Source organism: Eublepharis macularius, chromosome 3, assembly GCF_028583425.1.
Source record: "Eublepharis macularius isolate TG4126 chromosome 3, MPM_Emac_v1.0, whole genome shotgun sequence".
Classification (NCBI taxonomy): domain Eukaryota; kingdom Metazoa; phylum Chordata; class Lepidosauria; order Squamata; family Eublepharidae; genus Eublepharis; species Eublepharis macularius.
In genome coordinates this window covers 154,233,332-154,305,420 of record NC_072792.1, presented here as the reverse complement: position 1 = coordinate 154,305,420, position 72,089 = coordinate 154,233,332, and the positions used below count along the sequence as shown (strand labels likewise).

At 42.4% G+C, this 72,089-nt stretch overlaps 2 protein-coding genes across 2 annotated transcripts; one reads left to right on the top strand and one right to left on the bottom strand.

Moving 5' to 3' along the window:
• Window positions 1-12,937: 12,937 nt before the first annotated feature.
• Window positions 12,938-23,391, top strand: POMP (proteasome maturation protein). The gene is made up of 6 exons (XM_054973927.1): window positions 12,938-13,008; window positions 18,054-18,151; window positions 20,162-20,222; window positions 21,020-21,121; window positions 21,981-22,074; window positions 22,873-23,391. Exons 1-6 carry the CDS (start codon window positions 13,006-13,008, stop codon window positions 22,938-22,940), a joined length of 426 nt encoding a protein of 141 aa, XP_054829902.1. The 5' UTR covers window positions 12,938-13,005; the 3' UTR covers window positions 22,941-23,391.
• Window positions 23,392-26,934: 3,543 nt separating this feature from the next.
• SLC46A3 (solute carrier family 46 member 3) lies at window positions 26,935-47,496 on the bottom strand. Its single transcript, XM_054973885.1, has 6 exons — window positions 47,322-47,496; window positions 44,245-44,453; window positions 37,934-38,798; window positions 36,119-36,202; window positions 34,689-34,845; window positions 26,935-33,385 (listed from the first exon to the last, which is right to left on the bottom strand). Exons 2-6 carry the CDS (start codon window positions 44,434-44,436, stop codon window positions 33,298-33,300), a joined length of 1,386 nt encoding a protein of 461 aa, XP_054829860.1. The 5' UTR covers window positions 44,437-44,453; window positions 47,322-47,496; the 3' UTR covers window positions 26,935-33,297.
• Between the last annotated feature and the right edge of the window lie 24,593 nt (window positions 47,497-72,089).

Here is a 72,089-nt window from a genome sequence, read left to right as displayed (position 1 = left end):
ATACATCAAAAAAACCAAAAATAGAAAACATATCCCATTTTTTACAATCACTTAAAAATCTTAAAAAATTAGAAAAAGCACATCAGTCAAAACTGGAGAATCCAATCACCACACAAGAAATTGCAGCAGTCATACAAAAATCAAAAAACAACAAAACATCAGGACCAGACGGATTTCCTGCAGAATTTTATAAAAAATTTGCCCCACTTCTGTTACAACCCCTTACTGAAACTTGTAACATGTTACTAACATCAGGAATACAGCCTCCTTCATGGTCGACTGCTTCTATTATAGTAATTCCGAAGCAAGGCAAAGATCATAAAACCCCAGCCTCATTTCGCCCAATTTCTCTCTTAAATCAAGATTACAAGATATTTACTTCAGTTATAGCCGAACGTCTTAATTCATTTATCACTCACTATATACACAAGGACCAAACCGTCTTCATGCCCGGCAGGGATTTAACACACAATATTTATAAAACTTTAAATTTAATGTCTATATGCAAAAATCAACATACTGAAGCTCTATTCTTATCATTAGATATCAAAAAAGCCTTCGATTCCTTAGAAATATGTTATTTAGATGAAACACTATACCATATGGGCTTTGGAGAAAATTTCCGACGTATAATAAAGACAATCTATTCACAACCCACAGCGCATGTCAAAATAAATGGAATCACTTCAGACAAAATCTATCTACATAGAGGAACAAGACAAGGCTGCCCTTTGTCACCTGCTTTATTTGCAATTGCCTTAGAACCACTGACAATAGCAATCAGGGAGAACACCCAAATTCAAGGAATCGCAGTTAACTCTAAAACATATAAACTCAGTGCTTTTGCAGATGATATGCTGCTATACCTCACAAACCCAATCCTATCGCTTCAACACTTATCAAATCTTTTAAGTTTATTTGGTCAAATTTCAGGATTAGAAGTAAACTACACCAAGTCGAACATACTTCCTTTAAACACAACAACTACAACTCAATTGAATATTAAACACATATATAAATTCCAGTGGGAACCAAAAAAACTACCATATCTGGGTATAATCCTACCATCTGAGCTCAACCAGTTACTAAAGTTAAATCACATAGATAAAATGGCTAAAATAAGAGCAGAATTAAGTGACTGGAATAAAAAACAATTATCATGGTATGATAGATACCATCTAATTAAATCATTTGCACTTCCCAAGTTAATTTTTCTCTTTCGAACAATTCCAATATTAATCCCACCAAAACTTTTAAAACAATGGCAAACCTTCTTCAATAAATTTTTGTGGCAAGATAAACATCCAAGAATTGCATTTACAACACTAAGATTAAAAAACACACAAGGAGGCTTTAATTTCCCAGATATTGATCTCTATCAAAAAGCTGCACGATTAAAAGATGTAATTTCTATAATACAGAAGGAAGATCATATGGATTGGATCAACCTTTTACAAAACACACAACAAAATGAATCCATTCAGGATCTTCTATGGAATAAACAACACGTCCGCCCAACAAACTCTAAACAAAACATCTTTTTTACAGCTATCCTAAAAGTATGGGATGCTTATAGAAATAAAATCACCCCCAAATATTCCAGGTTCTCTTCTTTTCTTTTTCAGGATTGGTTTCCACCGGGTCTCTCACCCGCATTCACTAAAAAATGGAGCCAAAACAACATAACAAGGCTAACTGATATTGCCTCCCGAGAAGGCTTACTAGATAAACCAGAATTGGAGCAAAAAATTAATAGTAATATATCATGGTTTATTTATTTTCAATTAAAGAATCTAGCCTCTTCTATACACTTAAAGGACATTATGAAACAACCAAAGACTGCATTTGAACAAATTATAGATAGGAAAGGCCTTTCAAATAAAGGAGTAATCTCCAAAATTTATAATATTTTGCTACAAAACCTTAAACTTAAAACCTTAACATATCAGTCAAAATGGCACCAAGACTGTGACAAAATATTATCAAAAGAACAATGGGAAATATTATGGTCCTCTAAAATATTTAATTCATCAACAATTAGTATTAAACTACAGTCCTATAAGATATTAACAAGATGGTATCTTACACCCAAAAAATTAGCAGCTATTTACTCTCACAGTTCATCTTTATGTTGGAAAGGATGTGGGGATACAGGATCATATATACATTGCTGGTGGAAATGTCATTACATAGAAGAAATCTGGAATACAATCTTGCACCAAATCTTTTTGTTAACTGGCTACAAAATACCAAAGAAACCTGAGCTGATATTTCTGAATCAATGGGATGATATAGAGATCCCACCAATTCGACGAGACCTCATCAATGTCTTCTTAATGGCAGCAAAAAATTTAATTGCTTTAAAATGGAAATCACATACTGTACCAACAATTACCAGTTGGTATTCTAAAATATGGGACCATTTTTTATTTGAAAAAATCAATGATGGAATCTATCAAGCTGAAAATTTCCCCCAAACAACAAATTTTATGGAAAAATGGTTCCCTTTTTTTGAATACATTTCTAAAGAAAATCTATATCCTCCCAATAAAATATACCAAACAATCCTGAATCTATAATCCAAAATATATCAGATCATTCAACTTGAATTTGTCTTTCCATGTTTTACCCTTCTCTGTTATGTAGTTTTTTAACAATTTACCCATGTTGTATTTCATATTGTAAACAGTTTTGTTAATAATTGAAATAAAAATATATATATTAAAAAAAAAAACTATGAGGACTTTCAATTTTTATCAACTAAGGATAAACACTACAAACTAAAAATATTTTCTCTATTGTTCTCCTCCAACTTTTGTATAGTTAACTATAGGAGATGCAAAACAACTGAGCAATGTAACATACAGATATGACATATAGGCATGAATTAATATGCTCGATTTACATAATTAGTGAACAATTAGCATAATCTGTATATTAGGAACTGAGATTTGAGGAACTTGAATATGGCAACCTTGTCTTTCATCTGAGCCAGCAGGGTTCTTCTTACGGTTGGTCCACAACTGTGAGACTCCCACTGAAAAGGCTCTATCCTGAACTTTTGTTGATGGGACAGTCAAGAGGATCTTTCCTGTGGTCTTGTCCCAAGCAGGAACATATGGGAAAAGATGGCACTCCCAGATACCCTAGTTCCATATTTGAGGGGAGGAGATAGGGTGTGCCTATCTTATCTAGACACAATTATATGAGCCTCGCATGTTATTAATCCATCTAAATCCAACTCTGTGGCTTATAGTATTTTTGTTTTTCTCCTACAACCATTCTGCCTTGGGTCTCTGTACTTCTACACTTGACGGAGTTGAACAAAAGCAGTGTATGTTTATTTTTTCTGCGCTAGAAAAATGCCCCATTTCTGCTGCAGGGTTTCTGAGGAAAGAGGACACATCAGTTTTGTCTGTTGATCAGCTGAGGAAACTTGCAAAGTGTTTTTTTAAATACCAACTTTAAAAGGTTTGCTTTAACAATAAAAATGTTTTTAAGGCAAAAAAGAATGGACTAAAAAGTACAGGAAACACAGAGACTCCTGTACAAAATGTCATCCTATATACCTCATGTTGGTCAGAAGACGCTTTACTTCTTACTTGCAAGTTAGCATGCACGCACAACACACAAAAACAGTGTTTCTTACCTGTAACTGTTGTTCGTCGAGTGTCTTCTGTGCAGACACACATTGGGGACTGCACACGCGCAGGCCGGCCACGGAGAGATTTTTCTAGCTTTAAATCTGTTAAAGGGGACGCTCGCCCACTCTGCGCCTGTGCAGTAGCATTCCCGCCAAAACGCGGTTGCTAGGCCGAGCGTCCCCGACATTCCCTCAGTTCACCTGAGCCGCTGGAGAGGAAAAGAAGAATAATTAAATAAAACTCACAGCGGGGCAGACGGGAGGGAATGTGTGTCTGCACAGAAGACACTCAACGAACAACAAGTTATAGGTAAGAAACACTGTTTTTCGTCTTCATCCTTCTGTGCAGCCCTACATTGGAAGTATAGCGAGCTACTCACCAACGGGGGCGGGTGTGAGTGATCAATTGAACAAGGACTGTAATACAGCTGTTCCAACTGCTGATTCTCGCCTTGCATTCACATCCACAGAATAATGTTTGATGAAAGTATCGGGTGAAGACCAGGTCGCAGCTTGGCAGACGTCCCAAAGAGGAATTCCTCATAGGAAGGCAGCGGAAGCAGCCTGGGCTCGAGTGGAATGGGCTCTCACCAAAAAAGGACACTGAGTGCCAGTCTGTCAACACAGTTTAATTGCGGAGACAATCCAGTGAGACAGAGAGTGGGAGGACACCGCCAACCCTTTGCGTGTGCCAGCACAACATACAAACAAGGCAGATGATTTCCTAAAGCCCTTTGTTCTATGTAAATAGTACAATAAAACTTGTTTGAAATCCAAGGTGTGTAGCGCTTGTTCTGCAGGCGAGGTGGGGTTTGGGAAGAAAACTGGCAGAACTACCTTTTGTTGTAAGTGAAACTGTGACACCACTTTGGGCTGGAACTCAATACTAGTGTGCAGTATCACCTTTTGGGGAAAAATTGCAAGAATGGAGGGTCAATGCGTAGAGCAGTAAGCTCACCCACCTGCTGAGAGGATGTGATGGCTGCCAAAAACACCACCTTCAGCGTCGACAAGGACAAGGACAAGACGCAAGCGTCTCAAAGGGTGGGAGCATCAGCTGGGAGAGTACCAAGGGCAAGCTCCATTGGGGAATGGGAGGATGCCTAGGGGGGGTAGATCTTAAACAACCCCTTCAGAAATTGCTTGGAAAGGTAATGAGCAAAGACGGTCTTGCTGTCAATTCGCTCGTGGAACGCTGAGATTGCAGCCATGTGCACCTTAATACTATTCACGGAGAGCCCCTTTGTGTGCAGGTCCAAAAGGTAATCCAGCACTAAAGTTAATGGGCAGGAAAAAGGAGAAATCCCAGTGGGGTGCAACCAGTTTGAAAAACAGGACCATTTACTCCAACAGGATACCCTGGTAGACAGCTTTCTGGCATTTAGAATGATTTTAGTAACTTCTGCAGACAGAGTTAAGTTGGTGGGTGGAGCAGCCAAGCCGTCAATCTCAGGGCCGCCAGGTTGTGGTGCCATACATTGTCCCGGAGCAACAGATCTGGGACCAGCGGGAAGTGTATGAGTCGACCCTCGGACAGGGAGAGGAGAAGGGGGAACCATTCCTGACGGGGCCAATAAGGGGCAACCAGAACACAGTGGGTCCTGAAGGTTCGAATTCTGCAGAGCACCTTGTGCAGAAGGGGGGTGGGAGGGAAGGCGTAGAAAACCCCCGGGGACCAAGGGATTTGAAATGCATCTCCCAATGAAAGAGGGTCCACACCTGCCTGGGAACAAAACTTGCGGGCCTTCTTGTTTTATGCTGTAGCAAAAAGGTCTATCGAGGGACAGCCCCATTGAAGGAAGACCCGGGTAAGTTATTTTTTCTGCAGGGACCATTCGTGCTGTTCCAGGAACACCCTGCTGAGGAGATCGGCTGTGGTGTTTATTGTCCCGGCAATGTGCATGGCCTGGGAATTCACGTTGTTGCGTATAGCCCACTCCCAGAGGGTGATGGCTTCGGCACAGAGCTTGAGCGACGCTGTTCCCCCTTGCTTGTTCAAATAGTAACAGGCCGTCGTGTTGTCCGAGAGGACATGCACCCGTCTGTTGCAAAGGATACCTTCAAGAGAAGCAAGGGAGTAACGGATCGCTCTAAGTTCCAGAACTTTGATATGTAGGGTAGCCTCTGCAGGGGACCATGTATCCTGAACTGATAATGCACCACAGTGCCCGCCCCAACCCAAGTTAGAGGCATCAGTAGAGACCGTCATCTCTGCCAAATAGGGGCCAAATGCACATCCACTGTCCAAATTATCATGGACAGTCCACCAACAAAGGGATTTAACAACAGCTCTAGGAATAGAAAAATGTTGCTGTTGGCTCATAGTCAGCAGGTCCTATTTATGGACAAACCAATTCTGCAACCGTCTCATGCGAAGCCGTGCAAAGAATACCACAGCGGTGGTTGACGCCATCAGCCCCAACAGGGTCTGGATCGCGAGGGCCGACCAGTAGTGGTTGGACATGAAAGAATGTGCCAAGGAATGCAGCCTTTGCAACCTATCCTGGGGAAAAAACGCCCTGCCTTGCAGGGAGTCAAATTGAACCCCAATAAAACGAATCGTCCTAGAAGGGACAAGGATGGATTTCCCCCAATTTATCAGGAGGCCAAGATGGGATAGCATAGATACAATAAGGCCAATGTGGTCACAAAGGGAGTCTGTCGTGGGACCCACCAGCAACCAATCATCCAAGTTGGGGTAAATTGTGCAACCCTTATTGCGTAGGAAAGCCACCATGACTGCCATACACCGTGAAGATATGAGGGGCAGAGGCCAGGCCAAAGGGTAACACTGTATATTCAAAAACCGTGTCTCCACATATGAAACGGAGATATTTTCTATCACCCTCAGCAATAGAGATGTGGAAATAAGCATCTTTGAGGTTGAGAATGGCAAACCAAACCCTGACCTCTAGGAGCTCTATGACTTTAGCCGGGGTCAGCATGCGGAACCTCTGATTTTTGATAAATCTATTAAGGCCCCTCAAATCCAGTATAGGTCTGGAGCCCCCATCCTTCTTGTCAACCAGAAAGTATCTGGAGTAAAAACCATAAGGAGACGCAAGGAGATCAACTTTGCAAACTGTACCTTTTTTCAACAAATCATCAACATTAACTTTAAGAACATCCGAACAACAAGGAAATGAACGAGGGGATCGAGAAAGTGGGGGAACATCCACAAAAAATAACTTGTAACCATTGGCAACAATGGAGAGAACCCAAGAGTCATTGGTAATTGACTTCTAGCTGGGTAAATAAGGACGTAGCCTGTCCAGGAATGGGCCAACCGACTGGACGTCCATGTGCCCTAGCCAGAACAATGATTTCTGTCCCTGAGCAGATGCCTTAGGAGACTGAGGACGGCTTTGCTTTCCTCTAGGCCTAGAGGAACGTTTAAAGGAGTGTCTCTGGGAGGCAGGAAAGGAACGTTGCCCATACTGTTGTTGGTATGAATACCTTCCTTGTCGTTGCTGGTAGGCTTGTTGGTAAGATGAAGCATAAGGCTGGGACCGCTGGAAGAGAGGTCTGGAGGCGTAGGATTGTGGAGGAGCAATGACACCCAATAACTTGGCCGTTTGATGATTCTTTTTCATCTGGGACAATGAATCATCTGTTTTCTCAGAAAACAAAAGGGGCCCTTCAAACGGGAAATCTTCAATTTTGGAACGCTTATCGAAAGGAAGCGCGGTGGACCGAAGCCATGCATGTTTGCGAAGGACCATGGAGGACGCCAAGGACCGAGCGGAGCAGTCGGCTGCATCTTTCCCAGCTGTCATCTGTTGCTTAGCTAACTTAATAGCTTCAGATTGCAGTGCCCTCACCAGAGGGCGACAGTTATCAGGCAGGTCTGGTGTGTATGACAAGCATTGCCATAAGAAGAGGTTGTAGGACCCCATGATGGCTTGGAAGTGGGCAATCCTGAAGTTCAGGGAGGCAGAAGAATAAACCTTACGGCCTATGGCATCAAGCCTCCTCCCTTCTTTGTCTGCCGGTGCAGACAGGGAGCCGTGTTGATAGCGTGACTGCACTCCTTCAGCCACCAATGATGATGGTTTGGGATGGCTGAATAGATATAGGCAGTCCTGTTGCTTAAGCCTATAATACTTCTTTATTTTCCGAGAAGCGGCTGGGGCAGATGAGGAAGATTGCCAAATAGATTGGGCAATATCAAGCAAGTCCTCGACTGGCCGGAAAGCTATGGAAGCAGGCGATCCTGAATACAATGCTTCCAATACTTTACTTTTTGGTTTAGTGGTAGAGGTAGATATGTCTAGCTCCAAAGCCGTAGCCATTCAACTCATTTGCTCAGCAAACAAACGGTAATCGTTGTTGGGGGAAGAAGATTGAGTATCACCCACTGACTCTTCAGGTGACGGGTCAGATGCTAGGTCTGAAGACTCAGAATGATAGATATCGTCCTCCTCTTCCTCCAAGGCAGAAAATTCCGGCAACGGTTCCTGAGGTTGGTATGGAACTGAGAAGGTGGTTGGAACCGAGGCAATAGGTGGAACCACCGCATATGAGGTGGTCAGAACTGAAGCAGCAGGCAGAACCGGCGCATATGAAGTGGAAGGTTGAGCCAACGGCACCAGGGTAGGCGTCGCTTGACGCTGGCGAGCCCATTGCGGATTGGAGCCAAACAACAAACTCCTGCCAGGAAGCCAAGTTTCCTATCCCCCGTATGGACTGACAGGGGGGAAGAGTTGGAGGGAGCACCACAGCGGGCTGCTGGGGCCACTGCACTGGCTGGGACAGAACCGGTGGCTGGCCAGTCGGAACTGGCATACGGAGACGCAGGATCCAGAGGCAAGGATTGTTCGAAGGAGAGAATCAGTTCCGTCAACTCTGGAGCCGTAGAGAAGTCATCATCCCCTACGTGCAAGATCGGGATGCAAGGAGGGGAGGGCATATGGAGAAGCTCCAAGACTTCCTCCTCCGGAATGGTAGGCAGGGGAGAGGACTGACCCCTATCACTCTTGGTGGTGGACACTGAGCGCTTCTTATGTTTAGCCTTAGCCTTTGCCTTCTTTGGCGGGGGCTCCGAAGAAGCCCGTACAACAGACGTCGGTTCCGAAGATGCACGCTTCTTCGTACGAGACCCCAGATCACTTGTCCCCGGTTGGGACGGGGACTTGGTCAGAACCGAGGAGGGCTTTGTCGGATCAGAAGATCGCGAAGCCGCTGGTGAAGGCGCAGGATCGGAAGACTGGGCTTTCTCCACTAACTGCTTTCCCGGCTGTGTCTTAGGAGGTCAAAGGTTTGACTCCCAGAGGAACGCTTTCAGGCGGGCATCCCTATCATCCCTAGCCTTGGGTGTGTGAACCCTTAGCAAATTGAGCAGTGGGGAACGTTATGGCCCTCGCTGAGACAAAAATGGCAGAGATCACGGCCATCAGATTGAGTCATTTTGGTGCCTCAGCGCTGGCACTTCTTTAAAAGTCAGGACTGAGACCTTTTAAGAAGAATTCACTGTACCAAGTAGGGGATCGCTAGAAAGGAACCTCTCTCGACGGCAGCAAAAGAACTGAGGGAATGTCGGGGACGCTCGCCCTTGTAACTGCGATTTGGCGGGAATGCTACTGCACAGGCGCAGAGTGGGCGAGCATCCCCTTTAACAGATTTAAAGCTAGAAAAATCTCTCCGCAGCCGGCCTGCGCGTGCACAGTCCCCAGTGTGGGGCTGCACAGAAGGACGAAGACGAACAAACAGTATTTGTACTGAATGATTATTGAAGACATTGATTATTCATTGCACAGGCTTGTGATTTAATGGGTAATGTGTTACTTTAAAACAGTCAAAGAGACTTTTCATTTCCATATGCCTATTTTAAGTACCCCCATGGATGGGTACCTCTGCAACAATATGCGTTAGTATTTCTTCTACGGAGAAAATGTAAGGGTGAAAGAGGGCTAAGCCAACTTCTTAGTACACAAGCATCTGGATTTATTACCAGCTTTGGTAAGAGAGAAATCGGAAACAAAGCGGACACTTCTAAGTGGACACTTCTAATGATGGTATTATCACCTAAAACTGCTTAGCACAGTGGCCATCTAAGAAAGCCAGGTGACTGCAATGGTTCGGAATGCATTTGCCCAGCTTCAGTGGTGCATCAGCTGTGTCTGTTCCTGGTTCAGATTTAAACATTTTTTAAAACAAAGTTGAAAAGTTAAAAAATAAGAAAAAAACCTGAATGACAAAAGGCAGGACCAAGACTTGAGACACCAAAGAAAACATTCTGCATTTCAAAAAAAAAAGAGCTTTGATTGTGCTGGGAAAAAATTAGATATGTTTGCAGGGAGAAAACCATAGAAAATCTGAGGGAAAATCAGTTCTGCAGCTGATGCAGCCTTCCACTGTTCAGAACACAAAAAGTCTGGGAAGCATTTTGTCATGTGCTCACAGACAAAATCGATGCAGTATGGGGCCAGAACTGACAAAAAAGCCCAGGACAGAAAATACCCCAGAGTGGCATAGTGGTTAGAAGTTTAAACTAAAATCTGGGAGACCCAGATTTGAATCACCACTCTGCTGTGGAAGCTCCCTGGAAGACTTTGGGCCAGTTACACATTCTCAGTCTAAGCTACCTCACAGGGTTGTTGTGAGGATAAAGTGGAAGAGAGGAGAATGATGTAAACTGCTTTGCATCTGCATTATGGAGAAAAGAGGGGATATAAAGAAATTAAATAATAAGTATAGCTGAAAATGGGGGACAAATAAAAGCTAGTTTGGTTGGTGGTTTAGGAGGAGAGAATCAGGGAAAGGTGAGGGTATTGGGCTTGCCAGAAGGAAAAGACAAAATAGCGTCTTTCTAGGAGGAAAAGACAAAATAGCGTGGGAAAGGGGATACAGGGGCATCTTTTGTTGTTTCCCCACTGTGCAACTGGGTCCAGTCTGTTGACCAGCATCACACAACTGGGCCATAGTTCTCCTGGCTATGGGCTACTGGGGAGGGAAAGAGAGGAAGCTAATGGTAGGCAGTGGGCAGATAAAAGTAGTTTGGCTGATGGGTGGGAAGGAGACAGGAGAAGGACAGAGGCTATGAGGGCTTTCCAGGAAGGGAAAGAGGAAATAGAGAGGGGAAAACAAGATGCCCCCCTGCACACCCTTGCAGGCCTCCCTGCTTGTAATATAATAAAACCAAATCATAATAAATCACAGCCAACAGGAAGACCACTGCAGAATTAATCAGCAGCAGCAATTACCTGGCATAAAATACCTGAGTGAACAGCCATGTTTTTACTTGGCATCTTTATCCATAAAGTTAAAAGCGTCGAACAAAGGGGTGTGAGGAGAGAGTTCATTAAACAACGTTCCACTACAAGAAGGCCTTGTCCTTGGGACAAGAGTTTCAAGAGTTGGAGCAGTTTGTGTGAAGCCTCCAACAAAGATTTAAGAACTGGGCTGGTTCAGATGAAAACAAGCAGGTGTGCAAATAACCCAGTCATATTTAGGTTAAAAGGAACACTATTAATTGCATGCAGAAACAAGCAGGAAACAATATGTCTATGTATATGTCTATGCCACATCCATTTGCATCATGGCTTGCTATCTCAAACCCTACAGCCTCTCTTGTAAGTTGGTTGTGAGGAAAAAGTGATGTTTTGTACTTCTGTGTTCCTAGAGGAAGGATGGGTGATAAATTATAAATTTCACAGTTCGGTTCAAGTTGGAAATATAATTTGTTGGCAAAATATCTTATTCCTATTTATTCCATTTATATCTACAAGTTTATCCCAGCATGGAAGTTTGATTTTAAAGGAATACGAAATCCTTACTACAATAGTACATTCCTTTATTATATGCAGCCTAAAAATGATGATGTCAATAATGTACATGGAGTGATGGATGGTGTCCTGGCCATATCCTACAAGAACAGCTTTGAAATGTAAATGTTTCATCTCTATAGTCATATCCTGGTCAACAAACTCAAACAGTCAATAAATATATATAGTGACAAGCCTGATTTTTTCTTAAAGGTGCAGCTAATCAGGAATTTAGCGCACAGCTTTTTTTACTTCATCCCATATAATTTAAAATTCAGCTAAATTTCTTGAATTTAAAAAATTCTTTGTGATTACTGTTTTCCTGGGAAATGAAGACTAATACATTCAAACAAAAACTTCATTTATAATAGGTAGATCCAGTGACCCTCAGCATAGCCTTCTTTGGTGGTCAAAGCGGTTTCTAGTCTCCATTTTGTAGATCTAGTATATGCTTTATGATGCAGCTTGGAAAGTGATATACTGATAGCATAATATTGATAGCATAATATTGTCCTATTACCAAGGTCTGCTACCTGAGCATTTTATTCTTCACTATGCTGTCTGCACTAATCATTCACTATACAATAACCAAATCCACACTAGCACTGTGTGCAAAAGCAAAGTAACGTTCTGCCACTTTTGCCTATCAAGGAAATAAAAAAGACACAAGATGCCCATATCTTTTGCATGGCAAGACAGAAAGCAGCTGTGAAATGCAACTTGTAGCAGAAAAACATGAGGAGAAAGACATCAACATGTTCTACTTTAGTATGTTTCCCCCATGCTTTTCAGAGACCAAAGAGTCAGAAACAAAATTGGATATATAAAAACATAACAACAACCCCACTTAATACACTGCTAGACAGATTAGTGCCCCACTCAGAGCAGTGAATAAAGATCAGAGTTATTATTATGATCTCCACAATACAGCTGGGGAGTTAGAGCTGAGAGGAATGGCTTCCCCAACGTTGCCCACTGCGCTCATGGGAGTGGTGGGATTCAAACCAACAAAGCAATGATTCGCAGGCTAACTACTAAACCACTACGCTACAGCAACGTGAAATTCGGACAGCCCCGCCCTCAGACAAAAATGTTTAAAACCTTAACAGAACAATTACACTCCGACAACGGGAGGGCGGCTTGTGCAATTTACAGCAATAACTGCAATCCAAACAATTTCAGCAACATTTCTCGGCTAGACAGGTAATTTAGCAGAAAGTTAAAAACATCAAATTATTAAATATCAATGCACAAAAATAAAAAATACTACAAAATTAAAAATATTAAAATATTTTTTAAAAATATTTACGAAGGAAAAACACCAGGAAATAGCCACTGTCCCTGCTAAAAAGCGAAAGCTGGAACGTAGTGGCACCACTGCACGAAGCCACTTTTCTCTGAGAGAATAACAGTCCCACAAACCCTCAAAACTCCCCCTCCTGCTCCCCCCGTTCTGTTAACGCTCTTCGCTCGTTCTCGCGCCATCCCTTTTTTGCGCGAGATTGCCGTTTGACGTCAGGACGTACTTAACGTCACTCACCTCCCGCTCCCGACGCTTGGTGTTGGCGGAAGGAAGCGGCTGTTGGTGACGGTGCAAAGATGGTGAGTGAAGCGCGGGTTGAGGTCAGGCAGGGAACGCGCTCGTGCGCTTTGTGGCGCGGGGGCCCTGAGGGGGCTTCGTGGGGAGGGGAGGAACTCGTTAAGACTCCGCTTGGGAAAGGAGGGGGGGTGTAGGCTGAGTCGACAGCCAAGGCCGAACTGACCTTGGGCCACCTGCTGGGAATCCGCACGCTCCCTCCCCTTTATGTGGCGTTATTTCTTCCAGCCCCCCCTCCCTCGCCTGCCAACTCCCTACTGTCTCAAGAGGGGTGGGGTGGGCTAAGGTAACACATATGCTGTAGAGTAGAAAAGCAAGATTCCAGTAGCACCTATAAGACTAACAACATTTGTGGTAGGATATGAGCTTCCGTGAGTCCCTGCTAGGGTTGCAAGCCTCCAGGTAGTGGCTGGAGATCTCCCGGAATTACAGCTGGTCTCCAGGCCACAGAGATCAGTTCACCTGGACAAAATGGCTACTTTGGCGAGTGGACTCTATGGAATTATGCCATGCCAAGGTCCTTTCCCTCACCAAACCCCACTTTCTCTATGTTTCACCCCCCCCCCCCCAGATCTCCAGGAACTTCCCAACTTGGAGCTGGCATCCATAGTCTCTGCTCACTTCTTCAGATACAGCTGTGATTCACTAAAGCTCATACCCTTCTGCAATTTTTTTTTTTTTTAGTGTTATAGGCGCTACTGGACTGTTGCTTTTTTCCGCTGCTACAGACAGACTAACATGGCTGCCCGTCTTGGTCTATCTCATATGCTGTATAGAGAGTGGTGGTGTAGGAAAAAATAAATGGACAAGTAACAGTTTTAAAAAAGTAATAGCTGTTAAGTAGGAGTCCAGTGGCATCTTGTATTAGAATAAGAAAGTGGTTTGATATTCCACCCCACCCTCCGTCTTGTGCCCTCTTCTCTCCGTTAAACTTCTTTCTATAGTTGTGGCATCTTAAAAATTATTGTGAATAAATCTTTTGTCAACTAGACCCAGCTTTCTCAGATATAACTGCCTTTATTTTGAAGAGCAAGTCTGAAGTCTGATAACTCTTTAAAGACCCAACTAGGTTTCCAAGATATGAGCTTTGGAAAGTCAAAGTTCCCTTCATCAGATACTTTGATTCTCAAAAGCTCATACCCTGGAATTCTGGTTGGTCTTTAAGGTGCTATTGGACCCAGATCTTGCTCTTTGACTACAGACCAACATGGCTACCCCCCTGAAACTGTCTCATGCTGATTTTTATAGTAATCTAGAGTAGAGATGGGCACGATCCACATTACGATCCAAAAAAACCCACGATAATGGCGATCGCGCGATCGTGAATCAGCGGATCGTGATCGGCCACGGCCAACGATCCAGCAATCAGGAGGGGGCTGGATTGGGGCTGGATCATGCTCAGATCAGGAAGCCAGACACTCAGGTGCCAGTAATCTATTCCCGGGGCAACGGAGCCAGGGGAATGCCTGAGCTGTGTTTCCCCTCCTTCTGTCGCCCTGGAAAGCCAAATAGAAGCCCAGCTTTCCTTGATCAGCAGGGCTTCCTTCCAACCACGGAGCAGCAAAGCAGTCACCAGTTGGGAGAAGACACCCAGGGAAGGGAGGGGGAAGGGGGTGTTCTGTAGCCATGGGCACTCCAATCTCATCCCTGCAAACCCTGATAGGGCAGCTCTGATGGCCAAACACAGACGGACAAACACAGATGCCGCCGGCATCACCCACCGTTCTTTTCTCGCCAGCGCGCTCCTTTTTGGCCTGGCGGGCAGGCACATGGTGGGTGCCACCGGCGAGCAGCCAGACCCCCTGCCCCCTGAGGGGAGGCGGCTCGTCGCCGTCTCCCCATGCCCGTCGGGCCCGGTGGCCACCGCCAACACCCACCTTCCCACATAGCTGGGAATAGCAGCGCGCCCCGCTTAGGCCTTCACGATCCATGGATCAGGAACGGGAGATGATCAGTGTGGATCATTTAGTTGGGATCGTCACCAGCGCCGATCCACAATCAGCTGGATCGGCAATTTTTTTGGGATCGCGCCCATCTCTAATCTAGAGTGTTTGATCAATATTTTGTGGACAGTTCTGGATTTGGTTACAGTCTTTTTACGGCCCTAGTTCTGTTTCTTTAAGGGAGGTCTAACATTGAGAGACCTACCTAGTGAAACATGCCCTACTGCTTCTCTCCAGTTTACCAAAAGCCTCATTTACTAAAACTTTTGTCCTTCTCTTTTCCCAGTGTGGAACTATACTAGTGGGAAAAAACTGTACTAGCTATATTTCTGCATAAATTATTTACATTAAAGATCTAGACGTATAAGGTCAGAAGGGAAAAATTGATCCTGGGCCTTTTGCTTCTGTCCATGCTTTCCTAGCATTGTATGTGCACACATGTCCTGCCACTATGCTCTCACTGGAATGCAAAAGGTAGCATTTATCATTTATTGAATACATTTTATTGAATACTGTTTATCTGCCACTGTATTCTGGCAAGTTTACTTAAACAATTTCCTCTGTCTTGTAGGCTGACCCTCCACTTGCCACCTTTGTGGGGTCACTGTCTACCCGCCATTCCCAAGGATTCTGCTGGGTTTACTTTGCAAACCTCTGACTTCCGCAGGGAAGCAATAGTAGAATCATGTCAGTATTTTAGTCGGAGGGATTTCCTGCTGTTCAGTCTTTTATTTACTTAATTTATCCAATTTCAGATCTTACGCTATAATAATTCATCTCACTTTAAATTTATTCATTCCAAATATTTGTGTAATGGAGGTGTGTGTTTGTGTAAAGGAAGTGCCTGGATATTCCATCCAGAATTGTGTATAGGGTAAAAATCTGTGCAGACAGGGTGCGAGAGACAGTTCCTATACAAACAATGTACAACTTAAATAAACAAGACAGGCTGCTGGTGGGAAAGGAAATAAATGCTTCTTTTGCTTGTTGGAATACTGACTCCTATTCCAGACTTTTGTCCAATAACCTATATTGCGTCAGTATTTCATGTCTACTAATGAATTAGTCTGTCCCGCATCCCGCCTGGCCATTTTTAGAGTTCTTGAATGCAAAATCCTAGATGTATTATTAGGACTGTGTTCTTCCATTATTATAAGTCGATAGTAAACACCAATCAGTCACCAACTCTGGTGCTGTGCTTGTGGGGGAACCCCCCCCCCTTTATCTTTTTTGGCATGTGGACCTTGATTGAAATATTTTAAGTTTGATGTATTGTCGAAGGCTTTCACGGCCGGAGAACGATGGTTGTTGTGGGTTTTCCGGGCTGTATTGCCGTGGTCTTGGCATTGTAGTTCCTGACTACAGTGTCACTGAGAGATCTCTGTCTTTTGGTGCTACACCTCTGAAGATGCCAGCCACAGCTGCTGGTGAAACGTCAGGAACTACAATGCCAAAACCACGGCAGTACAGCCCGGAAAACCCACAACAACCATTTTAAGTTTGGTAAGTTTGGTAAAGCTGCAATTTACCCTGGCAGTTGAATGCAGGCACTTCAATAAATGTGACTGTTTACTACACACAAGCCAAGATTTGAAACTGGGATTTCACTGTGATTTAGACACCTGGATTAGCAGGGAAATAACTTCTGGTTTGCAGAGATTCTTGAGTTTGAATATTGTGGCAAGTTGAAGTTTGATCATAGTGGAAAATGTTCAGTCTAGCTCCACATATTAGGGGAATTGGGAGGAACAAAATTGCATGTGAGCACAGCAACAAGCTGTGTTTGCTTGCACCTGATTGGAGTTTAATGGCAACTTGTCATGACACCTGGATGCATCCTCCAAGTTGGCTGTTTTTCACAGAGCAGAAAATGGTTGGATGTGGCGTTAGAGAATAGGCTTCCTGATAGCTTTAGGCCTCTATCCTATCTTGTGGTGTAATAGTGAGATATAAATGTCTTATTGAGCAGTTCTCCAACATTGTCATATTCTCTCCTGAAGCTGGAGAACAAACTGTTATGGATATCCAAGGTACAAGGATGAGCTTGTAGTATTCTTGTTTCTGACTACTTAGGGCTTGGCAGAAGGAAGCATCACTGTAGCAGCTTTATAGGCTACATTAAGGTCCCTAGAAGAAGCACTTGTTGATTACATGAATGTGTTAGGGAATCCATACTCCACAGAGCCAGCTGTTTGGGAACAATGCATTTTCACTGGTGTTGGGAGACAGCCAGAATTGTTGTTTGCCAGCTGTGCCCCTCACCTGAGGAAGAGGTCTCCTCTGCAATGTCCTTCTGAGCCTTCGAGACACTCCGAGAGCAGTGCTGCTTGCCTAGCCTCTTATCACAAAGTTAGGGAGATTTATTTATTTTATTTATATACCTCACCTTTCTCGCCAGTGGAGACCTGAAGTACCTTATATGATCCTCCTATCCTACATTTTATCCTCACAACCCTGTGAGTTAGGCCAGGCTGAGAGTGTGTAATTGGCAGTGAGCTTCCATAGCATAGTGATGATTTAAACCTGAGTCTCTTAGATCCTAGTCCTACATTTGAACTTGCTGAACTGAAAAGAAAAGCTTGATGTGTCAGAATTGTATTGGTGATACAGCTTGAAGAACCAAGCATAATCCAACAAAAAGGGCAGCAAATCCTGTGGAATACGCATGAACCATATCAATCTATTACTCTACACAGGCATCTAGTAACATTATGCCCAAGTCACTCATGCACAGACTTCAACTTTGTCTGCCTCTGCAGGGATAAACAATACATTTGCAGCTTGGATTTTATTTTGTAGACTGTATTTATTTTCCTTGCCACAAACTGGCATAAGGATTATTTATTATTAAGCTTATGTATAAAATCTATAGCGGTGAAATATTAATAGTGGAATAATATATCATTTCAGAGATACCCTGTTTCAACCCTTTTAGGTAAGCTGAAGTCTCAGTAATATGTTTTCTAGGAATTTACTGCAAAGCATAAGGCAAATGTAATATTTTAAGGTATCAAGTTAATCAAGTAATACACCTTATTGCAATTACCAGGCAATCATTTGAAACAATTGTCAGTGTTATCCCTTAATGGTCATTTTTTCTGTTTTAGAATACCCGAGGATTTGGATCCCAGCTGAAAGATAGTATTCCAGTCCCAGATTTTTCATCTCATGGATCATTTGAAAGCCATGATACCTTAAGGAAAGGGTATGTGTGCCTGAGTAAAAATAATAATGTTGAATTCTTATAAATATATGAAAAGTAGATTAGTCCTTCTTTTGGTGGCACTAGATTTCCTGTGTGCTCAGATACCTGAGAGTCATACAACCTTTGTCTCGTTACAGTAGTATTTCTGTTCTGTTGATCTGATCTCTGGTATTTTGTACTACAAAGCATGTAATATAGAGGTGGTTTGGTCAGGACATCTTTAAGAGGTAGAACAAGAGATGGTTTCACTCCAACCAAGCCATTGTAGCATCACCTGCCTCAGTATGCCTGAGAGTCATGCTGTCAGTCATGGATATTTCTGTGAGTTGGTCAGGAATCACTTTGGAAAGAGTGAGAGAGATGACTTTTGAGACTTCCTTCTATTTGTCATGGCTGGATGCAGGATGGTTACCTTACTAAATATTTGTGTTGTGAGGGCAAAATTTCTTAGGTGATCTTTGAAAGTTACACCCAGTGACTTTGTTTGTCTCAATAACGATAGATGTTAGTAAGAACCTTAAATATAGATCTTTTTTCCACAGAATTATGGTACTATAAAAGGATCCTTCTAGGCTCCAGAGTGTTTCCTGCTTGTTTGAAGCATGGGAGCCAATTCAGCCTCTTCAACTGGGTGGGAAACTTTGCCTTCCTTCCTCCAGCCACAGATAGAGTTGCAATTTCCTAGTCACCTGTCCCTTGGAACTCTCAAATGGACTTTAATTTTCTATGTAAATGTAAGAGCCAAACTCGATTCCACTAATGGAAAACTGTTTGCTCCCTTCCAACTTTAACCTGATCACAAAAGTGTTTTTATTTGCAGAGCACTAACCATTAAGAACACAGCCTTCTTTAACTGTCCAAAATAGGAATATTGGTGTGTACATAATGCTGTACAACTGTTGCTGAAAGGAGTTTGGGGAGTGTTTCTCTGTATTTTACCTACCTGGGTTACCAATCCTCAAAACTTGAAAACTAGCAAACTAAATCATAATCCCTTTTTTGGGCTCCCTCATTAAATTACAGCCAACAGGTGATTTTTATGGTATACCTATACCATAGGTATATACCATGTTTCATCTGTTGAATTATTGCAACAACAAAAGCACAGTATAATGTAGATCAGCAGTTACCATTGCAACTCATCCATGGAGATGGAATATGTGTAGTGGGGAGAAGCAACATCCCATAGGCAACATTAATCCTATGTCTTTTCAGATTCTTGATCCCACAGATATGCCTGCATGAGTATATTTGAGTTCAGATAGGAAGTTCATACACTGTAGAGCTGGGCCCCACCCCACATATACATCCATGTTCAGTCTTCGTAGATACTTTGGGTGAAAATGAGACCTTTCTTGCCAAAGAGAAAACTTCTGGTTTGCAGTGAAACCTCTGAACTTCCACTGCAAAAACCTGTAGGAGATCTTTGTTGCAGAACACTCCAGGGCATGTTCAGTTCACAAGACACTGGCCTGGCCTCTTGGGCCTCATCAGCCCAAAACATACTCAACATTCACTGAAGCTTCATGTTGTCAAAGATTTTCACTAATGACAGGCAAGCTAGCGTTCAAGGGAAAATCTCAATACACTTCCTAGAAATCCCAGTTTGAAAATGCTGTAGTCCACACCAGTTTGCTTGTTTATTGAAAACATTTCTATTTCAACATATCTCGTTGTGCTCAAGGTGGTGAACAACGTAGCAACCAAGTTGCAAAGGCATAACCAAATTAACCAAAGAAACTTGTATAGTGACCACTTATTTTGTTTTCTTTTATTTGAAGGGTGGCAGAGTAGAAACTAGATCCAAAACTGACCATGTTTTTTTCTGTTCACACTTTGCTGCCTATATAATGCCATTTCTTCTGTACTGCTGGGAAAGAGTGTTAGTTTATGCATTACCAAACATTTTAAGCTTTAATTAATTGAAATATGTACCTGGAAATGCTGCCAGTTAAGAAATTAGTGTTGAGACTAGGATGCTCATACTACTTCATTTATTTGTCTTTATAGCTTTACAAGTGCAAAGAGCGAACTTTTTCCTGTTCATCCATTGGAGCTATCAGAGAAAAATGTAAGTCTAGTATTTAATTTAGTTATAATTCATCAAGTCAGCTAACTGCAAAAATTGCAGTTAATATAAAATGTTGAAGCACACTTTCCATTAGCAGTAATTGAGAATGAAACTTACAGAGTGGATGTTAAAGTACACTAGCAGTAGGGTGAAACACTAGTACTGGTATTCCTTGTAACTTGTAAGGCCCTAAACTGATAGGAGAGAGCATGTCTGACAACTGTTCACCAAGAGCAAACTGGTTAAGTCAGCTTTTCTGAAAGTAGAGTCCATCTGGTCCATGGGGAGGAATGAGTGATGAATTAAGCAGTGTAGTTATCCTGTAAGAGTGGGGAAGGATGGAAAATGAGAGGTCTGCCATAGTTGCTCCAGCTTAGGAAATAAGCATCTTGTTCCATATTTAAAATCTACATTCAAAGAAAAGGTGTATTCCATTATTGTGTGTACCACCCTACCCACGTGGGCAGAAAAGGGAAACTGCCGAATGTGTATCTTTTTTTGTGTGCCAGAAAGAGCACGTGACTTTTGAAAGGGTTTTTGGTCCATACTACTTTCACCACTAGATGGAGTTAGATACGTTCAGCTTGCCGAACACAACAAAGCCACATGTAGCAGCAGATTAGGGGTGCTTATAAATTCCAGAAGGAAGAAGGCATTGTTCATTTTTAGCTTTCTTCAATGAAGAAAAAAACCAGTTTTCTAGTTTATAAAATGCATTTAATTAAACTAGTTTGAGATTAAGGGAAATCATATTTCACTGTTTGTCAAGTATAATTATATTTTTTTTCTTTTGGTAGCTTCCATTGAATGAAGATAAAATGAATTTTTCTACTCTGAGAAATATTCAAGGGCTGCATGCACCACTGAAATTACAAATGGAGTTCAAAGCTGTGAAACAGGTATACTTTCTGGTTACAACATACATTATTTTCCATCTCTGCCAACCAGCGTGTGTTTGCTCTTTAAGTCTGTTTAATTATCATTATGCTACTAAAGCATAATGTTGATAATCTGGACTTAAAATTCCTGTTACTCAACAGTTGATCTAAAAGCACAAAATCTGAACTTTGACACCTGAGAAGGCTGGGGTGGGGGATAAAGAGAATGACACAGACTTTAATCTGATCATAATGCCCTTTGTAGGGTTATTACCCAATAAAAGGAATCTTAACCAATAATTGTATAAGTCTTAATCTATTAATTGTGCATATATTTGCAGATAAATAATTTTATTTTTTAAAAAGAATGCTTTCCTTTTTATTGAGCCCTCTATGCTTGTATGTGTCATAATCTCAAAGGAGCCATCTTTTCCTAGATGGTAGAAAAAGGAAAATGTATTTTCCAAGAGAGTGCCTGACATCTGTACTTTTTATTAGAATTAGTGTTTTTTTTTTAAATGTTATGTTGGGAACATCTTTTTAGTGTATCAAAAGACTTTGAATTAACTCATCAAGTAGCCATAAGTAGCTTAGGAAATAAAAATACTTTCCATCTAGGAGAGAAGCTAGATCTTGCAGCATTCCTATTTATTTTATAGAAAGGGAAGAGAGTAAAAAGTACAAAGGGTCATCTTGTATAGTAAATTTGTACCCGGGTTTTGAATACACAGTGAATGGTTTATTAATTGTAATGAGTACAACTTACAATATCTGTGTGTATGTATTTAAATAAAAAGCAAATTCCAAATTTTACTTCTCCCTTGTGGGCAGCTTATTTATAGAATGGCAGACTTCCTAATCTGCTGTGACACTTTTCCAGGTTCAGCGGCTTCCTTTCCTTCATAGCTCTAACCTGTCATTGGAGATCTTGAAAGGCAACTATGACTCCATTGGTTTTGAGGATATTCTGAATGGTAAGAATCTCTTCAAAAATTGGGGAGATGTTAAATGTGCTAAAGCTTATTCATTTAAAGGCCATCTTTCTCACAGATTTGCAAGGAAGGGAGAATTGTAGAGAGCTGAAGACTTCTCTTAAATAGCTGAAGATTCAAAATATGTCTATACATAGCATTCTCAGTGGAAGCCTCTTGTGATGCAGTTCCCCATGAATGACTGCAAAATTGTAGATGGGCTCAGTCAGAATGGCAGAATTTGCAGCTAGGAAAGGATCTGCACTGAGTGTTGAATGTGCACTGCCAAATTGGCATTTACTGTGAAATCCTAAACAGCGTTACTCCAGTCTCAGCCCTTTGACTGCAGAGGGTTTAATTCTGCTTAAGATTTCACTGTTAAATATTTCCTGCTGTAGAGAGAGACTCAATAAGCTGTCCTTGCACAGCCCTCCCCCACCAGGAAGTGATCCGAGCTGACAATGCTTTTGTCAAAGGGAGATGGGGGATTTGAAGTGTACCCAAAGCAAATCCTTTAATTCATCTCCTGAACTGATGGAGCCTTTTGCATTGATTGAAATACTGCCAGTGGTAGAGCAAAGAGGGACTTGGTCATACAGTTCTCCCTCTTTATAGAAAATGCCCCAGGGGACTCCCATGATTGAGCATCAGCTTTTCAGGGATCTCAGGGTTCCTGGAGGAGGGGGGGCAGAAATCTATGAGTGTACTGGAGCTTCATAGAATCTAATCCATATTTATAGCTGTCTTGAATAATACTTTTTTTCCAACATGAACTGAACTTGTACAAAAATTGTTTTCCAGACCCAGCACAGAGTGAAGTAATTGGAGATCCTCATGTGATGATGGAGCACAAACTTGGTTTATTATAACATTCACATAGTCCAGATTTACTGTACGTGAAAATGTTTATTGCCTGTGTCCCTGTAGATTCAATTAAACCATATTACATGGCAGCCGTACAATATTTGTGTTTATACACATGATCTCTTACCTACCTTGATGAAAAGGCACATTAAATGCTTGAAGTATGTTGACATTTGTACTGTGTTTACTGTCAATTTAAATGTCTTGTAATTGGATTTTTTCAAATACCAGGAAATTGGTATCACTATTCAGGGATATAGTTAACTTCATGTCTGCATTGTAGAAACCTGCACACTAAAAAGTATAGAAACAGGACATTTTAAAAAATGATTTTAAAAATATTAGATTGGATGTTCTTTTGCAACTTATAACCCAGGTATTTGCTGTTGAATCTTTCTCTGTTCTTGATGACTTGACATCTTTTAAAACAGTGAATAAAATTTTCTATAAATGCTTTGACTTTTCAAAATATTTAGTATCTCTGAAGTTCATTACCTCGAGCAGTGTCTGCTTTGATTACTATTAGACTTGTTTATTCACAGCCCATCTTACAGTCCTGCTACCATGTATGCCACTAGCCCAGAATCTATATTGCCATAACAGTCTAGGATCCTGTGTTCTTACAGCAGCTAAGATAAACCCAGTTACAGCAGCAGAGTTAACACAGTAACAACAGGGCAGGAGACAATGGTCACTCTCACAGATTCTCTGGAAAATAATGTATTCAGCATTGAGAACATGCTTAAATACTCATCAGTCATGCATGGAATGCACCAATCAGTGCACAGCACTCACATAAATATTGAGATGTAGGCCACAGTGTTTCTCCTGTTATTTAGCTACTATGTCCTAATGTTTAGGAAGTTGGCAAGTAGATCTAAAGAGCATTGGTCTCAGCCTGGTGCCCTGTGGAGGTGTTTAGATTTCCCTTTCCAGTGCTCCAGCCCCAAATACTAATGCATTGCAGTTAATGTAAAACTACAAAAGAGAAACCATTATTAGGCAAGGATTGTAACGGGAAAAATAACCAGAGCAATATACACAAAGAATGAGCACCGCATGTGCTGTGTGCTGCTGGGTGGGAGGATTGCAGGAAGATGGGGATGTGGGATTTGGCCCTGTTCTTGGGGGACAGCAGCTCCCCCCCCCTTCTTCCAGTTAAAGCCATGGTGGCTATTTCCCATGTAAATAATCATTTTGGGGTTATATCATCTGAGCAGATGACACTTAGTGACCTGGACTTCCTCCATCAGTTCTTAACTATGTAGTAGCAGTCAAAGTGCCAGAACTTGGTAGTTTTGGAAGCACAGGCTCTGTATGCAAGTCTGAGTTGGAGAGCCATCTATGCATGGAACAGTCTAGTCCTACAGCCAGTCAGTGACTGGCTTTGATGAAGTTAATATTCATTTATGTGCCAGAACCTTAGCATTTTGACGGGCTCCTTTGTCCAGCCAGCTGTTCTTGTTGATATCTATCTTTAATTTGGTGTGTGATGTTTTGTGTAATGTCTCTCTTTGTACAGCATGTCTGCTCCATTGTCAAATTCCTGCGTGTGGGCTCCCAGTTCTATAGCAATGGGAGCAAAGTGAGGTAGTCCCAAACTTCATGATCTGAAATGTGTGGCTGTGTTTGTTTGCTGGGGCATATCTATTCCTAGTTCTCTGTCATGATTCACTGTGGGTATAGGAGAAATCCTAGCCTTTGAATGGGGAAGTGGGGCTGGTGCTTGAGGCTCTGAACGTACTCCAAAGGCTGCTTGTTTATGACAGCTACTAGCACCATCAACAGGAGCTGAACCAGTGCCTGGAGGAGACCAAGATTCCAACTATACTGGCCGCTTTATTGCTGTAACCCCCTCTGTCCATTTTCCCTTACACCAATATAATCATGTACTGGTTCTATTACCCCATTTGCACCATTGTAATATTGCTAACCTGTTCTAATGCAGGGGTTGCAAAGGGTTTAGTTTCAAGCCTACCCATGTCGTTAGCAACAGGAGGATCAGATTAGAGTTTTTGTCTACCAGTTATATATATTATCCCTTAAAGAGGCTAGCAATTAGCCTAAGCTATAAATTGGAACTTCCAGGATTGAATGTTGCCTTGAGCATCTAGTCAAAAGTTTAATAAAATTGGTCTACTTTATATAGTCTTCAGTAACACTAGTTGGGTAGTGCCAAATGATGGCAACTTCTTCCTGCTGCAGCCTTTTGTCCTTGGAATTTTGTTTCTGGGTCAGTGGTAGGGGAAATCAGTAGAAACACCCATCCCCGTATCCACCAATGGAAATGCTGTTCTGTTAGCAAAATTACAAGTAGGGAGCAAGCATGAGCGTTCTGCCTCTGGTCAATTGCTAAGTAGTCTGCACAGGGTAAATGCACAGAGGAAGTGTCTCTGTTATCAGCATTGGTTCCAAATCAGCATTGCTGATCATGAGAAGTGGCATACACACTGGCACTATCTCAGCTAATTCACCCTGTGCAGACCACTAGGGAATCGCATCAAAGTGAGGGGTGGGGCCAGCATGCTTCTTTCTGCTTCCAACCCTCCAAATTCAGCATTTTGGAGAGTCTTCTGTACCAGGCTAAAATGGAACCTTGTAGAACCTCACGTCAAGAGCAATGGGGTAGATAATTCTCTCACCATCTGTCTTGGAATCTCCTGTCTTGATGGCACCAACACCAAGAAGACCATGTCTCTAGTGGACAGTTTCTTCACCTCTGAGGATGGAACACACAGCAATGTCCTCCCAGATCTTAACTGCCAGATAAGCTCATGTGAGCAAGTGATGTTTAAATATTCTGACTCCAGATTGCTTGGGACAATGGGAAGCAAATAGGACTCTCTTTTAAACTGGCACATTATATCCCACTTATTTGGGCTGGTGAGCAGTCTAAGGTCAAAAGTAGGCCCAGAATATTCTGCAATAGACTAACCTGGATGTCATTAGTCAATAGATAACTAGTGTGGCATAATGGCTAGAGTGTCACAATATAGCCTGGGAGACCCAAGTTTGAAACATGACTCTTACCATGGAAGCTTGCTGGGTAATCTTGGGGGACACACACACTCAGCCTACCCTAGCTCTCAAGGTGGTTCTGAGAACAAAATGGAGAAAAAACAAACTGCTTTGGATCTTCATTGGGGAAGAAGTTGGGGCGTTTATGAAATAAACTAGGGCACAATACAATCTCTTAAGAAAAGGCCACAGCTGGAGAAAGGGAGCTACACGGCCTAGAAGAGAACTGCTTCCATCTATGTATAGATCTAAAAGTATCCTCATAGTTGGTTGTTGTGGGTTTTCCGGGCTGTATTGCCATGGTCTTGGCATTGTAGTTCCTGACGTTTTGCCAGCAGCTGTGGCTGGCGAAACGTCAGGAACTACAATGCCAAGACCACGGCAATACAGCCCGGAAAACCCACAACAACCATCGTTCTCCGGCCGTGAAAGCCTTCGACAATATATCCCCATAGTGTTTGGCCCATGATGTCTAAGTTGATCTCATTTTCTATGTTGCTTATTCATAGATAAAATGAACCATTTCAGTTTAATAGAAAATCCCACTCCACTAAGACAATCTGCTGGTTTGATTAAATGTGTCACTGTTGAGTGAAAGGCATGAATGGATGCAGTGTAATTCTAGATCTATTACCAGCACAATGTGTCCATCATCCAATATTTCTTTTTAGATAAACTTGGGTAACCAAGATCTGGCTGGCTTGACTGGTGCATTCAGCTCCAGAGGGTAGAATAGTCTTTCATTAAACCTAAAACATTTGTCCATGAGCCTTCCTAAATTCCCACCATGTACTTTTCAAGGATGACAGAGGGTCTGCTGGCAGGGGAAGACAAGAAAGCTTACTTCTGTGAGTACCCTTGCTCATAGAATCCAACCCTGTATATTTCAGTTCACTTTACACATCTGTTCTAGGATAAAAATTCGCATTGTTACATATTTTTACAATTACTGAATAAATATTTTTAGAGCAGAAACCAAAGTGATCTTACAAACCTATTTTATTCATCTCAATATTTTCAATCATACATAAAAAACACGCAAGAGAATTGTTACAAATCTGTACAGAAATTATTGCAGATACATATAATTTTACAGCTGTCAAGTAGCCAGTACTTTGAAAATACCCAGTTTCACTTTGAGTTATCTAAAGATCAGCTTCCATTTCCCCCAGAAACAGTAGCTTAAAATGGCGAGAAAGAGAGTAGGGGTCTCTTCGAACTCTCACCAAGCTGCAAGTCCCAATATTCTTTAGAAAAGCAGAGAGAATTAAAGTGCATATAAAGCATATCAACTTTTTCACAGTGGATAAAAAGCTATGTCAGGGATCATGGAACTCATGTGGACAAAAGAAGCTATGTAGGAAGGAACTACAAAGAGGAAGGGAATCAGAAGAGACGGAGTAGAAAAGGTAGTAGGACCAATTATTTGCAGTGTAGATACATCACTGTCAACTTCTGGCTTGTTTGATTCATACACATTTTCTGAACCCCAAACCAAAACAAGTCATTTCCTTCTCTAGAGGCTATTAAAGTGTTTCAGATTTAATCATATAGATATACCTTGGCACAGCTGGTTGCTTGGTAGACCCTGTCATATGCATTATGTGAAGACTTGGTATGCATTGCCAGCGCAAAACAAAACTTTCTCCCACCCACATAATTGTATGTAAACTTTGACTACGAATAGGGATCCAATTGCAGACCTAGACTTTTCTGGTGGAGGGACACTTGCCAAGAGCAACAGAACATCAACAAGGGAAAGAAAGTAAAAGGTAAAGGTGATTTAGGTCTCACTCAGCGAATTACTATTGCTTCTTTTCCCTAAGCAGCTATTCGCTTTGACAAAGCTGCTTTGTCCAAGTAATTACTGCCAAAAGAGATTACTTGTCTTGTCTTGGCCACAACAGTCAGATGAGTCTTGGTTGCAGTAAAAATCCAACAATTCTTCAGTGTTACTGCTCACTGGATAGGGAGAGGGAGTAGTCCCCTTCCCAGAATTGTAGGGGAAAGGCACAATTCCCCAAACAAGCAGCACTAATAGTTATCCTACAGGGTTCTGAGCTCAGTAAGTGCTACAACAGGTTCCTTGCAAGAGATCTTTTAAATTTTTTTACATTTCAGCTATTTGTAATTATTGAACAGACTCCATGCTTCTACAAATTAGAAAGCATCCCCACCCCCCAAGTTTTAAATAGGGTTTTCCTTTATTATCCCTGACCACTGGTTGGAGTTAGAGTTAATGCTGGCTTGGATCTTGCAGACATTGCTGGTGGGAGGGATTTCCATCCTTCCTCACCTCTCTCTGCAGCCCAAAATGTTCACCATATATGCTCTTGGGGGACAGCATGGAGGAGAGTCTGGCTTGAAACATCTAAGCAGGGTTTTTACAGCCTGGGCATGGCTGGTGGTGCGAGCCAAAGGGTTCTTGACCTGTGGCTCATAGCCCTTGGCCAGACAGCCTAACCTGATGGACATAAACCCTTTTTTTGTCTCATTATATTTGAAATTGCTTAAAAGTATATGTTCTTTGGAGCTTCACTGGGGAGAAAAGTATCACAAAATCCTAGAAAATATTAGAAATCCTCACTGTCCACAGCATACACAATATATTTAGGATTGGTTCACACAATGGCTTGGTTCCAATGATGCATAAGCAGAAACATCAATGGACTTAGCACAGCTCTGCTTGCATTAGATCTTGTGTAACATCTATCAGGTTCCTCCTCATATATTACAGTGCCAAGAAACTGATTCCACAAGATCTTGCACAAGCAGAAACACAAGTAGGGGTAAAAAGTTTGACTTAGTGCAAGGTGTTACCTCAGTCTTTTTCTTGTGTGAGAGGTCTAGCGCAACTGGAAATTTTATGCTGGCACCCACCCAATATGCTCTTGTCTATACTTGCCCGAGCAAACAAATTTGTGAATCAAGTGCTTAAAAATAGGGCCAGCAATAAAGTCTGTTTTCTTGGTTTTCTGGCTATCATCATATCCATGGCTGCATCCACACACCAATGCATATTGCATTATCATTGTGCTGTATCAACCACCTGCAACTGGTTTCTCCCATGTGGAAAAGCCAATCTAGTTGTAAATGACTCCTGTAATGCAACATCCAGTGTTTTGTAGATGCAGCCATGTTCATTTTTTGTCCACAGCATGAGACATCTTTCACAGGTAAAAAAAAGTACACTCAGTGATGCCACCTGCAATCCCTTCAGGTTTAATCCTGTCGGATGTACAAGTGCAAATATGCACCAGTCAGTTTCACGAAGGAACTCTCGTAAAAGCATCAGCATGACGTACCTCCCTGCTTGCTGATATTGCAAAGCAATCACTTATTCACAATGCAAGACAGGAAACAACAGCCCAAATGTTAGCTGCAAATATGAGAAACACACCAGGTGTTACTAGCAATGTCTATTCTACAAGGGCAGAAGACAACGTTTAATGGCATCCCCTGACCTGTACAACACAGAAGGGCATTTCAAAGTCTATAAAACAAAGTGACAGAAGCTGTTTTATAATCTTAGTGCCCAATATTAATTTGCTTTAGGGTCCTAGGACAAGATTGCCCCCATAGGTGCAGAATGTTTAGTTGGTAAAGAATGCCTGCTCCCAGCTGCGCTGAGAAAATTAATGACTTACATATTTGCAAAGTGCTTTGTAGATTAAAACTGCTATGCAAGTCCAAAAATTACACTTTACAACACATTGTCTGTAAATTAATTAGATGCACAGCTTTAGTTTTGCCACATGAGCTCAAAAGTGCTGTAAAAGAAATCAGAGAATCTCCATACCAGACGGAGGAAAATATTACATACTCAAAGAGTGACAACATTAAAATGCTTAACATTTTGAAAGATACCAACGTACATACCTGAGAGGTATGATGTGCCTCACGGCAATTCTAGAAGCAGCAGCAGCTACATACAACTTATTTACTTTTAAATTAGCATGTGCTTTTTATTACCAATCACAAAAAAACCCTGTTGTGTACCTACAAAAACATACAAAAGACAAACTACTATACAGAACAGAACTGCACACACTTCCGCCCATTCATTTAAGTGGGTTTAAGCCTGCTTATCCCTGTGTTGGGCTGTGGCCAGAATACATCGGTAGTTTCTGCTCTGCAACAGGCATCAAGAGCTAGGCAGCCCTTTAGTTATGTGTGCTCTTAGTTAATCCCTTCTGCATAATCTGATCTTGCAAATTAAAAAGTCAATGAAATAATACCCCACAATTTAATAAATCAATTCTAAAACAATGCGCAAGTGCATGTCAAAAGTGGCCCCAAGTTCCTCAGATAAGGAATATTTCTTAGATAAGTGAAGTTCCCCTCAACTATAGTGACAAAGCCTTTTTGTTTACACAAATTCCTAGTGTCTCTGGACCAGGGGTCTCCAATGTGGCACCAGCTGACACCTTTTCTGGCACCTACCAAGTGTTTTAGAAAATGAACAAGGGGTGATTCCGCACGAATGGTTTTCCCTGCTTCAGCTTCTAAATGACCTTGATTTTTCTTGTGTTTTCCACACGTGGGAAGGCAATCCTAGCAGCAGATTCGAAGTCACTGCACGTTTTGTCCGTTTTTTTCCCATCCTGCTTTCCCCCGACTTATTTGTCCATGCGCAGCAGATTAGGGATTTTAATCATGCGGAATTCTTTATCTGATGTTCTCCCCACCCTTGCCCTTTTCTCTCGCCCTTCGAATCAACTTAATTTGATTGGCCAATCATGTTTTCTAAGCTACACCCACTACCCTTTCCCTTCCCCTCTTTTTTTTAAAAAAAAATGTAAAAAAACTTTGCAACGTTTCTACAAATATATGCAGAAACATATCCTGTGTCACATGACAACAGCTGACCAATAACGGGTCAATTTTACAACACGCCAAATTTGTTACTGGTTGCTCACTGACAGCTGACAGCTTCTGAGGTAGAGTGAAAGTGTGATGGCGGGACTTCAGCGTTCAACTAGTGGTCTAGGGAGAAAGAGACCATCCTCAACACAACACCTATCACTAAACCACACTGCTCACAAAGAAAGCGGGAAAGATAGACGCGGGGTCATTGGTAACAATTTTCCCTCCAAATGTCAATAGCCAATACTCTTCCACAATATCGGCGGGAAGTGCTCTGGCCTATCCAATATGTTTATTTGATGCAACGTTTATCTGTAGCAACAATTTGGGGGGGGGGGAATGAAGATGTGCATCATTCAACACTTCCCCCCGGAAAAAGCGATGAGGAATCGATTTTTATCCTGTCAAAAATTCCGCATGATGGACTTTGAGCCGATGAAATGTGCGAAACAAAAGCCTAATGTGGAATTGGGGAGAAGTGGATTCGTAGGACTCCACCGCGGCATGACTGCTCAGAAAGTTCGATCAAAATTGATCATGCGGAATCCCCCAAGGTCAGATGGGGCTGTCCAGTTCTGGCTGTACAGATTTTTTAAAAAATGTTGCTTTGAAAGGAGCTGTCACCACAGCAAAAGGATCTTCACTGCGTGACTGAAAGTATGCTGCACATATGCAAGAAAATATTTTAAAGCATTCTGCTTGGAATGTTAAAGGGTTACGATTAGAGGTATGAATAATCCCACTCCTTGATATTTGTAGTTGGCCCCACCTCCTGTGACTGCCATTTTTTTGGTTGTGCCCCCCACCCCGTGTCAGAATGCCAAAGGTGCCTACAGGCTCAAAAAGGTTGGGGATCCCTGCTCTGGACCACAGCTATAAACTTTTGTTGACAACTAATTAATTTACAAATATGATCCTTTTCCTTTCATCAAAGGATTTTCTTATTTTATATTTTAATAATAATATTTGATTTATATACTACCCTTCAGGACAACTTAATGCCCACTCAGAGCAGTTTACAAAGTATGTCATTATTATCCCCCCACAACAATAATCACCCTGTGAGGTGGGTAGGGCTGAGAGAGCTCCTAGAAGCTGTGGCTGACCCAAGGTCACCCAGCTGGCTTCAAGTGGAGGAGTGGGGAATCAAACCCGGTTCTCCAGGTTAGAGTCCTGCTGCTCTTATCCGCTACACCAAACTAGTATAAATATTTTTTATACTTCTAAACACAAGATGTTTTGTGTTTTGATATATTATGGTGCAATGGCAATGGTGGAGGGGAAGCAATGAAAGATGAAGTAAACACAGGTTGATAATAAATCTAAAAAGTGTTTCCCATTAAAAAGCTACAGTTAACGTTATAAATCTAACTGTGTCCAAATGCGCAGCACCTTTTCAGAATATATTTAACATGATATTAAGTTATTAAAAAAATCATCTTCAAGTGGATTCGTGCCTGCTGAGCTGTTCTTGTGGATGGGTTCAACATGGACCCAGATCACAAACCAACAGATTAAGCAAATAGTAGGATGAAACCGGGTACACCTACTCACCTCAGTTTGTCTCCCACCACTCATGTCTGATTCACTGTGACTGGACATAAGGCCAACTTGTATGGACATCAGCAGATTAAAATTATTGTGAAAATCAACCCTTATTTTAGAATTGAAATCCTTTCAAATGAATACACATTTTAAAATTCTTTTCAAATAACGGAACACAAAAACCTTTGTTAACACAAAACCACAATTTCCCTTTTTTAAAAAAATCCTTAATTTGCATTGACAGCATAAAGGATTCATTAACCTAACTCTGAACATGAAGACTACCCTCCCGTGGGAGGGGGCCCAGATAGGGTTGCCAGCCTCCAGGTGGTGACTGAAGATCTCCTGAAATTTCAACTGATCTCCAGGTGACGGAGATCAGTCCCCCTGGAGAAAACACCTGCTTTGGAGGGTGGGCTCTATGGCACTATACCATTCTGAGGCCCGTCCCCAAACCCTGCCTTCTCCAGGCTCTACCCTCCAAATCTCCAGGAATTTCCCAACCTGGACCTGGCAGGCTCAGAACACCAGACATTTTATGGAACAAAGTCAGGAAGTTTCTTTCCCAATTTCTGTAGATTTGTCCCTTTCTCTCTGCCAAATCACCATTTTTTCATCACTAAGTATATAAGCATTGCAACATTAACAGCTTCATCCTATGTACTGCCACTCTAAGGTAAGAAGGACTTGACTCCAGCCCTTGGTAACTGCCAGTTGCCCTTTTGACAGCAAACTAAACCTGCTATGTGACTCAGCCTTTCGCCCCTTTCCACAGCATCCTATGGGTCATGATCTAGTGCAACAACAAATTTTCAGTCCTTGAGGAGCTCTAGCCATGGAGACAACCTATCCCAGTACAGCTGTGACAACACAATCAACTGGTTGACCCACTGTGGCTAAAGCAGATTAGAGGCAGTTACGGAAAATCTCCTTTCAGCTGTCAGTCTCCTCCCCAACAGGGTCTTCTTCATGTACGAGCGCCACATACTCCTGTTGATGCTGAGTGGCACACATCAGCCAGCTGCGAGGAAGAGACGAGAACGTTTTTAAAGGAGGAGATGACTTTCACTAAGTCACCACCAACTGAAGACATGAAGAAAGCAGAATGTTTCTGTACCCAATGGCAGGGTTATGGAGATGAGCCAAGGGAATCCACTGGATCATTTGATTCCCACCCCCCTCCATGTGCAGCCCAGAAATTAGTATTTGCTGTGAATGCAGAAATGATTGTGGTTTGCTTTCCAGCCTTCAAATGAGGCCTGAAGTGTGGTCTGGAATCTGGTTTGGAAGGCAGAGAACAACTGGAGTTGTGGATTAGACACAGTAATAAATTTTGATTTGCTGCGAAAGCACAAATGATTTATGAGTAGGGGAGGAAGAAACAATGTGAAGCAGAGGATCCCCCAGGCTCCTTCAGCCTATTAATAAAGTGGCAGGGGTGCCAGATCCTCCTGCCTTAACAACAACATTCGATTTATATACCGCCCTTTAGGACAACTTAACGCACACTCGGAGCGGTTTACAAAGTGTTAGTATTAACATTATTACAACAATCTCTGTATGAGGTGGGTGGGGCCAAGAGAGCACCAAGAAGCTGTGACTGCCCCAAGGTCACCCAGCTGGCTTCAAGCAGAGGAGTGGGGAATCAAACCCGGATCTCCAGATTGGAGTCCTGACGCTCTTAACCACTACACCAAACTGGCTCTTGAAACCTGTTCCTTTTTAACAAGTGATGGTGGGGACTGAGTCTGGGTCTTTCTATGCATATAGCAGATGTTCTGCCACTGAACTACTACCACCACACACACACACACACGCACGCATGCATGAACGCATGCACGCCCCCCACCCCCCCTCATGGTAGTATCAACATGCCTCTCTCCTGCCCACTGCTAGAGCAGTTTTATTGATTAAAATATTTATACTCCACTTTTCCAGTTTATTCCAGCATGAGAGTTCATGAGGCAAAACTCACTTCTTCAGATGCATAACAGGAAAAGAAATTTTTATAACTACATTTATAACTACAGTCACAGAGGAAAACTGCGCAGAGCTGCATATTTTTACCAAGTGGTAAATGAAAGATTGGGTTGCAATTTCCACTGAATCCTACAGCATCTGAAATATCCTTATACTAACCCATGGGTCAAGTACTATAGGTTCACTGTGGTGAAACCATCACAAATTGTTGTTTCTGGTGTGGCTACAGTACTTTTTGAGAAGCCCCACTATCTCCAAAGTACATCAAGAGCATGCCTGGCCAACTCCTGCCTCAATCCATGTTTCAAAAGGCTTTGGGGAGGTGAAGAGCAATCCATACTCACCTCAGAGTGCTCAAGGGAATTATACAGAGAGCAGCAGATAAGAGGAAACTGAAGCCCGGAAACCAGGCTACAGTCACTGCATAGATGCTATTAAAAGCCGTTAACGAAATGGTACCGGTCACAACCTCTAAACAGGCAATGCAAGCAAACAGAGCACCTGCCAAACACAAACACAAAAACGAAAAAAGTTTTCAAGATGCCTTTCAGGCCTAAAAATCTAAGCTTCCGTGTCCTGCAATGACAGTAGGATGAAACTGCCACACTGATAGCATGTTTATGTTTAAAACATGTAAATGTCACCTTTCTACCTACCCATCCCTAAACACATGGATCTAAGGCAGGGATCCCTGACAAGGTGGCCATGAGTGTGATGGCATCCACAAACACTTCCTGGTGCCCACCGAGAGTTTGTAGAAAGTAGGTGGGGCCAGATGGAGCTTTTGCCCACCAGGGCTTCTGATTGGCTGCTGGAGATCTGATTGACTGTGCAGATTTTTAAAAATACTGTGCGACCACAAAACAAGTACCCAAGCCAATAGGGATGCTTAACCTTTTTTGAGACATGGATCCCTTTGGTAGTCTTCTGAAACCTATGGACCCCTTCCCAGAATAAAGTTTTTAAATGCATAAAATAAAAAACATAATTTCAGTTAGATTTCTGAAAATAAAGATGTAATTTTTTTCCCATCCAAGTTCACGGACCCCAGGTTAAGAACCCCCAGAAGAAGTCTACATACAATAAGAAAAACCTCATGTGGGTCAACTTACCTTTCTTTGCTACATTCTACATCAATACTAACATTTACATGCAACAAAAATAGTGAAATAGACATACAACAGCACTTTTAAGTGTTGTGTATGAAAAATTACTGAAGAACGTGTAATTTGAAAGCTTTCTCCAGATATTTCACTGCAGGACTCATTCTCAGATGTACAGTATTTCGTATCTATCACTTATATTTCACCCCAAACTGGCTGAAGTTCTAGGTGGAAAATGGAGTCCGGTCACTATTTATAGAAACATTAACTTAAGATGACAATAGATCTGAAGATCATGCCAAATGGTGATTAAGGAGGCTTAACAAAAGTTTGTCCATGTTAACAAACTATGACTTATGATCAGCTGGAAAACCAGAATTGCAACCACTTTGGACCAGAATTGCAACCACTTTGGACCAGAAAACATGGACCAAAGTGGTTGCAAATCATGGCTTGTGCTCTGTATGGTTTTATTATGATATAGAATCTCAACCTGAGTTTAGAATTCAAACCACCATTTAACACAAACTTTAGTTTTGGCATGATGTCTTCATTGAGTATATAACGGTACTAACAGGTGTAGAATGGCAGCAATCCCCCCCAACATTTCCAACAATTTTAAAGTTTAATACAGAACAGTCATGATTGGTTCTTCAGCAACTTCAACTCACCTTGCTCATTAGGAAGAACCACCTTTGAGAGCATGGATCGAAGCACTGGAATAGGCATAAAATGTAGCAGAGATGGCACTCGAGCTGCAAAAGCCATAAATCAGTCATGAATCAGCAATATTAACACAAATCCAGAAGCAAAACATCCATCATAAAGTGCACATCATCTGTTTCAAGGGCCCCAAGGAATGGCAGCCACTAGGACTACAGTGACACAAGAATCAAGCAATGTGTTTTATTAGGATCAATAAAAAACATCACAACATAGGGAGTTAAGTTTTCTCTTTTGCCAGAACGCTTCATCAGGCTGCATGTTCAGTACATATATGGGAGTGGGGGATGGGGGAGTAGGGGAGAAATTTTGGAATGAGATTGTGAATTCCTTAGTCTGCAATCTGTCGAATCTATGGTTGTTTTGGGGCGGGGAATTTCTTTTTCCGAAATTCACCTTTTTAGATGTAGTGCGATTGATTCCTCTTATTCTTTAGTCTCTCTTATAAAAGCACAAATTCTCCTTCATTTCTCTTCAAGGAGAAATCAAGGCACCCTTTTGCAACTTCAGTCCTAGCAGGAATACTGGAAGGCTTGGGAAGGCACTGGCTGCCTCTGAGCATCCCCAGAGTAAAATTCTGAAGTTTTGCACAACCTCTAAAAAGGTGTGCGGGGGGAGAGATTGCTGTATTTCAAGGAGAAAATCATTAAGGTAGAATAAAGAGAATTTCTCTTAACCTTAGGTGAGTGTTAAAACACAGGAGTTGTTGCATACTTAACTGAATTAGGTAATGTTGATTGCAAAAGAAGTTCTTGTTTCTGGTAGCCTTTAGTGTATCTTGAAACCTGTTTTACACTCAACAGCAACTAATCTAATTAAGTCTCTTAATTAAAATTCTGCAAACTGCAGACTACAGCATATTCAGCCCTAAGAAGCCTTCTCCAGAAACCCTGCTTACTGTTTTGTGATATTTTGGCTGGTCCTAATAAAAGAAATTACACAGTGATTGGTTTTGGTTCTGGGACATCAAGAGAGATGCCAAACCAGAGGTTTTGGATATGGAGATGATATGGAGAAGCATATGTGTTTATACACTTCTGCACTGGTGATTATACACTCTTCTCCTCTTACATACTTACCACAAATAAAAACACTAAAAGAAGGAAATAATACACTGCAACTCCACTCAGTATTTTCAACTTACATTTTAAAAGCAGTACAGATTCCATCTGGATTTCCCCCTTTTTTGATTATGCGCTTCCTACTAAAGACCACCAACAGTGGTATAACTAGGGTGATTAAGGTCACTAAAGCTAGGCATAATCCATGTAACAGTGCAAAACGGCCAGCGATAATAAAACAAATGGAAAGTTATTTTAATTTATGCAACAATCTCAGAGAGAGCAGCAGGCCAGGTAGAAAGCTGCTGTTGCAATTTTACATTTTGCTCCGTGCATGTAGCTTAAAGCACGTTTAGCCACAGAACACCCTTAAGGAAGGACTAGTAGAATAAAAAATGCAAAACTGGACACAGCAGCAGCCAGCAGCAGGGTGTTTGATGCTTGTTTTGCACAGCTACTTCCAAGCAAGAGCAGTGATACCTTGACATTTCAGCCCTGGTTCTCTTAAAGTTCTACATCAATTGTTAATCTGCCTGATGCTGGTTCCTGGGGTATGAAGGAGGGAAGAGAGAATAGAAAGCAGCAAACAACTGTGGACCTGTTCTAGATATGGAAACCACTACTTCAGAGCAGCTGGCACCCATGTTTTGGAGACATCCTCATCCCTTTCCACCATAATTTTCACTGGTTTGGTGAACTTACCTAAAAGCATGAGCAATGTCGTGTTGGCAAAGGCAGCCATGAGAATTCCTCCAAGGTAAGAGAAAATCCCAATGAAAACCAGGTAGATGTCTCTCAGCCTTTGAGAGAGGACAACTATTCCTAAGAAACTGGTCAAAGAGACAGAAGTGGATGCTGCAGATCCATATCCTATGTAGATTTCGTTCCAGCAGAGGGGGTCATTCAGTTCATAAAGAGTAAACAGAGACATCCCACCAAACACTGTGAACAAATAAGCCATAAATGTGCACAGCAACAAGATGATTGAAGTTCTCTTTCTAAAAGACGACGATTTAAAAAGCGCATGCACTTGAGAAAAGGTTTTTTTAAGTCCTTCCATCAGAGACTGTTGCTGGCCTTCAGATATCCGTACTGTATCATCCAAAAAACACATGACGTAGAAAATGTTAACCATGTCAATCAGTGAAATAGTCGCAAATGTCCAAGTAAAGCCTATTCCTTTCAAAATGAACCCTGAGGACAGTCCTCCCAACCCCGATACTAATCCAAAGATCAAGTCCACCACTGCTATCCGGATGGTTTTCTGTTTGTGATTCTCACAGAGATCAACCACAAAGGCAAAGGCACCTCCAAGAAAGGTCGCCATGCCCCCAAAGAACCCTGTTGAAAAGGCCAAAGCATACAGAAGAGGGAGCGGGAGAGAGTAATAGGACATGGCACTGAGGAAGATGCTGCTAACAAGATTCCCCACCAGAGGAAGAATTAGTGAGATTTTGCGTCCGCAGCAATCTCCATTTGCTACAAGAACAAAGGCCACCAAAATGTTGAGAATAGCACCGCTTAAGTCCATTTTCATGGCAAAGAGGGAGGCTTTTTCTTGGACTTCCTGAAAGAGGAAAGATAAATGGAATTAATACCAATTTGAGGAGGAGGGAGACATTAAATATAGCCTTGTATTTGCCTTCCCTCTCACATAAATGTTTGCAGCCCCCCCCCCCTTTTAAATGTTATTCTGTCTTTCTGTCATTAAGGTACTCAAGATGATGGCTAACAATAGTATGAATGAATGCAACAACCCAGCAATAAAACAAAGATTTTAAATGCCCTCTGGAGTATATGTGATTTAAAGCAAAGTAAATTCGGAACCTCAAGTATCTTAAATTAGGTGCCTCCTTAAATTGACTTGGCATGGAGTTCTATAACTGAGCAACATCCCAAAACACGCACACACTCTTCCTCCCTCTCCCTGTCCCACACATTTTCCTTCTCCCACTTTCATTCCATTCCTCACTCTTGCCCCACCTTTTAACTTCACAAGGTGCAGGCACTAGAAAAAGGACCTCAGTCAGAGACCTTCACTGGTTGACAGACAGCAGATATGTATAATGTCCAACCACTGGACTGTCTAACCTTAGTAGTACTACTTTGAATGGCAGATGCTCTCCAGGACCTTGAGTCATATCCTGCTGTACATATGATTGTAACACAGAACTAAAACTGTTTTATGAAGAATTAATCTAAGTTTTTGCTAAATTTGGCCAAAAATTACTTTTGGGGGGGGGGGAATTAATTCAATCATGGACAACCTTATAGATCAAAGATGAAGCAACAAAATTATGGAGAAATCCAAGTTCTTTGTTTAAGAGGAGAACGTTCTGATTTTCTTGTACCAGAGGAAGTCTCTGTTAGCAGAACGGATCCATGGGTACCAAAATGACAATTTTATTTTATTGGTTATTAATTTTTTTATTCTGTACTCAGGGTGGCGTACAACACCCCCACCCACCTCCACCACAAATACCATTTTATTTACACAACCACCCTACAAGTAGGATAGCTTATGACTGGTCCAAGGTCGCCCCGAGTAGATTTGAACTTGTGTCTTCCCTGTACTAGTCACACAAGCAAATCGCTGCACTGCACTAAGAACAGAGTAGCTGGTTAAGAACAGGCATGCTTTTGATAACCACAACTTTCATTTACAGAGCAACAATATAGGTACTGGAACTCCAGCATTTGCACAACCCATTCTTTAGTTCAATTTGCAGAGGAAACTTACATTATGGGGAACTGATTATGGAATAACAGGGATGATAGTAATACATTGGAGCATGTAGAGAAAGCACCTGGCTGCCAATGCAGTCCTAAGCAGTATTCGACTTTTCTAAGCTCACTTATTTTAATAACGTGGTGTGACTTTGCTTAGGACTGTACTGTGGGAAAATAGCAAGATCTACCCTAGAGGCCTTTTGGCAATACGAAAACAATCTGTAAACTGGTTGGAAATAGAGCAGAAGAAAATTGGATATTACCAGGGCTTTTTTTCTGGGAAAAGAGGTGGTGGAACTCAGGACCACACAATAACATCACTTTGGGTCAGCTGGAACAAGGGGGGAGTTTTTTTAAAGCTTAAATCTCCCTCAGTGAAAATGGTCACATGGTCAGTGGCCCCGCCCCCTGATCTCCAGACAGAGGGGAGTTTAGATTGCCCTCCGTGCCGCTTGGCGGCGGGGAGGGCAATCTAAACTCCCCTCTGTCTGGAGATCAGGGGGTGGGGCCACCGACCATGTGACCATTTTCAAGAGGTACCGAAACTCCATTCCACCGCATTCCAGCTGAAAAAAATCCCTGGATATTACATTTATTACATTTATGAGATTTTAAAAATTATATTTAAAAATTATATGTAAGCATCAGTGAAAATAATGGAGGACCAGTGAAGATGCTCCCTCGAATGGAGAAAGCTCCTTCCTTCAGAGAAAAGCACTTCTGCTAGTAGGAGAATTAGGCACTACAGACTTTAGCTGTACTGGGGCCATGGTTTGCACTCAATTGCATACAGGTGTAAAACCTCAAAATCTCTCTGCTTCTATGGGGAAATATAAATGATGTGGTCAATTATAGCCTAGTCTCCAATCTGCCCTTTCTGGGCAAAGTGATTGAGAGAGCAGTAGCTGACCAACTCCATGTCTTATTGGATAAATCTGGTACTTTGAACCATTTCAATTTGGATTCAGACCTGGCTATGGGATGGAGATAGCTCTGGGGGCTTTAGCTTATGATACCTGCCTGAATGCAGACTAAGACCATACTTCTTTGTTGCTCCTCCTGGATCTATCCAGAGCCTTTGATACAGTAGACCAGGCCATCTTGCTTAGGAGTTTGGAGGTCAAAGTGGGTATCGAGGGATGCACCCTGGACTACTTTAAATAATTTCTCACATAATGGATTCAAAGGATTGCTGTTGGAGACCAGCTAACTCCAGAACGGGAACTATCTTGTAGGGTTCCACAGGTGCAATCTTATCCCCCACATTATTCAACCTCTCTGTAAAGCCTTTAGGAGAAACCATTCATAGAATTGGATGCCATCAATATGCAGATGACACCCAGTTCTATATCTCACTATCCAAATCACAGTGGGATCCAGTAGAGATCCAGGGTTGCTGCCTAACAGCTGTGGTCAAATAGCTGAAAGTGAACAAATTGAAACTGAACCTAGACAATATTGATCAAGATGGGCAGCCATGTTAGTCTGTCTGTAGCAGTAGAAAAGAGAAAGAATCCAGTAGCACATATAAGATTAACAATATTTGTGGTAGAGTATGAACTTTTGTGAGTCACAGCTCACTTCTTCAGATACAGCTAGAATGTGAGCCCATCTGTCCTTATATCAGATGCCGAATGACAATAGCAGGTAAATGACAATAGCAAGTGAATGACAATAGCAGGCATGATTGGATAGGGTTGGGTATGCAGACAGGTGGTGGGTATGGAGAAATCAGCATTGATGATGAAACAGGAAGCCTAGGTCTTGATTCAGTCCAGGTGGATGCATTGCCTTGAGCTTCGTTATCAGTTGCAATTCAGCAGTCACTCTTTCTAATCTCCATTTGAAATTCCTCTGCGGGATAACTGCTACTTTTAGGTCAGCAACTGAATTTCCTGGAAGGTTAAAATGTTCCCCCCATCATTTTTTGAATGTTGTGGTTTCTAACATCAGACTTATGTCCATTAATTCTTTGTCAAAGGGAATGGCCAGTTTGTCCAATGTAGAGGGTGGAAGGGCATTGCTGACACGGGCATTGCAATGGATAACTCAGGACTTATCTAAGCAAGGACTCATTTTCCTGATTGAATGGTGCTGTCCAAATTCACCTGCAACCAGTTTTTCTCAACAGCTTTGGTGAAGTTTGTGCAGCTTTCCCACCATTTCAAATGGACTAAGAAACAGAGAAAAGATGTGGCCCAGAGAACACAATAATGCAACAGAGAACAAAGAGATTGGGGACAAAGAGAAGAGGAATGATAAGTCACCTTTCACACAAAGAAAACAAGGAGACAATGGAACCCACAGAAAAGGAGATGAAGACAATGACAAATTACTCATGCAGGAACAACAATAATAGATTAATGATTGACTACTATGGCTTGGACACTTGGGAGCAAAGATTCTGTAGGACTCCAGGGTGGTGTCCGCTTTCTCTTTTTAAACTACATGGAGTAGAAATAACAGATGAGTATTAAGAGCAAAGTATTCCTAATTCCTCCTTCCCGTACTATGCTGAATAAATTCAGAAATGTAATATATGTTTTAAACTCACATAGACCACATATTTTGCTATAGTAGTATTGGGAAGAGGCCCGTGGCGCAGAGTGGTAAGCTGCAGTACTGCAGTCCAAGCTCTGCTGACCTGAGTTCGATCTTGGCGGAAGCCAGGTTCAGGTAGCTGGCTCAAGGTTGACTCAGCCTTCCATCCTTCTGAGGTCGGTAAAATGAGTACCCAGTTTCCTGGGGGTAAAGTGTAGATCACTTGGGAAGGCAATGGCAAACCACCCCGTAAAAAATCTGCCAAGTCCCCCACATGGGTCAGTAATGACTCGGTGTTTGCACAGGGGACTACTTTTACCTTTAGTATTGGGTTAGATCCTACAGAGCATTTTCCTCTAGCACAAAGAGCCTTCCTCTAACACCATTTGTGCTAGAGGAAGCCACCACAGTTAGCAGAGAAATCCACAGAATCCAACCCACTGTCCTTAAATAATTGTCATTATGAGCACACACACTCCAACATGTCCGCAACATCAAGCGGCAGCACATCAGAGCTGCCCTATCAAAATTTCAAAAGAAAGGAATACTTAGGAAATGCATCATCAGAAATAACAGGCATTCTTTATTATTAGGTCTTCTGTGATATTCTCACTGCTATTTGCTCTTTCAGCACTGAAATCGAGTTTATTTGCAAATCTGGATCAATGTATCCCCTAGGTTTGGATTGGGATGCTGGATTTTTCTTGCACTACACATGCTAATGGTTCTGCACTTTGCACCCATGCTCTATCAAGCTAATGACAACATATATTATAGCTAGCTTCCTGGTGCTTCCTAGTTCATACTCTGGAAATTTAGTTGGTCTCTGAGGTGCTACTGGACCCGAATCTTGTTCTACTACAGACCAACATGGCTACCCACCTGAAACTACTCTCCATATCAGTTATACAGATATTTTTACAGCTGAGCAATTAGGAAGCACCAAAAACTTTCCATTTTAATGAATTCTAGGCTTCTTTTTAAAATCAGAATGATTACAATTCCATACCACACAAGCACGCTGGAAAGCCTGGTGCACCAGGAAGCCCTCCTGACCAAGCCCAGTCAAAATGTTCTTTTATAGCACTTGAGCAGACTACAGCTTGTGTCCTTGATCTCAAATGCTTTTCCTCCAGTTACAGGCTTTCTAGAGACAAGTCTAATAAAGGGAGAGTTTACTAAGGCCTAATACCCAGTATAGAAGGAGTACTCTAAAAATTCTATTTGTCCTGCACTTCCCAGAGCTAGTCAGACACATACGAACAACTGAATTAGGGATTTTACTTTTAAAATAACATTTTTTATTTTATTTTATATGTTTTTATTTTAAATGTGGATAAATGTGTCCCACAAAATAAGTGCATCACAGCTAAAATGAGCAGACCTACAGCCACAACTGGCAATGTGCCTCCTCTGCTGATTCACATGTAATAACAACTTATCCATCCTTTCCCATATTTTCTTTGTAGTATTTTCTCAGTGTGGACACAATCCAGACAAAGATAAACATTTTCAATTTTCCCAGTTGAACTTGGGGGAACCTCAATCGAATGCTTGAATTTTCACCATCATAACTTGCAATGCAATCTCATGCAGAGTTACTCCAGGCAACGACGACTGGAATCAATGCGTTTAGACCAGAGTAACTCCCAGTGCAATCATAAAGAGAATTATCCCTTCCAACTGCACTGTAGCCTTCTTAACTTTGGCTAGATCGCATCTGGTGCGCAATGTTGCCTTACCTTTTGCTTCAAGAAAATTGGATCACTTTGGTTTAGTTCACAATGTGAAACATTGTCATCATCTCTGAAGCTGGAGTTGACCGTTTCTTCCCAGATTCTACGATACACATACTGCTGCCCCAAAGGAAAGTACAAGGAATAGGCAAACATGTACATGCAAATGACAGGCTCCACTATTAAAGTTTTCTTCATGGCTTGAACTTTAGTGTCTGTCAGTAAAAGAAAAAGAGTATTAAAAGAAAAAATTTACCTGCATTTCCAGGATTGACTAATAAGCAATGAAAAACACAGCAACTTTGAATTGCCAAGCTCTGAATTGCATGGATGTTAAATAGAAGGGAGATGTTGGCAAGGCATTCCTCAGCAAATGGGGAAAACGTTGATATTGTCTTAATGTATTGTCTGCAAAGTGTGCATGTGTTCCCGGGCCCACAAAATGACATCACTCCGGGAAGTGAAGTCATCGTGTGGGCTGCGGCTACCTGGGAGCGCTCCCGTGCTCTGCCATGTAAGCAGGGTTGGGGGCCGGAGAGTGGGAGTGGGGAATCCCCCACCCCCAGCAGGGGACTGGCAACCCTAGGCTAGACCAAAGTCAGGAAGACTGAGACCCTGGTCTGTTCGAACACAACAGGCCTGAATTGTTACATAATAGTTGTTGTGTACATGCTTAATTATTGCCCCAAATAGGAAGTCTTTTCCAGCAGGTTCATTATCGTTTTTATAAATGCAAGTGTCACAAGGTGGGATCACACTGTCATAGACATGAACTCTGTTTCTCTAAATAAAAAAAAAATTCATATTGCTCCTGAATTAAATAGGTTACAACTGCAACAAGAATAGCTTTATTTAAGTCTCATTTGATTCATTTTTATTCTTATGCCTATAGCCTTGGTCTATTGAAGTTTCACAAAATGGCAGAGTGCTCATAAGAAACTAGGAAAGGGGCAAAAAAGAAAAGAATTGCTTCTCTCAATGCAGCTATTATTTTCAAACAAGACTAGACCAGTTTTCCAGCACTGGCTTTGCATAGCCTGCAATATAGCCTTTGAAGAACTGTGTGTTTCAATAACATGCAGAAGTTCAATGTAGCTGGGGGCTGGGTTGGAAAAGAACAAGCATTACTAAGATCACTGCCAATTTTAAGGAGCAATTACAACGACAATGTTTAAATTTTAGTTTAGAAGTCCACTGACTACAGTTGCTTCATTACAACATCATACTGTCTTAGAACACCCAGTTAAGGTAAAAACAATTTCATATTGAAGAATTCTTGGAACATCTCAAATTGGCACATCTTACCATGTACTTTTCCAGTACAAAAAAATTCCAGTAACTTCAATAACTTGTTTTCTCCCCATGACTAAAGAAGTGCATGATATTAAGTCATCCTTATCACTCTGTACGTGAAAACCAGAAACATTTTCCTCTTCCGAGTACATGCATTAGAATAAATTATTTTATTTCCCTTTTGAAAATCTTTAGTTTACAAGAATGACTCGCAGTAAAACATTTGACATGACACAGCACAAAGCCGTGTACACAAAGGTAGTTCCTCATGCCTATGTGCTGTCTGGTAACATCATATATTAAAGATTTCTGCAGGAAAAAAGGGTTTCGACCAGAAATGATGACAGGGTATCTTGCAGGGGACAATCTCCTTACAACTAAGGTACATGATCTGAACATATTTTGGGGTGCAAGGTCAGCAAACTTTCTTTCCTTGTTCAGGCTGCTTATGCACGAGTGTTGAATAAATCACTGAAAACCAGGAATCAGCTTCAACATCCTACACAATTAGCCAAAGTAGCTCTTCTAAATATTCTCAAATGTCTAGTCCAAGGCCATCAGTCAGACAGCGTAGGGCTACCGCTTGCCCCCAGCAGCTTGAGGGCAAGTTCCAAGTATAAATAAAAATACTGGATTCTAGGAGACATCTGACTCACAGAGGCAAGAAACTATCCCCATAATGAAGGAATCACCTTCAGTAAACGATGAGGGGAACGCTGTCTCATGTGTGTTTTTTTAAAAAAAATCTCCCAAGACAGGAATTCTATAAATACTCCAGACACTTTTGAGCCTCTCTACACAAGACATCTTACACAGGGATGCTTAAGAAAGATCTTACACTTGTTCTCCCATTGTGGATACACATGCACCTCTACAGAGACAGTACACACAGAAAGACCACACAGAAAGTAAGTCACTTGAGTATCCCCATAGAGAGATTCTCGGTTGCAAAATTCAGTCTTTCACAGTTCAGGGCCCCCCAAAGCTGATACACCACCAAATTTCTTCCTTATGAAGAGCAGCATGACAAGGCTGTTAAAGACAAAATTTTATGGCTATGGGCAATACGTCCAAAGGGCCATTCAATACCTGTTTATTGGGAACAACAAAATATTATAAGAAGTGAGGAAACTTTCAAGTTCATCAGAACAAGTTTGAGGAACAAAAGGGAAAAAATGCGAGGATCAGGAGGGAAGAAACCATTTCAGACTGCAAGATGACGAAGTTCCAAGTTTGAAAAGAAAGTGCGTTGGAGACGTAATTGGATAAGAGAACGAAGGTGCGAAACAGGTTTCAAGGTGCACCAAAAACTACTGGAACAATTTAAAAATGGCCACTTTGAGATGGTAAAATCCGCTGCCTCTCCAGCACACAGGTGCCTTGGAAGGCAGCCGGGACGGCGCGGGAAAGAGTCCTGGGAACTCAAAACACTTGTTCAACGTTTTGGGCTATTTTAGGTGGTCCTAATTAAAAGCAGCGCACGTTTGCTTTAGAATGACCTTTTCGTTGTTTTCTGCAACAGACTAATCGAGCGACCTGCACGATCCGCACTGGACGCACTGGGCGGAGAGAAGCGAGCAACGCCGGCTGCCTCGCACTTCCCTCTTGCACGGGCTGGAGGGGAGACTCGAGACGCGCCTCCTTCCGAGACGCCCTTCCCGAATACGCGGGGGGATTGCCCGCGCGACCCCGGGCGGGGCGGGGAGCCGTGCGCGCGTGCAGTTCTGCAAGCGCCTCTGGTCGCCACGCCAGCAGCAGCCACGTCCTCCGAAGCGGCCCTCTCGGCTTACCTGCTCGCACGCAGCCCCTTTGCTAAATGGGCAGCCCTCACGCCTTCATGCCCTCCGCTGTCGAGGTAAAGGCAAAGCGCGGCAGTCTTCTCCGGCTAAGTGCAAATAGCTGCCCGATTCATTGGCCCACCTTCATAGCAGAAGCCCTGGCGGTTGCTCCGCCGACATGCCACTCCGGCACCGTCCTGAGCCCGCCTCTAGGGCTGAATCCCCAGGTTTTGTTTTGCTGCTCCCTGACACAACAGCTGGCACTCACCCGCGTGACACGCATGCCCAGTGGAAAGTGAAAGCGGCTGCACCGGAGGAGCGTGCAGAGTTCAGATGGGACTTTCGGGGGCCCGGTTCGAACGAGGGGAACGGCTGTGTTAGCGTATTCTTCCCCCTGGAGGACTCAAGTGATAGCTGTCTTGTCCGGCTGGAACTTCTGAGTAATCTCCAAGGAGTAGTCCCAGGAGGGGTCGTTACAGTTTGTGAGGTTTGCAGAGCGCTTATAGAGAAAGGGTTTTATTTCTTTATTACAACACAATACCGTCTTATATATTTATTACAACATCATACCGTCTTAGAACACCCAGTTAAGGTAAAATGCCCCCAAACTGCTGGGGGCAAGCGGTAGCCCTATGCTGTCTGACTGATGGCCTTGGACTAGACATTTGAGAATATTTAGAAGAGCTACTTTAGCTAATTATGTAGGATGTTGAAGCTGATTCCTGGTTTTCAGGGACAGGGTAAAAGCCGGAACGAGACGAAACAGGCCGGAACGGGCACTAAAGAAAGGCCAGTGCCACAAAAAACAGTGGGATGTGTTAGAGACACTCCAGAATAATATTTTAGAAATGAAAACTCTGGACTGCCCCGCGTTTATTAACCCGGTCCATGCCAAAAAGCTCCAGGAACAGCACAAAACAGCCCGGAACGGGCACTAAAGAAACGCCAGTGTCACAAAAAACAGTGGGATGTGTTAGAGACACTCCAGAACAATATTTTAGAAATGAAAACTCTGGACTGCCCCGCGTTTATTAACCCGGTCCATGCCAAAAAGCTCCCGGAACAGCACAAAACAGCCCGGAACGGGCACTAAAGAAAGGCCAGTGCCACAAAAAACAGTGGGATGTGTTAGAGACACTCCAGAAAAATATTTTAGAAATGAAAACTCTGGACTGCCCCGCATTTATTAACCCGATCCATGCCAAAAAGCTCCCGGAACAGCACAAAACAGCCCGGAACGGGCACTAAAGAAAGGCCAGTGCCACAAAAAACAGTGGGATGTGTTAGAGACACTCCAGAACAATATTTTAGAAATGAAAACTCTGGACTGCCCCGCATTTATTAACCCGATCCATGTCAAAAAGCTCCAGGAACAGCACAAAACAGCCCGGAACGGGCACTAAAGAAAGGCCAGTGCCACAAAAAACAGTGGGATGTGTTAGAGACACTCCAGAACAATATTTTAGAAATGAAAACTCTGGACTGCCCCGCTTTTATTAACCCGTTCCATGCCAAAAAGCTCCCGGAACAGCACAAAACAGCCTGGAACGGGCACTAAAGAAAGGCCAGTGCCACAAAAAACAGTGGGATGTGTTAGAGACACTCCAGAACAATATTTTAGAAATGAAAACTCTGGACTGCCCCGCTTTTATTAACCCGTTCCATGCCAAAAAGCTCCCGGAACAGCACAAAACAGACTGCAGTTTTCTGCAGACTCGGGACTGAAAGCACACCCAGACCATGTTTTTCGCTTCCCTCCACCCCAACAATTATCTGTTGGTAGCCTGGGACTTAGCCTCAGGCGAAGAGGAGTTACCTGGCTGGATGCTCCAAGTAACAATCAAAAAATATGTCCTATTTTTCAGTTATTTATTTGTTTATTTATTTGAAAAAAAAATTAAGAGATGTCCGATTAATATATATAATAAACCAAAAAAAGTCATCCACTTTAAGGATTGCTTCCCATAGACCAATTCAGTTAGAGGGTCAAAATGAAGGTGAGTGCAAAAATGATGCGAAGGGTGTGTGTGTTTGTACAGTGAACAGTGGATTAATGTGAACAAAATCAGTGATGCAAAAATTCGTGACAGCTTGGTTGGAAAGCTGCATGAAGTATTGGTATCTGAAGAGGGTTTTGACTAAAGTGTCAGCAGGTGCTTGGAGAGACGGTTCAAGCATACAGGAGGGAACAGCAGAGCTGATTTGAAGAGAAGGAGACTGGGTAAGGTTGCAACCTCCAGATAGAGCCTGGAGTTCTCCTGGAATTACAGCTGATCTCCAGATAAGAGAGACCAACTCCGCTGGAATAGCTGCTTTGGAGGGAGGACTCTATGACATTATATGCCACCGAGGTTCCTTTCCTTCCTAAACCATACCATCCTCTGATATTACCCCTAAATCTGCTGGCACAAGCAGGAGTCAGCAACTGTAAGACTGGGGAGGCTGAGGATGGTGAAGCAGCAAATATCATACTCTAGAATGTAACAGATAAAGGGCTTCTAAACAAGATCAGGTTTGCCATTATGGCCTCTAGGAGAAAATTTCCTATGGGATGGCGGTCTGGGGTACCACTTGTCTGCACACAACACACACACACGTCAGTGCCCAGGCAGCCATGAGGGCCAATAAGGCTGGCTAGGTAAGAATCAGCCAGTGGTCTAGTGGTGCAGAAAAGCCTGGTGCTGCAGCTGCTGCCTATCCTCCTCACTTGGCTTGCCTTTGCCTCAGTTGCCCCATCAGTGATCCCTCTTGATCAGAGACACCAGCCACAGATGACCAATGATGAGGCAAGTGAGACAAAGACGAGCCGAGGGAGACAGGCAGCAATAGTCCTTGGCTTCACTGTGGTGCTGCCTCCTGCTGCTGGCTTGTACTTGCATATTAGCCCATTATCTGTTGGATCTCCTCCAGATGAGGCAGTGTTGATGGCAGAGGGATGGGACCAATGGTGAAGAACCATTTTCCATGGCTTCTTTGGCAACCCTGTCCACCCCCGTTGCCACGTCATAAAGATGATCCATTTCAGTCTGATTGTTGCCCTCATCATGGCAGACTAAGATCATTTGTTGCCCTGATGAATGCCCTACACTGATCCTCTTATTTGGAAACTGCATCCTTGTTTGTTTTCCTGTACTTCTTAGTGCCTTTTGATATCGTTGACAATGCCATCCTGTGACAGCACAGCATTCATATTTGCTAACGCTGTGACCTGGAACCAGGTATTTGGGACACAGGGAAGTTTATATCCCAAACATCTGTCTGCCATGCAGCCACAAAGAGGTAGGTAGATAACATGCACAAATGATGTCTTCTTCACCCACTGGTTTGCAAAGTGTGGGTTGGTGAACCCCCCAAAATGGAGCCAGGGCATCCATTGTAGATGTCAGCACTCAAAAGGCAAGGATTGGTGGTGGTGGGGGTTTACCTCCCCCTGTCACATATGTGGAAGAGAACAGCTTCTCACATATGTGAAGGACAAAGGCTTTACATTCAGTAGACAAATGGCAGCTTTCTCCCTCCCTCCTCGACGTTATCTGAAGACAGCCCTGATCAGGTGAGCAAAGCTGCTGTGGTGGAACATAGAGGAAGAGGTTGTCCTACCGATATGCCAGGCCAAGGCCATGTCACATTCAAGACCTTGAACTGAATTTGATAACTGATGGCGGGGGCGGGGGGCGGCGGGGGGAGCGGCGCGGCCGCGACCCCCGGGGGCCCGGCTGTCTTTGTCTGGCGATGGCGATGGGGAATTTTATTTTTGGCAACCTCTTCTACATGCAAAACTTTTTTGGTACAAAGTTGTAATGTTATAAAATGGTAAAAAATTCATAAAATTGTAATTTTACTAACAATCCAACTCTAATAAGTTCATACATAATTCAAACAGTTTTGCTTCTATAATCATATTAGGCATAAATATTAAACATAACTTTTAAACATTAAGTAAAAAGTATTAAATACTCAGTAGAGATGGGTTGAAGGTTTTATCTTAAATCCTGAGCAGCTTGAAACCTTCAAGTGAGAACTGAAAACAAGTTTCTCTGCTTTAGAGAAACTGCTTTTCAGTATAAAATAAATGGGATGTATGTTTTTGTTGCACTCTCCCAACCAGGAGACAGACTCCTCCTAAGAGTTTAATGGCTTCTTTCATTAACAAACGCTAGTCGTTTTCATTACGTGAGGTATCAAAATATAAATGTTTATTTAAATAAAACATAGAAAAATAGAACAGATGAACACAACGAGAATTAAGTTTCCTAACATTTCTTAATGAAATCTAACTCAGTCAGATTAACGATGAAATGCATTCAAGTTACCGTAGCACATATTACAAGGGTAAGTTTCCCGCCTAGATCTTCATGAGATTTCTTTTGGCCAAAACCCTGATCTGCTATTTGGATTACCATTTTTATATATTATCTTATGCAGAAATCTAAGATCTTTTCATATGATAACAAAGATAAATATCAAACCAATCATAATTTAATTCTTTTTTTACTATTTCCAATCATGTGACATTCTACCTAGCCAAAAGTACCACTATGCCCAGCTGCAAGATTAGAGATATGGATAGTAAAAATGACAAGAAAAGTTACATGACCAGATCATCCTTGGTCTCAGCTAACAATTACAGAACATGTATCTGATACTGTTCACTATTTTTAATTGGCTGTCAAAGATAAAGCACCAGTTATACACCATACTAGAAAAAGAACTACAGTGATGTTTATACAGCGTTATTTAGAATGCATGTGTTTCACGAAGTATGTGTTCTAAACCATAATCAGCAGTCTACTGGTTTGAATCCCACTACTGACATGAGCTCAGTAGGTGGCCTTGGGTCAGCCACTCCTCTCAGCCCCAGCTCCATTGTGGGGATAAGGATAACACTAACTTGTTCACTGCTCTGGGTGAGGCACTAATATGTGTAGAAGAGCGGTATATAAGCACAGTTATTATTATTATTTATATTTCCATGACACCATCCCTTGACCTGTGAAATTAAGTATTTTGATAAATATGAAAGTGATACAAAATATAAATGCATTGCATAATGTGTGAGTGTACATATACAAACTTTAAAAATTGTATTGGATAATACCGCAAAGCATGATTACTGAGAAAGCTGCTTTCACTGCTTTCAGTGTGGAGAGCTGCTTGTAGATCAAAACAACCTGACGAGCTGTCTTCATGCAGAGTACACTTGATTCTCTTGGCTTTCAATTCTGCTTTCGTTCAGCATGGGTAAATCAATGTGTCAGCAGTAAACATTTGTATCACTCCTCTCTGAATGACCTTTTAAATTTTACTGCCTATCGTGTCAAAGCAATTAAAATTAACAATACAGTTACTAAGCTGCTAAGATCAATTAATGGCTCTTAGGCTTTATCTATTGATCTAGTGACATCTTCAAAACCCACTGGTAACAGACTATACATACTTCTCTTCTATCCACAATATATACACAAGGATTGATTACATATTCTTATCTTCTAAATAACATATTTAAATGACATATTCTTATCTCCTAAATTAATTAGTCAAACTCTTACATCAAGGATTGGTGACAAGTTGTGGACAGACTATGCTTGGACAGAATGTACACTGAGAATAAATGACATCAAACAAATTGGAAACTAAATAAATCACTTTTATTTAACAAATAAATTTCTTCTGAAGTCTCTTTAGAAATTAAACAATAGAAACAAACTATGTGGCATTCCTCAAATCCACGTGTAGGATGCTATGGAAGTGGTACTTAGAGGGAAATTAATCTCCGTTGCCTCCTGTCATGAAGAGCAAAAAGAAAACATTAGAAAGGAAATGATATCTAGAATAAGAAAACTAGAAGATGAACACAAAAAAGGCCACCCAATCTATAAACTTGCTTGCATGAAAATTAGAGGAAAAAACCTCCTCCTCACATTCTATACAAGCTATTAAAGGCACCCAGGAAAAACTCAAACTAATTCTGTAAAATTAGCCGATGTATTTGCTGAATACCACCAAACCATTTGTACATCAGACAATCCTGACACTAATCATATTTTAAATTATTTATCATCACAGGAAATTTGGAAAAAAACCTCACAAGAACATAAACAATATCTGGACCAACCAGTCACAACAGAAGATGTTACAGTCACTATCAAATCCTTGAAAAAAATAACAAAGCTTCAGACAGGGATGGATTCCCTGCCAAATTTTTACAAAAAAATACATTCACCTACTTTCAACTCCACTAACTGCCACATGCAACTCTGTTATGTTAGGAGGTAGCATCCCTCTATCTTGGTCAGAGGCTGAAATAGTAGTTACTCCAAAAAAGGACAACCATATTACAAATACTAAATCTTCTCAACCAATACCCTTACTGAATCAAGACCAAAAGATCTTTACAAGCATATTTGCCAAAACATTGTCTAAATTTAAATAACCAACTACATTCACCTTGACCAGACAATACACGTAACACTTTAACTATAATTAATTTCTGTGAAGCATACAAAACCCCTGCATTACTTCTGGCCTTTGATATAGAGAAGGCATTTGATTAAGTGGAAATACCATATCTAAAACTTTTACTTCAAAAAATGGGTTTTGGCGACCAATTCTAAAATGCCATTAATGCTCTTTATCTTTCTCCAAAAGCTACAGTTAGGACTAACAATGTACATTCAATAGATATCCATATAGCAAGGGGAACTAGACAAGGCTGTCCCCTTTCCCCATTTCTGTTTGCCATAACTATAGACAGGGCCAATGCTACCATTAGACCAACTAGGCAGCCGCCTTGGGCACAGACCTCAAGAGGGGCATAGTTTTAAACAGATTACTTTCTTGAAAAAAATGCAACTGAGAAAACCTATTGAGCACCCCCTAAATGGTCCTGTCCACAGACATCAAGCAGCTCAAAAGCTCACCGTAACTTTTTTATTTATTTATTTATTTATTTATTTATTTATTTATTTGATGTATACCCTGCCCTCCTCACAGATGGGCTAAGGGTGGCTAACAACATTAAAGTCTGTTACCAGTGGGTTTTGAAGATGTCACTAGATCAATAGATAAAGCCCAAGAGCCATTAATTGATCTTAGCAGCTTAGTAACTGTATTGTTAATTTTAATTGCTTTGACACGATAGGCAGTAAAATTTAAAAGGTCATTCAGAGAGGAGTGATACAAATGTTTACTGCTGACACATTGATTTACCCGTGCTGAACGAAAGCAGAATTGAAAGCCAAGAGAATCAAGTGTACTCTGCATGAAGACAGCTCGTCAGGTTGTTTTGATCTACAAGCAGCTCTCTACACTGAAAGCAGTGAAAGCAGCTTTCTCAGTAATCATGCTTTGCGGTATTATCCAATACAATTTTTAAAGTTTGTATATGTACACTCACACATTATGCAATGCATTTATATTTTGTATCACTTTCATATTTATCAAAATACTTAATTTCACAGGTCAAGGGATGGTGTCATGGAAATATAAATAATAATAATAACTGTGCTTATATACCGCTCTTCTACACATATTTGTGCCTCACCCAGAGCAGTGAACAAGTTAGTGTTATTCTTATCCCCACAATGGAGCTGGGGCTGAGAGGAGTGGCTGACCCAAGGCCACCTACTGAGCTCATGTCAGTAGTGGGATTCAAACCAGTAGACTGCTGATTATGGTTTAGAACACATACTTCGTGAAACACATGCATTCTAAATAACGCTGTATAAACATCACTGTAGTTCTTTTTCTAGTATGGTGTATAACTGGTGCTTTATCTTTGACAGCCAATTAAAAATAGTGAACAGTATCAGATACATGTTCTGTAATTGTTAGCTGAGACCAAGGATGATCTGGTCATGTAACTTTTCTTGTCATTTTTACTATCCATATCTCTAATCTTGCAGCTGGGCATAGTGGTACTTTTGGCTAGGTAGAATGTCACATGATTGGAAATAGTAAAAAAGAATTAAATTATGATTGGTTTGATATTTATCTTTGTTATCATATGAAAAGATCTTAGATTTCTGCATAAGATAATATATAAAAATGGTAATCCAAATAGCAGATCAGGGTTTTGGCCAAAAGAAATCTCATGAAGATCTAGGCGGGAAACTTACCCTTGTAATATGTGCTACGGTAACTTGAATGCATTTCATCGTTAATCTGACTGAGTTAGATTTCATTAAGAAATGTTAGGAAACTTAATTCTCGTTGTGTTCATCTGTTCTATTTTTCTATGTTTTATTTAAATAAACATTTATATTTTGATACCTCACGTAATGAAAACGACTAGCGTTTGTTAATGAAAGAAGCCATTAAACTCTTAGGAGGAGTCTGTCTCCTGGTTGGGAGAGTGCAACAAAAACATACATCCCGTTTATTTTGTACTGAAAAGCAGTTTCTCTAAAACAGAGAAACGTGTTTTCAGTTCTCACTTGAAGGTTTCAAGCTGCTCAGGATTTAAGATAAAACCTTCAACCCATCTCTACTGAGTATTTAATACTTTTTACTTAATGTTTAAAAGTTATGTTTAATATTTATGCCTAATATGATTATAGAAGCAAAACTGTTTGAATTATGTATGAACTTATTAGAGTTGGATTGTTAGTGAAATTACAATTTTATGAAATTTTTACCATTTTATAACATTACAACTTTGTACCAAAAAAGTTTTGCATGTAGAAGAGGTTGCCAAAAATAAAATTCCCCATCCCCATCACCATCGCCAGACAAAGACAAAGACAAAGACGGCCGGGCCCCCGGGGGTCGTGGCTGCGTCGCTCCCCCCGACGCCCCCCGACTCCGCCATCAGTTATCAAACTCAGTTCAAGGTCTTGAATGTGACATGGCCTTGGCCTGGCATATCGGTAGGACAACCTCTTCCTCTATGTTCCACCACAGCAGCTTTGCTCACCTGATCAGGGCTGTCTTCAGATAACGTCGAGGAGGGAGGGAGAAAGCTGCCATTTGTCTACTGAATGTAAAGCCTTTGTCCTTCACATATGTGAGAAGCTGTTCTCTTCCACATATGTGACAGGGGGCGGTAAACCCCCACCACCACCAATCCTTGCCTTTTGAGTGCTGACATCTACAATGGATGCCCTGGCTCCATTTTGGGGGGTTCACCAACCCACACTTTGCAAACCAGTGGGTGAAGAAGACATCATTTGTGCATGTTATCTACCTACCTCTTTGTGGCTGCATGGCAGACAGATGTTTGGGATATAAACTTCCCTGTGTCCCAAATACCTGGTTCCAGGTCACAGCGTTAGCAAATATGAATGCTGTGCTGTCACAGGATGGCATTGTCAACGATATCAAAAGGCACTAAGAAGTACAGGAAAACAAACAAGGATGCAGTTTCCAAATAAGAGGATCAGTGTAGGGCATTCATCAGGGCAACAAATGATCTTAGTCTGCCATGATGAGGGCAACAATCAGACTGAAATGGATCATCTTTATGACGTGGCAACGGGGGTGGACAGGGTTGCCAAAGAAGCCATGGAAAATGGTTCTTCACCATTGGTCCCATCCCTCTGCCATCAACACTGCCTCATCTGGAGGAGATCCAACAGATAATGGGCTAATATGCAAGTACAAGCCAGCAGCAGGAGGCAGCACCACAGTGAAGCCAAGGACTATTGCTGCCTGTCTCCCTCGGCTCGTCTTTGCCTCACTTGCCTCATCATTGGTCATCTGTGGCTGGTGTCTCTGATCAAGAGGGATCACTGATGGGGCAACTGAGGCAAAGGCAAGCCAAGTGAGGAGGATAGGCAGCAGCTGCAGCACCAGGCTTTTCTGCACCACTAGACCACTGGCTGATTTTTGCCTATCCAGCCTTATTGGCCCTCCTGGCTGCCTGGGCACTGACGTGTGTGTGTGTTGTGTGCAGACAAGTGGTACCCCAGACCGCCATCCCATAGGAAATTTTCTCCTAGATGGTTGTTGTGGGTTTTCCGGGCTGTATTGCCGTGGTCTTGGCATTGTAGTTCCTGACGTTTCGCCAGCAGCTGTGGCTGGCATCTTCAGAGGTGTAGCACCAAACGACAGAGATCTCTCAGTGTCACAGTGTGGAAAAGATGTAGGTCATTTGTATCTACTCAGGAGGGGTGGGGTTGAGCTGAGTCATCCTGTAAGAGTTTCCCAGGGTGTGGAATGCTAATGGAGGGAGGCTTCACTGTGTCCTGAGGAGGTTCTTTTGCATATGGATTGGTACTTGATGTGCTAATCTTCTCTGCAGGGCTATTGTCGGGGATAGAATGTTTTGTTAGCCTGGTGTTTTTCAGAACTGGAAACCATGCTCTGTTCATTCTTAAGGTTTCTTCTTTCCTGTTGAAGTTTTGCTTATGCTTGTGAATTTCAATGGCTTCCCTGTGCAGTCTGACAAAGTAGTTGGAAGTGTTGTCCAGTATTTTGGTGTCCTGGAATAAGATACTGTGCCCTGTTTGAGTTAGGCTATGTTCAGCCACTGCTGATTTTTCAGGTTGTCCAAGTCTGCAGTGTCTTTCATGTTCTTTTATTCTTGTCTGGATGCTACGCTTTGTGGTCCCGATGTAAACTTGTCCACAGCTGCAGGGTATACGGTATACTCCTGCAGAGGTGAGGGGGTCTCTACTGTCTTTTGCTGATCGTAGCATCTGTTGTATTTTTCGGGTGGGTCTGAATACTGCTTGAAGGTTATGCTTTTTCATAAGCTTTCCCATCTGATCAGTAATTCCTTTGATATATGGCAAAAACACTTTTCCTGTAGGAGACTGTTTTTCCTTGGTTGTTTGATTCATCCTGGGTTTGATTGCTCTTCGGATTTCATTTCTGGAGTAGCCATTTGCCTGAAGTGCGTGGTTTAGATGATTAATTTCGTCATTGAGAAAGTGCGGCTCACATATCCGTCTTGCACGATCCATTAATGTTTTCATTATGCCTCTTTTCTGTCGGGGGTGGTGATTGGAGTTTTTGTGTAAGTACCGATCAGTGTGAGTTGGTTTCCTGTAGACCTTGTGACCTAACTGAAAGTTTGCTTTGCGGATGACTAAGGTATCCAGGAATGGGAGTTTTCCCTCGATTTCTTTCTCCATTGTGAGTTGTATGTTCAGGTGGATGTTGTTGAGATGATTCAAAAACCCCATCAATTCTTCCTCCCCATGGCTCCAAATGATAAATGTATCATCCACAAACCGGAACCATACACTAGGCTTGTGGGGTGCTGATTCTAGAGCTGTTTTTTCAAAATGTTCCATGTAGAAGTTTGCTATAACTGGGCTGAGTGGGCTCCCCATGGCCACCCCATCCATCTGTTCATAGAATTCGTTGTCCCATTGGAAGTAACTGGTTGTCAGACAATGGTGGAATAAGGCTGTTACATCCTCTGGGAAAATCTGATTAATAAGTGCAATAGTGTCTTTTACTGGAACCTTGGTAAACAGGGATACAACATCAAAACTGACAAGTATATCTTGTGGATTGATTTTCAGAGAACTGATTTTGTTGATGAAATCTGCTGAATCTTTGATGTAAGACGAGGTTTTCCCGATGTGGTCCTGCAGGAGATCGGCCAGATGTCTAGCTAATTCATATGTCGGTGAACCAATGGCACTCACAATGGGTCGGAGTGGGACTGAATCCTTATGTATTTTGGGGAGTCCATATAGTCTAGGTGGCTGTGCTTCAGTCTTGCATAGTTTTCTGTGCGTGTCGGGATGTAGTGAGGAATTCTTGATCAGAGCATTTGTTAGCCTGGTGATTTTGCAAGTGGGATCTCGTTTTAGTTTTTTGTAGGTGGAGGGGTCCAGGAGTTCCTTAATCTTCTTTTTGTATTCCTCTGTTTTCATGATCACTGTAGCATTGCCTTTATCAGCTGGTAGAATGATGATGTCTGGATCTGCATTGAGGGTCTTGATGGCATTTCTCTCCTTGCGTGTTATATTGCTGGTGGGAAGCTTTGCCTTTCGTAGAATCCTGGCTGTTTCTCCTCTTATTTCCTCAGCTTCCTCTTCAGGTAGATGACGAATGGCAGCTTCTACATTTTGCATTTCTCCTAGAGGCCATAATGGCAAACCTGATCTTGTTTAGAAGCCCTTTATCTGTTACATTCTAGAGTATATTTGCTGCTTCACCATCCTCAGCCTCCCCAGTCTTACAGTTGCTGACTCCTGCTTGTGCCAGCAGATTTAGGGGTAATATCAGAGGATGGTATGGTTTAGGAAGGAAAGGAACCTCGGTGGCATATAATGTCATAGAGTCCTCCCTCCAAAGCAGCTATTCCAGGGGAGTTGATCTCTCTTATCTGGAGGTCAGCTGTAATTCCAGGAGAACTCCAGGCTCTATCTGGAGGTTGCAACCTTACCCAGTCTCCTTCTCTTCAAATCAGCTCTGCTGTTCCCTCCTGTATGCTTGAACCGTCTCTCCAAGCACCTGCTGACACTTTAGTCAAAACCCTCTTCAGATACCAATACTTCATGCAGCTTTCCAACCAAGCTGTCACGAATTTTTGCATCACTGATTTTGTTCACATTAATCCACTGTTCACTGTACAAACACACACACCCTTCGCATCATTTTTGCACTCACCTTCATTTTGACCCTCTAACTGAATTGGTCTATGGGAAGCAATCCTTAAAGTGGATGACTTTTTTTGGTTTATTATATATATTAATCGGACATCTCTTAATTTTTTTTTCAAATAAATAAACAAATAACTGAAAAATAGGACATATTTTTTGATTGTTACTTGGAGCATCCAGCCAGGTAACTCCTCTTCGCCTGAGGCTAAGTCCCAGGCTACCAACAGATAATTGTTGGGGTGGAGGGAAGCGAAAAACATGGTCTGGGTGTGCTTTCAGTCCCGAGTCTGCAGAAAACTGCAGTCTGTTTTGTGCTGTTCCGTGAGCATATTGGCATAGAAAGGGTTAATTGAAGGGTGCCAGTCCAGAGTTTTCATTTCTAAAATATTGTTCTGGAGTATCTCTAACACATCCCACTGTTTTTTGTGGCACTGGCGTTTCTTTAGTTCCCGTTCCGGGCTGTTTTGTGCTGTTCCGGGAGCTTTTGGCCATGGAAAGGGTTAATTGAAGGGTGCCAGTCCAGAGTTTTCATTTCTAAAATATTGTTCTGGAGTGTCTCTAACACATCCCACTGTTTTTTGTGGCACTGGCCTTTCTTTAGTGCCCGTTCCGGGCTGTTTTGTGCTGTTCCGGGAGCTTTTTGGCATGGAACGGGTTAATAAAAGCGGGGCAGTCCAGAGTTTTCATTTCTAAAATATTGTTCTGGAGTGTCTCTAACACATCCCACTGTTTTTTGTGACACTGGCGTTTCTTTAGTGCCCGTTCCAGGCTGTTTTGTGCTGTTCCTGGAGCTTTTTGGCATGGATCGGGTTAATAAAAGCGGGGCAGTCCAGAGTTTTCATTTCTAAAATATTGTTCTGGAGTGTCTCTAACACATCCCACTGTTTTTTGTGGCACTGGCATTTCTTTAGTGCCCGTTCCGGGCTGTTTTGTGCTGTTTCGGGAGCGTTTTGGCATGGAACGGGTTAATAAAAGTGGGGCAGTCCAGAGTTTTCATTTCTAAAATATTGTTCTGGAGTGTCTCTAACACATCCCACTGTTTTTTGTGGCACTGGCATTTCTTTAGTGCCCGTTCTGGGCTGTTTTGTGCTGTTCCGGGAGCTTTTTGGCATGGAACGGGTTAATAAAAGCAGGGCAGTCCAGAGTTTTCATTTCTAAAATATTGTTCTGGAGTGTCTCTAACACATCCCACTGTTTTTTGTAGCACTGGCGTTTCTTTAGTGCCCGTTCCGGGCTGTTTTGTGCTGTTCCGGGAGCTTTTTGGCATGGAAAGGGTTAATTGAAGGGTGCCAGTCCAGAGTTTTCATTTCTAAAATATTGTTCTGGAGTGTCTCTAACACATCCCACTGTTTTTTGTGGCACTGGCATTTCTTTAGTGCCCGTTCCGGCCTGTTCCGTCTCGTTCCGGCTTTTACCCTGTCCCTGGTTTTCAGTGATTTATTCAACACTCACGTGCGTTATTTATTTATGTCATTTATAGTCCGTCTTTCTCACTGAGACTCAAGGCAAATGGCAGAATGTGAGATTAATAGAGTCAATCTCAAGGCCATTTCCATAAGCAATCCCATAGGGTAAATAAACACAGTTTACAAAGACATAGCATTAGCAAGAATTCAATACAGAGTTGAAGAAATGCTGAAACAGAACATAAGCAATTCTAGGGCTGACATTAGCCAACATGAAGCATAGGTAGCTCATAGGAGCACATATTTAAGATAAAAGGCAACATAGTGGAGAAGTCTATGGTCCCTAATTCATTAGCCAAGCACCTGAAACCCCACCCATCCCTGCAATACAAAAGCCTTTTTGAATAATTCGAGTTTGCATCATTTGCAGAAAGCTAGAAGAGTGGCGGGGGGGGGGGGGCTCTCTCCTGACCTCCACAGACAGGCCGTTCTTGTACGAGCTGTTGTTGATTTCACCCATGTGCTGGGTGGCACCTGCAGGAGACACTGTTCAGATAAACAAAGTTGTCTGGAGGAACATAGGGAGGGAGGCAGGAAGGCCCATAAATATGCTAGACCAAGGCCGTGAAGAGCTTTGTATGTGTTGCTTGGTAAACTTACAGAGTTGCCAGCTGACCTGAAGGAAAATGTCCTGACCCTTTAACTTAATGCATGGAAATGGGTAGCTACTACATTTGCCAATCTCCAGGTGGTGGCTGGAGATCTCCTAGAATTACAAGTTATCTCCAGGCCACAGAGATCAATTCCCCTAGAGAAAATGGCTATTTTGGAAGGTGGACTGTATGGTATCATAACCTATTGAGCTCTCTCCCCAAATCCCACCCTTGCTAAGCTCCGTCCCTGAAATCTCCAGGAATTTCCCAAGTGGGCGTGGGCAACCGTAATCTAGCTGTAAGTTTTCATGGTATGGAGGCGTATATGGAGGCCTGGTGTGGTTTTCATGGTATGAAGATTTGGCTTCAACCAGAGCCCAGACCTTTTCAGTTGTGGCCCAAGGGACTTTCTGAGGAGGGGAGTCTCCTCCTTGGAGATACTCAAGAGGCACTGCGAGACTTGTGTATTTGCCAGGGCTTTTGTGGGGTATGTGTGAAGACACTCACATACCACCCAAAAAAGGACTGCTTTGTACTCCGCATTTCATGTGGCAGACGCTTAATTTCTTCAGCCTGTTTTGTGTATAATGTGTGAATTGCCCGGGCCTTGGTTCAGAGATTTGTTCAGCTCAGCAACTGTGATATTAGGCCAGCCACCCTCTTGCTGTCTACCCGTACTTCACAGGGATGCTGAGAAAATAAAATTAGATGCTGTCCTGACCTCTTAGGAGGGAAGATGTACTACAAACATTGTGATAGATAAACAAGACTGAGGATGATAGACCTTGAAATGAATTATATGGAGTAAGATGGAAGTGATATTTCCAATAGACTCAGCAGAGAGTCGGTTCTCCTCTTGGGCCAAATTTACACATGCCATTTAAAGCACGGTTCAGTCCCTCTCCTGGTGTCTACAGATATCTGCGAAATACCTCTGAGTAAAGTGGTCAGGTGGTTAACATACAATCATATTTATTTTATTTTTTAATTTATTTATGTCATTTATATTCTGCCTTTCTCACTGAGACCCAAGGCGGATTACTTAGTGTGAGATTAGTACAATCAGTAGCAAGGACAAGAGCAGGCATTTCCATACAGTGTCAAAAACATTTCCATAAACAATGCCATCAGGTAAATGAATACAAGTTTACAAAGATATAGCATTAGCAAGGATCCAATACAGAGTTGAAGAATTGCTGAAACAGAAAAGGATCAGTTCTAGGACTTACATTAAAGAACATGAAGCACCAGTAGTATATAGGAGTACATATTTAAAGCAACAGATAATGTGTAAGGCAACATAATGGTGAAGTCTATGGTTCCTAACTCATTAGCGAAACATCTGTGACCCCTTTCCTACAATACTGCCGTCCTAGCTGAGAAAAAAAAAGCCTTTTTGAGTAATTTGGTTTTGCTTTGTTTGTGGAATGCCTGGAGCATGGGGGCTCTCCTGTACCCCTCAGGCAGGCCATTTCATAGGGTAGGGGCCACCACAGAGAAAGCCTGTGTTTGGGCTACTGCTGATTTCACCCATGTATAGGCTGGCACCTGTAAGAGACCCTGTTCAGATGAGCGAAGCTGACATGGAGGGACATAGGGAGGGAGGCGGTCCCGTAGGTATGCTGGACCAAGGCCATGAAGAGCTTTGTATGTAATAACCAATCAGCTTTCCTGCCCTCTAGAATATATGGCTGTAATTTTGGCCCTCATATCACTAATGATTGCTTCATTCTGATTTGCCAGCACCTTTTTCTCTGTTTTGAGCACTTCTATGTTCATTTCCTCATTTCCAGCCTCTTACCGCCTTCTGCATTTTCTGCCCTGTCAGTTCCTTGCGATGCAAAAAAACCTCACTAGGAACAGTAAAGCATCCACCCCCCACCCCCCCTGGTTTGGATAGATTGGATACCATGACTGGTTTTTGTTTGTGGCGGGGAGAGATAAGAAAGGAGGACTGCGTAGGCTGATGAGTCATTCTTGACTCTGACTAAGCACTCTCTGCACAGCTTTCATAGAGGGCAAAGTGGCTTGGTGTGGGAGATGCTTAATTTCTTCAGCCTTTTGCTGTCGCTCCAACTAGCAACAGACCGAAAGCAGTTTTCCTCTTTGAAATCATTTTGCAGTGGGCTGGAACAAAAGTTGTTCTGCCACTTTTTTTAAAAAAAATTATTTTCAAATAAACAACCCTCGCGGTAGTGCAAGCTGCTGCTAGCAGGTAGCCTACCAATGTTTTGGACAGCCCACTCTGGGTCCAAACCTGGCTGCCGTTGTCTCCTTTTATCCTCACCCATACATAAAAGAGTGCCAAGAGGTGCTCAGCCGCAACCCCCTCCTAAGGGCTCTGGTGATGATGCTCAGCACCAAGGGCAACCCTGTCACACACACACACCCTGAAGCTAGCCAAAGCCATGATGGGCTTGCCTGGCAAAGGTGCCTCCTCCTTAAGATGCCTCCGGGGGCTGCTGCTGCTTCCTGTGAACCTGAATGCAGGTGGCATGGGATGCTGATGTAGCAGAGCAGCTAAGAGAAGGAGCTGGGATCAGTCGGGTTCAAATCTCAACCCACCCACAAACATGCTGCATTGTCCTTGAGCAAGTAGCTCTCTCTGCAGCTATCTCAGGCCTGTAAGATGTGGATGAGAATACTGGCTGGCTCAACTGGTAGGGCTAGTTATCTGGCCAAGCCGTTTTGGGAGCAGCTTAGTGAAGAGGGTGCCAATGAACCACAAGGCCTTGGCTCATTCCCAGCCCTCAAGGGCGTCCCTTCCCAGACCTGCAATTCCAAGCCCCTGCTGTGCTTCAGGTAGAGGCAGTATCTCAGCCCCAGGAGGTGATGGGTGTGCTCGGCTGGGACAGGTTATCTGGAACCAGCCACATTTACTGGACTTTGGGATGAATACAATGTACCTAAAGCACTTTGAATACTGAACGTGCTGCGTAAAAGCTCATTATTAAGGTACATTGTGGCCCTCCTTTGGGATGTGGACTGGTATGGTATAGTCCAAGCTCTTCAGAACTTGGAAATTCAACAGGGCTTGGATGGGAGGCCATCAAAGAAGATGGGTTCCTGTGCAGAGGAAGGCAATGGCAAACCACCTCTGCTTCTCACTTGCCTTGAAAGCCCCTTGCTATAAGTTGGTTGCAACATGACTCCACATACATACACACACTTACGCGCGCGTGCACAGTCACACACACACACACATCCAGCTCTTTCTTTTTGAATCTTAAGAATGGAGTATAGCTTTCTAAGATCCAATGTTTGTTTGGCTTAAGATGTAGAAGACTGAAGATATAGGAGGAGAGACTCATTCAGGATTCTGATTCTGGGAGCTTGGCACAATGTTCCAGGGCCAGTAAGCAGTGTGAAAACGGCCAGTGTGATGTGGTAGCTAAAAAGGCAAATGCGGTTTTGGGCTGTATCAACAGCAGCATAGTGTCCAGATCACAAGAAGTGATGGTATCACTCTACTCTGCTCTGGTTAGACCTCACTTAGAGTATTGCTTTCAGTTTTGGGCAACACAATTTTAAAAGGATATAGACAAGCTGGAATGTGTCCAGAGGAAGGCACTGAGGATGGTAAGGGGTCTGGAGACCAAGTCCTATGAGGAAGGAGGTTGAAGGAGCTCGGAATGTTTAGCCAGGAGAGGAGACGACTGAGAGGTAATATGATCACCATCTTCAAGTACTTGAAGGGCTGTCATATAGAGGATGGTGCAGAGTTGTTTTCTGCTGCCCCAGAAGGTCAGATCAGAACCAACGGCTTGAAATTAAATCAAAAGAGTTTTCAGATAAACATTAGGAAGAACTTCCTGACAGTTAGAGTAGTCCCTCAATGGAACAGGCTTCCTCAGGAGGTGGTGGGATCTCTGTCTGTGGAGGTTTTTAAGCAGAGGCTAGATGGCCATCTGACCAGCAATGCTGATTCTGTGAACCTCGGCTGATCATGAGGGGGGAGGTCAGAATGGGTTACATCAGTGCTTAGTTCTCGAGGCCCTTCTTACATGCCCAGGGTAATGCCGATTGCCATCTTGGGGGTCAGGTAGCAATTTTCCACAGGCCAGTTTGGCTAGAGATCCTGGAGGTGTTTTGCCATCTTCTGGGCATGGAGCAGGGGTCACTGGGGCAGTCGGGGGGGGGGGGTTGATTGTGAATTTCCTGCATTGTGCAGGGGGCTGGACAAGATGACGCTAAAGGTCCCTTCCAACCCTTTGAGTCTATGATTCTATCTGATTTGCATGCAGAAGGTTCCAGGTTTAATGCCCAGCATTTCCTTGACCTGAGACCCTGAGGAGCTGCTTGATGGCGCAATGATCTGATTCAGTATAAGACAGCTTTAGTGTTCGTACATAATGAGCTTGCCATTGTGCTCCTCTGCCCATGCAGATTGATTTCTACCCAGGAAGAATGCCTGGAAAGGGCTGCTGTTCCTGCCTTTTCTTCCTGAACTCCTGGGAGAGAAGAAAAAGCAATATGGAGTAATCTGTACTCTTCCACTTGGGAGACAGGACCATAGCCAGGGGGTTGGTATTGATGGATATACCAACACCTACCCTCTAACAAACTGACACTAAGGAAACGAGCAAAGTTTGATACACTTAACAGCGAATGGTCAAGAATGAATTTGAACATAGAGGGGCATTTGGTGGTCATTTCACTAGTTCCTGCTGTTTATGAAGTGCTTAACATGTTCAAAGTACTATACACAACTCTAAAATAAAGAGACACCAGCTCATTAGCTCCGAATCCAGAATTCCAATTGCATCATATTATACTTTTGTGGCTTTGTGGCTGTATAATTTATAACCATCTATGTGCACAAATGTTTTTTAAAAATCTAGGAAAAAGCTGACTGATGCCAAATGAGGTGACTTAACTCGCAATCCGTTGCACATACCTTTTCAATAGTAGGCCTGTCACCAGAATGTGAAAAAACATTTGGCTCCCAGCAGGGGAGGATGAGTGGCAGGTGGTGGTGGTGGTGTTGAACCCCCTTGTTTCATCAAGGTGAAGACTAATGGATGCTTGCTCGTCCCCCAGGAACCCATCAAGTGCCAATTAGGTAATGCATGCTGCAACAATATTGTCTCCATTATTGTTTCAATTTACTTGACACACATTCTCTTAGCAGCTGGTGTCTGTTAGGGAGCCACTCCCGTAGAGTAGGGGAGAGGGGCATAAAATCGTAGAAACATATCGTTTGGAGGCTGTCAGCAGATTCTCGTCAGCTTGTGTCAGCAGCTTCAGTTCCGTTCAAACAGAGAAAGCATGATTACAAACTCAATTCAGGAAGAAAGGCCCCACGAAATCAATTTTATGTGCATTTAAACCACCCACAACATCACAGCTGATGGATTGATTTTTTTTTTAAGAAAAGAAAAACACCAAGACTATTTTTAAAAGGAAAAACGCAACTGCACTTTGCATTCTGTAAAATTAAATAGAAAGTATTAATGTTTAAATTCACCATACAAAAACATAAGCTATCACTGTGATGTGGGAGAGTGGTTAGAGAGTCATAGTTCATTTAGGGTGCCAAAAACCCTTGGGCCAGCTCTGCATAAAGCTATATATTTATTCAGGGTGATCTAGCACAGCTGACTAAACCAAGCTGCAGTCTTTGAACCGTGTCTGCATCTGCAGTGCCTGTGTGACTGCACGTGCAGATTCCTCATCTACCATTATATTCCTCACACCTCCAAGATGTACCTCCTGATCTCTTGCATGTTTACTCAGAAGAAGTCCCATTGAGCGTGCAGAGGATTGCAGTCCCAGGATCCTTCATTACTCTGACTTCCCTTCATCACTTTGAGCTCCCCTCTTTATGGGGTGCGGGGGAGGCGGGACAACCATGTATTTCTGATTGGAACGTAGCCTGTTTTCTGCAGTGATCCAAGTGTAACTGATGGAAATGCTAATATCTGAAGCGTGGCTAAGCAAGTGCATCCAATTTCTAATAAATGCACCCTTCATCCCTCCCTTCAAGCACAGGCAAGCTCCGGTGTCGCATCATATGTGAAACTGTCATTTAAGATGCAGCAGTTGTCATTAACAGCCATACCACCTGAGCATCCTTTGTTTTTTGGTTTTTAATTTTAGGAACTGGGATCATTTGATTCCCTTACCATAATGCTCCGCATCAGCCTCTCTCTTTTCAAGGTTGTTACAGTTTTTTTCATTCTGACCCAGATGGTCCAGGATAGCCTTATCTTGTCACATCTTGGAAACCTAAGTAAGGTTGACGCTGGTTAGTACTTGGATGGGAGCCCACCAAGAAGGGTCACTGTGCAGAGGCAGGCAGTGGCAAACCACTTCCTTAGTCTCTGTTAGTCCCCCCCCCCTCAATAAGCCTGTTTGTATCTGTGCACCTTTCTTGGTGCAGTTGTTAGCTGTTATTCACACACTGAGCTTGACTGACTGAAAGGGGGTCTTTTCAGTCAGTATTATTTGGAAACTTGACCTCTTAGTGACAGGCTGCTGTTAATATAACCACCTACTTTCTTTCTCCCCTTTGCTTAGTACTTCCACCTTAAGAGCTTCAACCGCTGACTCTCAGGTATTTGCTTTCTTGCACTACAGTTGGACTGTGCTTTCCTCTGGATCCATACCATTTTTGCTGCACTAAAATATTGAAAGCAGTTTGGGAAAGTCCCCCCCCCCACCTCATCAGGGCCACTCAGGGGATTCATGGAGTCTGGGGTAGGTGTGAGGTAAGGGGCTTTGCTACTAGGCCCAGAAGGCCCGTGCACGTTTGTACAAAGGTGTCCGTGTGGGGTATCTACAAGAATTCTTGTAGGCAGGGCTACACAGACATAACGAAAGACTTTAATGTGGTTACTTTAGACATCCTTAAAGGAATTGCTATTATATTTTCATCTCTTATTAAGCAGGCCCCTCCCTGCCAGCCTCCCAAAGATACATTTTATGGGTGTTTGACAACTGCTTAAAGAAAGTTTAACCAAAATACATGCAGAAAGAATTCATTTAACCAGTTTGGTTTAGGGTTGCCAACATGTCTGGAGAAAAATGTCCTGACCCTTTAATAGAGGCGTAATGTGTGGAAATGGGCAGACAACGCTTTTTTTCACATGGAGATAAATAATATCATGGAGTAAATGACATCCCATTAAGACTCTATTAAAATGACAGGACATATTTCCTCCATCCTATTGGCAAACCCATTAGAGTAGGAGGTAGTTCAGAAGAACCCAGGAGGCATTACCCTTGGAAACAGTTGCCTTTCTCATAGAAGGATGCTTGGCTTGGAAGCCCATCATATTTTGTAGAACCTCCAACATTTTGTGATTGGACCTTGTCTCCACAGCAGTTGTTTTCTCAAAGTTCTATAAGTTGCCACATGTTTAACAGCATTGGGGACTCCTGCCCTAAGAATTAACTCTTCCATTCTGACCTTACTTGGAAATAAATAGTTTGGAGCTGGCTCATTGATAACAAGCACCAAGGCACCCTTCATCACCCCAATGGCTAAATTTCCTGCCTCCACTGTCACATACTTTGGAATCCATTGGGGCACACTTGCTAAAATCGTGGGTCATCACTGAACTGGAACATTCCTCTAGAGATAAACTTCCCATTCTTTGGGAACAGCCCTGCTGGTGAAGCAGGTGGGTAGTTGTGTTGGTGTGCAACACAAGAGCAAGATCCAAGTCCCGTGGCATCTTAAAGACCAGCAAGATTTCCAGGGTATAAGCTTTCAAGAGTCAAAGCTCCATTTGGTATCTGATGAAGGGAGCTTTGACTCTCCTGAGCTTATACCCTGGAAATCTTATTGGTTTTTAAATGTCAGACTATGGCTTATTAAAAGTTGCAATCCAGACTATCTCTTGCAATTAGACATGAGTCCATTGGTTTCAAAAGACTTTACTGAATATAAGCAACCATTATAGTCCACTGGCCAAGATTCAATATCTTGGCTGGTACACGGATGTTGTTACGAATGACAGGCAAAGGATAAGGTACAGAGTAGCATACCCCTGCAGGCCCCACCCTCCCCCCACAGTTCTCAAAACACACGGCTTGAAGCTGAGAGAATGAAACTTTCCCAAGGCTGGAAGGGCTGTAGTCAAAACATTCCTCTTCTTTGAGATAAGTGCTGCTGGACTGCTTGTCACCTGCAAAAGAAGAGCTTGAAACACTGACAGGATTAAAATGGAGTCTCTCTGGTTAGAACACATAAGAAACATATGTCAGACCTGCCATTAAAGTGCTACTGGACTCAAATCTTGCTGTCAATGCAGTTAGCTTTGCACTTGAAGCTCATGTGACAGGAGCTAGGCTAGAATGATTAACTTGCACTTTGTAGTTCAAAACAAATAATTGCTTATGGTTGCATGTATTATGTAAGGCTATTTTTTCCTTTTACAAATCCTGTAATTGACAAATCTACCCTTGTTACTGAATTAATGTTGCAGCCCAGCTGTTAACAAGTTCAGCTGCACAGTTGCCAGTTTACTTCTGGAGATTTCTGTCTGCATTCTTTTGTAGGCGTTCAGATGGGATTGCACATGAACATATGGAGCTACCTCATACTGAATCTGCCCTTTGGTCCATCAAAGTTTACTCAGACTGGTAGCAGCTCTCCAGGATCTCTGGCAGAGGCCTTTCACATCACCTACTGCCAGATCCTTTATCTGGAGAGCCGGGGACTGAACCTGGGACCTTCTGCATGTCAGGCGGATGCTCTACCACTGAGCTCCGGACAGTCCCATAAGCTGAAGCTTTTCATGGCGTAGTTAAATAAAAGCACTTGATCATTGATTGCCGCTCAAATTGATATCAAAAGGACAGTGTGCAGGACTACTTTAAAAAACTGAGAAGTCTAAACACAGGTTAGTAACAACAACAACGACAATGTGCTGCTCTTCTAGACAGATTAGTGTCAGACTCAAAGTGGTGAATAAAGTCAGTACAGGCATTGTTAGTTAGTAATGGCACACCAGGGCTGCTGATAGCCTGGAGAAAAAATGTCCTGTCTTTTCACAGAGGCCTAGTGGAGAATGTTATTCATCTGGTGATGTAATTTACCTCCATTCTGTGACTATTATAATGCACTATAAATAGGTATCCCATCCAAACTAATTAGAAGACTATAATTGGTGCAAAATGCTGCAGCTTGATTGTTATCAGGAGCATGAACATCACTCCCATCCTGCAGTCACTCGGTTGGCTACCCATTAGTTGCCATGCTCAGTTCAAGGTACTGGTTATCACTTACAAAACTCTTCATGGCCTTGGTCTGGCATACCTACAGGACCGCCTCCCTCCCTGTGTTCCTCCATGGCAGCTTCACTCATCTGAACAGGGTCTCCTGCAGATGCTACCCTGCACATCAGCAAAATCGACAGCAGCCTGTCCATGGGCTTTCTCTGTGGTGGCCCCTATCCTGTGGAACGGCCTGCCTGAGGAGGTCAGGAGAGCCCCCACTTTCCTGGCTTTTCATAAACGATGCAAAACTGAATTATTCAAAAAATCTTTTTTACTCAGATGGGAGGGCTGTATTGTAGGGAGGGGGATCTCAGATGATCCACTAATGAGTTAGGAACCACAGACTTCACCACTATGTTGTATTGGAGTCCTGCTAATGCTATGTCTTTGTGAACTTGTATCTATTTACCCTATGGCATTGTTTATGGAAATGTTCTTAATATTGACTGTACTAATCTCACACTGAGTCTGCCTTGAGTCTCAGTAGACCATGAATGAATGAATGAATGAATGAATGAAAAGCATCAGATGTTGATTTGTACATGTTAAGCCTTTATTAGAAGGATGGAACCATTTTTTTCTCCAGGCTGTTGGCAGCCCTACTGGCACCCAACCTCCCAAGTGTAACCCTTCAGTCTCTGTATCTTGTTGTATTTTGCCAGAAGAAGGTAACTTCCCTCTTATCAAAAGCATTTCAAGCCCTATACTATTGACTCAGTTTTTAAGGGCAATGGATTTTTCTGTTGATGTCAGTTCTATTTCAATTTTTTTCTTTAAAAAACTGCAGTCTTCTGAGTTTCATGGAATGTTTCATCGTGAAGAATTATTTGGGAGGATCACTAATAACATTTGCCCTGGAAAGCCTGTAAATTATTCATGGGCGCCAGTCCTTGGCTTCTTCATAAACATTTTATTGCTCCACCTCTGGCTGTTTGC

What these genes read in the sequence shown, in the direction of transcription:
- SLC46A3 (XM_054973885.1), bottom strand. Translation starts at nt 44,436, where the DNA reads ATGAAGAAAACTTTAATAGTGGAGCCTGTCATTTGCATGTACATGTTT. An exon ending in CAATTTTCTTGAAGCAAAAG is followed by an intron (nt 38,799 to 44,244) that starts GTAAGGCAACAT and finishes TTCCTCTTTCAG; the next exon opens with GAAGTCCAAGAAAAAGCCTC. An exon ending in GACATTGCTCATGCTTTTAG is followed by an intron (nt 36,203 to 37,933) that starts GTAAGTTCACCA and finishes TGGCTTTTGCAG; the next exon opens with CTCGAGTGCCATCTCTGCTA.
- POMP (XM_054973927.1), top strand. An exon ending in TGGAGCTATCAGAGAAAAAT is followed by an intron (nt 20,223 to 21,019) that starts GTAAGTCTAGTA and finishes TTCTTTTGGTAG; the next exon opens with CTTCCATTGAATGAAGATAA. An exon ending in AGTTCAAAGCTGTGAAACAG is followed by an intron (nt 21,122 to 21,980) that starts GTATACTTTCTG and finishes ACACTTTTCCAG; the next exon opens with GTTCAGCGGCTTCCTTTCCT.